The 72,089-nt window shown below is 35.5% G+C and overlaps 2 protein-coding genes across 4 annotated transcripts in view; both read right to left on the bottom strand.

Moving 5' to 3' along the window:
- Positions 1-25,689: 25,689 nt before the first annotated feature.
- On the bottom strand, positions 25,690-61,304 carry LOC125859761 (uncharacterized). 3 transcript variants are annotated; one of them, XM_049539575.1, is made up of 12 exons: positions 61,112-61,304; positions 60,384-60,484; positions 59,492-59,586; positions 58,646-58,723; positions 58,403-58,557; positions 58,041-58,089; positions 57,856-57,964; positions 57,130-57,227; positions 28,696-28,894; positions 27,966-28,069; positions 26,346-26,828; positions 25,690-26,252 (listed from the first exon to the last, which is right to left on the bottom strand). In XM_049539575.1, the coding sequence occupies exons 1-8, from the start codon at positions 61,135-61,137 to the stop codon at positions 57,184-57,186; spliced, it is 657 nt and encodes a 218-aa protein (XP_049395532.1). In that variant the 5' UTR covers positions 61,138-61,304; the 3' UTR covers positions 25,690-26,252; positions 26,346-26,828; positions 27,966-28,069; positions 28,696-28,894; positions 57,130-57,183. The 3 variants fall into 3 exon arrangements, with proteins under 3 accessions (XP_049395532.1, XP_049395531.1, XP_049395534.1); XM_049539574.1 differs by lacking the exons at positions 25,690-26,252; positions 26,346-26,828 and having other exon boundaries at positions 27,932-28,141; positions 28,700-28,894; XM_049539577.1 differs by lacking the exons at positions 25,690-26,252; positions 26,346-26,828; positions 27,966-28,069; positions 28,696-28,894 and adding an exon at positions 44,632-44,896.
- Positions 61,305-70,661: 9,357 nt separating this feature from the next.
- The window catches only part of LOC125859762 (uncharacterized), a 3,046-nt gene continuing 1,618 nt past the window's right edge, over positions 70,662-72,089 (bottom strand). Inside the window, exons 3-6 of the mRNA XM_049539578.1 lie at positions 71,579-71,656; positions 71,350-71,489; positions 71,009-71,058; positions 70,662-70,930 (exon numbers count right to left, since the gene is read on the bottom strand). Of these exons, the coding sequence (XP_049395535.1) occupies positions 70,926-70,930; positions 71,009-71,058; positions 71,350-71,489; positions 71,579-71,656 (273 nt within the window). The 3' untranslated portion in view covers positions 70,662-70,925. The remainder of the gene's footprint in view (positions 70,931-71,008; positions 71,059-71,349; positions 71,490-71,578; positions 71,657-72,089) is intronic.

The following is a 72,089-nucleotide window of genomic DNA, read 5'->3' as shown; positions in this document are numbered from 1 at the left end:
AACGGACGTCTATGAAATTTTTTGGCAAAAATGATGTCGAAATTTCGAATCACCAAAAATTTATGGATTATAGCACACGAAAATCGGCAAAATGAGGGGTTTACCAACTCTGGGGCTGGTCTGACTTTGAAAATGGGACAGATTGGCCTAGGGGACCAACTGGCTCCATAGCTAAGGTCTTAACAGACATCCATGAAATTTTTTGGCAAAAATGACGTTGAAATTCTGTATTACCAAAAATTCATGGACTATAGCACACGAAAATCGGTAAAATATGTGGTTTACTTGCTTTGGGCTCATTTGAACTTGAAAATAGGCTAGTTTGGTCGTGGGGACAAACTAGCTCTGTAGATAAAGTCCTAACGGACGTCCATGAAATTGTTTTCCAAAAATAACGTTGGAATTTCAGATCACCAAAAATCCATGGACTATAGCACACGAAAATTGACAAAATATGGGGTTTACCTGCTCTGGTGCTCGTTTGACCTTTAAAATGGACCGTATTGGCCGTGTGGACCAACTAGCTCCATAATTAAGGTCTTAACTGACGTCCATGAAAAAGTTTGGCAAAAATGACGTCGAAATTTTGGATCTCCAAAAATCCTTGGACTATAGCACACTAAAATCGGTAAAATGGGGGGTTTATCTTCTCTAGGGCTCGTTGGACCTTGAAAATGGACCGATTTGGCTGTGTGGACCAACTGGCTCCATAGGAAAGATTCTTTACGGACGTCCATGAATTTTTTTTTGTAAAAATGACATCGGCATTCTAGATCACCAAAAATTGATGGACTATAACACACAAAAATTGGCAAAATAGACCTAGAAAATGTGCCGATTTGGTTGTGGGGACCAACTAGCTCCATAACTATGGTCTAACGGAAGTACATGAAAAAGTTTGGCAAAAATGACATCGCAATTCTGGATTACCAAAAATTCATGAACTATAACACTAAAAAATGGGCAAAATGAAGGGTTTACCTGCTCTATGGTTCGTTTGACCTTGAAAAATGGCCAGTTTGGCCGTGGGGACCAATTGGCTCCATAGCTAAGGTCTTAACAGACGTTCATGAAATTTTTTGGTAAAAATGACGCAGAATTCCTGAAAACCAAAAATCCATGGATTATAGCATACGACAATCGGCAAAATAGGGGGTTTACCTGCTTTGGCTCGTATGAACTTGAAAATGTCGCCGGTTTGGCCGTGGGAACCAATTGGCTCTATATCTAAGGTCTTAACGGACGTCCATGAAATTTTTTGGCAAAAATGACGTCAGACTGGATCACCGAAAATCCATGGACTATAGCATACGAAAATTGGCAAAATGGGGGGTTTACCCGCTTTGGAACTCGTTTGACCTTTAAAATAGGTCGATTTGGCCGTGTGGACCAACTGGCTCCATAACTAAGGTCTTAACGGACGTGCATGAAATTTTTTGGTAAAAAGGACGTCGAAATTTTGGATCACCAAAAAATCCATGGACGATAGCATATGAGAATCGGCAAAATGGGGGGTTTACCTGCTCTAGGCTTGTTTGACCTTGAAAATGGGCCAGTTTGGCCGTGGGGACCAACTAGCTCTATAGCTAAGGTCTTAACGGACGTTCATTAAATTTTTTGGTAAAAATGACACTGGAATCAGGATCACCAAAAATTCATAGACTATATAGCACACGAAAATGAGCAAAATGGGGGGTTTACTTACTTCGGGGCTCGTTTGACCTTGATAATGGGTCGGTTTTGCCGTGGGGACCAACTGGCTCAATATCTAAGGTTTTAACGGACGTTCATGAAAAAGTTTGGCAAAAATTACGTTGAAATTACGGATCACAAAAAATCCAAGGACTATAGGACACGAAAATTGGCAAAATGGGAGTTTACCTGCTCTAGGGCTCGTTTGACCTTGAAAATGGGACGGTTTAGCCGTAGGGACCAACTATCTCCATAGCTAAGGTCTTAACGGGCGTCCATGAAATTTTTTGGCAAAAATGACGTCGTAATTCTGGATCACCAAAAACTCATGGACTATAGCATACGAAAATCGACAAAATGGGGGGATTACCTTCTCTAGGGGCTCGTTTGACCTTGAAAATGAGCCGTTTGGCCGTGGTGACCAACTTGCTCCATAACTAAAGTATTAACGGACGTCTATAAATTTTTTTAGCAAAAATGACATCGAAATTTTGGCTCATAAAAAATCCATGGACTATAGCACACGAAAATAGGCCAAATGGAAGGTTTACCTGCTCTAGGCTCGTTTGACCTTGAAAATGGACCGGTTTGGACGTGGGGGATCAATTGGCTCCATAGCTAAGATTTTAACAGACGTTTATGAAATTTTTTAGCAAAAATGACATCGAAATTTTGGCTCATCAAAAATCCATGGACTATAGCACACGAAAATAAGCCAAATGGAAGGTTTACCTGCTCTAGGCTCGTTTGACCTTGAAAATGGGCCGATTTGGCCGTGGGGACCAACTGGTTGCATAACTAAGGTCTTAACGGACGTTTCTTTTGACAAAAATGACGTCGGAATTTTGGATCACCAAAAACTCATGGACTATAGCACATGAAAATCAGAAAATATAGGGTTTACCTTCTCTAGTGCTCGTTTGAACTTTGAAATGGGTCGTTTGGCCATGGGGCTGGCTCTATAACTTAAGTCTTAACGGATGTCTATGAAAGTTTTTGGCAAAAATAATGTCAGAATTCTGGATTAAGAAAAAATCCATGTACTATATAGCACACGAAAATCGGTAACTGGTGCTTACCTGCTCTGGGGCTCGTTTGACCTTGAAAATGGGCCGTTGTGGTAGTGGTGACCAACTGGCTCTATAGCTAAGGTTTTAACGGACGTATATGTAAATTTTTGGCAAATGACGTCATAATTCCAATTCACCAAAAATCCATGGATTATAGCACACGAAAAAAAAAATGGAGGGTTTACCTACCCTTGGGCTTGTTTGACCTTAAAAATGGGCCGATTTGGTTGTGGGTACCAACTGTCTCCATAGCTAAGGTTTTAATAGACGTCCATGGAAATTTTTGGCAAAATTGACGTCGAAATTCTGAATCACAAAAAATTCATGAATTATAGCACACGAAAATCGGCAAAATAAGGGGTTTACCTGCTCTGGGTTCGTTTGACCTTGAAAATAGGCCGGTTTGGCTATGGGGACCAACTGACTTTGTAGAAAAGGTCTTAATAGATGTTCATGAAAATTTTTGACAAAATGACTTTGGAATTACAGATCACCAAAAATACATGACCATGGCACACAGAAATTGGCAAAATATGGGGTTTACCTGCTCTGGGGCTCGTTTGACCTTGAAAATAGGCCGATTTGGCCGTGGAGTTCAATTGGACCCATAGTTGTGGTCTTAACGGAAGTCCATGAAAAAGTTTGGGAAAAAGACGTCGAAATTACGGATCACCAAAAATTCATGTACTATAGCACATGAAAATCGGCAAATTGGGGGGGATTTCCTGCTCTGCGGCTTGTTTTAACTTGAAAATGGGCCGGTTTGGCTGTGGGGACCAACTGGCTCCATATCTAAGGTCTTAACGGACGTCCATGAATTTTTTTGGCAAAAATGACACCCAAATTCCAGATCACCAAAAATCCATGGATTATAATATACGAAAATTGGTAAAATTGGGGGTTAACCAACTTAGGGGCTCGTTCGACTTTGAAAATGGGACGATTTGGCCGTTGGGACAACCTGGCTCCAAAGCTAAGGTCTTAAAAGGACGTCCATGAAAAAATTTGGCAAAAATCACGTCGAAATTAAGGATTACCAAAAATCCATGTACGATAGCACATGAAAATCGGCAAAATTGGGGGATTTCCTGCTCTGCGGCTTGTTTTAACTTGAAAATGGGTCGATGTAGCTGTGGGGACCAACTAGCTCTATAGATAAGGTCTTAACGGACGTCCATGAATTTTTTTTGCAAAAATTACGTTGGAATACCGAATCACCAAAAATCCATGGACTATAGCACACATAAATGGGTAAAATGAGGGGTTTACCAACTCTGGGGTCGTTTGACTTTGAAAATGGTCTGGTTGGCCGAGGGGACCAACTAGATCCATAGATAAGGTCTTAACGGACGTTCATGAAAAGTTTTGGCAAAAATGTTGCCGAAATTTTGAATCACCAAAAATTCATGAACTATAGCACACGAAAATCGATAAAATAAGGGATTTACCTTCTCTGGGATCGTTTGACCTAGAAAATGGGACGGTTTGGCCGTGGGGACCAACTGGCTCTGTAGATAAGGTCTTAACGGACGTCCATGAAAATTTTTGGCAAAAATAACGTTGGAATTCTGGATCACCAAAAATTCATAGACTATAGCACACGAAAATCGACAAAATGAGGGTTTACCTGATTTGGGGCTCGTTTGACCTTGAAAATGGGTTGGTTTGGCCATGGTGACCAACTAGCTTAATAACTATGGTCTTAACGGACGTCCATGAAAATTTTTGGCAAAAATGACGTAGGAATTTTGGATCACAAAATTCCATAGACTATAGCACACAAAAATCGGCAAAATGGAGGGTTTACCTGCTCTGGAGCTCGTTTGACCTTGACAATGGGTCGGCTTGGACGTGGGGACCAATTGGATCCATAGCTAAGGTTTTAACGGATGTCTATAAAATTTTTTGACAAAAATGACGTCGAAATTACGGATCACCAAAAATTCATGGACTATAGCACATGAAAATTAGATAAAATGTGGTGTTTACCTGCTCTAGGGCTCGTTTGACCTTGAAAATGGGCCAGTTTGGTCGTGGGGACTAACTGACTCCATAGCTAAAGTCTTAACAGAGGTCCATAATTTTTTTTGGCAAAAATGTCAAAATTTTGGATTACCAAAAATCCATGGATTATAGCACACGAAAATCGACAAAATGGGTGATTTACCAACTTTGGGGGTCGTTTGACCTTGAAAATGAGCCGATTTAGCCGTGAGGACCAACTAGCGCCATAGCTAAGGTCTTAATGGACGTCCATGAAAATTTATGGTAAAAATGATGTCGAAATTTTGAATCACCAAAACTCCATAGACTATAGCAAACGAAAATCGGTACAATGGGGGGTTTACGTGCTCTATGACTCATTTGACCTTGAAAATGGGCCGATTTAGCTGTGGGGACCAACTGGTTCCATACCTAAGGTCTTAACGGACGTCTATGAAATTTTATGGCAAAAATGACATGATAATTTCGAATCACAAAAAATCATTGGACTATAGCTCACAAAAATCAGCAAAATCAGCAAAATGGGGGTTTTACTTGTTTTGGAGCTTGTTTGACCTTGAAAATGGGTTGCTTTGGCTGTGGGTACCAACTAGCTCCATAAATAAGGTATTAACGGACGTTCATGAAAATTTTTGGCAAAACTTACGTCGAAATTCTGGATCACCAAAAATCCATGGACTATAGCACATGAAAATCGACAATATAGGGGGGTTTATCAACTCTATGGCTCGTTTGACCGTAAAAATGGGTCGGTTTTGCGTGGGGACCAACTGGCTCCATAGCTAAGGTTTTAATGGACGTCCATGAAATTTTTTGGTGAAAATGATGTCGGAATTCCGAATCACCAAAAATCCATGGACTATAACACACGAAAATTGGTAAAATAGGGGGTTTACCTGCTCTTGGGCTCGTTTGACGTTGAAAATGGAGCGATTTAGTCGTGGGGACCAACAACTCTATAACTAAGGTTTTAACGGACGTTTATGAAAAAATTNAAAATGACGTCGAAATTTTGGATCTCCAAAAATCCTTGGACTATAGCACACTAAAATCGGTAAAATGGGGGGTTTATCTTCTCTAGGGCTCGTTGGACCTTGAAAATGGACCGATTTGGCTGTGTGGACCAACTGGCTCCATAGAAAAGATTCTTTACAGACGTCCATGAATTTTTTTTGTAAAAATGATATCGGCATTCTAGATCACCAAAAATTGATGGACTATAACACACAAAAATCGGCAAAATAGACCTAGAAAATGTGCCGATTTGGTTGTGGGGACCAACTGGCTCCATAACAATGGTCTAACGGAAGTACATGAAAAAGTTTGGCAAAAATGATGTCGCAATTCTGGATCACCAAAAATTCATGGACTATAGCACACAAAAATCGGCAAAATGAAGGGTTTACTTATTCTATGGCTCGTTTGACCTTGAAAAATGGCCAGTTTGGCCGTGGGGACCAATTGGCTCCATAACTAGGGTCTTAACAGACGTCCATGAAATTTTTTGGTAAAAATGACGCTGAATTTCGAAAAACCAAAAATCCATGGATTATAGCATACGACAATCGGCAAAATGGGGGGTTTACCTGCTCTGGGCTCGTATGAACTTGAAAATGTCACCGATTTGGCCGTGGGAACCAATTGGCTCTATATCTAAGGTCTTAACGGACGTCCATGAAATTTTTTGGCAAAAATGACATCAGAATTCTGGATCACCCAAAATCCATGGACTATAGCATACGAAAATTGGCAAAATGGGGGTTTACTTGCTCTAGAGCTCGTTTGACCTTGAAAATGTGACGGTTTGGCCGTAGGGACCAACTGTTTCCATAGCTAGGGTCTTAACGGGCGTCCATGAAATTTTCTGGCAAAAATGACGTCGTAATTCTGGATCACCAAAAACTCATGGACTATAGCATACGAAAATCGACAAAATGGGGGGATTACCTTCTCTAGGGGCTCGTTTGACCTTGAAAATGGGCCGTTTGGCCGTGGTGACCAATTGGCTTCATACCTAAAGTCTTAACGGACGTCCATGAAAATTTTTGGAAAAAATGACATCAAATTCTTTATCACCAAAAATCCATGGATTATAGCACACGAAAATGGCAAAATAGGGGGTTTACTTGCTCTAGGGCTCGTTTGACCTTGAAAATGGGCCAGTTTGGCCGTGGGACCAACAGGCTCCATAGCTAAAGTATTAACGGACGTCTATAAAATTTTTTTGGAAAAAATGACATCGAAATTCTGGATCACCAAAAACCCATGGACTATAGGACAAGAAAATCGGCAAAATGGGGGGTTTACTTGCTCTGGTGCTTGTTTGACCTTGAAAATGGGCCGGTTTAGATGTGGGGATCAATTGGCTCTATAGTTAAGATTTTAATTGACGTCTATGAAATTTTTTAGCAAAAATGACATCGGAATTTCGGTTCATAAAAAATCCATGGACTATAGCACACGAAAATCGGCAAAATAAGGTATTAACGAACGTTCATGTAAATTTTTGGCAAAACTTACGTCGAAATTCTGGATCACCAAAAATCCATGGACTATATCACATGAAAATCGGCAATATAGGGGGGTTTATCAACTTTATGGCTCGTTTGACCGTGAAAATGGATCGGTTTTGCGTGGGGACCAACTGGCTCCATAGCTAAGGTCTTAATGGACGTCCATGAAAATTTTTGGTGAAAATAATGTCGAAATTCCGAATCACCAAAAATCCATGGACTATAGCACACGAAAATCGGTAAAATTGGGGGTTTACCTGCTCTTGGGCTCGTTTGACCTCGAAAATGGGCCGATTTAGTTGTGGGGACCAACAACTCTATAACTAAGGTTTTAACGGACGTTTATGAAAAAATTTGGAAAAAATGACGTTAGAATTCTGAATCACCAAAAATCAACGGACACTACTCTTGGCTCGTTTGACCTTGAAAATGAGTCGATTTGGCCGTAGGTAGCAACTGTCTCCATAACTAAGGTCTTAACGAATGTCCATAATAATCTTTTGCAAAAATGATGTTGGATTTCCGAATCACTAAAAATAGGTAAAATGGGGGGTCTACCTGCTCTGTGTTCGTTTAACCTTGAAAATAAGTCGTTTGGCCTTGGGGACCAACTAGCTCCAAAACTAAGGTCTTAACGGACGTCCATGAAAATTATTAGAAAAAATGACGCCGAAATTCCGGATCACCAAAAATCCATGGGCTATAGCACACGAAAATCGGTAAAATGGGGGGTTTACCTACTCTTAGGCTCGTTTGACTATGAAAATTGGTCGGTTTGGCCATGGGAACCAACTGGATCCATAGATGAAGTTTTAACGGACGTCCATGAAATTTTTTGGCTAAAATGACGTTGAAATTCCGGATCACCTAAAATCCATGGACTATAAAATACGAAAATCGGCAAAATGGGGGGTTTACCTGCTCTGGGACTCGTTTGATCTTGAAAATGGATCGATTTGGCCGTGAGGATGAACTGGCGCCATAGCTAAAGTCTTAACGAACGTTCATAAATTTTTCTTTCAAAAATGACGTTGGAATTACAGATCACCAAAAATCCATGGACTATATCATACGAAAATTTTAAAAATGAGAGGTTTACCTGCTCTGGGGCTCGTTTGACCTTTAAAATGGGCTGGTTTGGTCGGGGAGACCAACTGGCTCCATAGCTAAAGTTTTAACGAACGTCCATGAAATTTTTTGGCAAAATGACGTCGAAATTCCGGATCACCAAAAATCCATGGACTATAACACACGAAAATGGGCAAAATAAGGGTTTTACCTGCTCTGGGCTCGTTTGACCTTAAAAATGAGACAGTTTGGCCTTTGGGACCAACTGTCTCCATAGCTAAGGTCTTAATGGACGTCCATGAAAATCCTTTGCAAAAATGACGTTGAAATTTTGGATCACCAAAAATGCACACAAAAATCGGCAAAATGGGAGGTTTACCTGCTCTGGGGTGATGCTTATCGTGACCAACGACACTAACTTACGGTTCGAGTGTCTACGATCGTCGATAGTATAGTAACCCAACTAAAGGTTGGGGTCGTGTTCAAGGGAGTGGTTTTGAGAATTAATAGAAAAATAAAATTTAGCTCAAATTAGTCGTAGCTAAAGAGATTTACGCACAAAAACATAGTAAATTAAAGGGGTTGACACCAGAGTGTCAAATATCAAATGGGGTTTTTGTCACAAGTAGTAAAAATAACAAAAATTAACCAGAAAATCAAGTATGGGGAAATGTTCTTGGGGTGTGATCGCAATACAAGTTGAGATAAACCGTTGGGTACATGCTCTCAATAGGAAATTTGCAAGATAATAGTGACTAGGCTAAGCTTTAGATGGAAATAAGTTCCCTCTCGGGCAACTTACCCCATTTCAAATGGGTTCCTCTCGGCACCCATTTGCCGCATAAATACCAGCCTACGCCTTACCACACTCACTTTCTCGAGCTGAGTGTTAGGATATAGGACTAGGGCTTAGCCTCTCGGGCTGAACCTCATGTCGACCCACTCCTTAGGCCATCAGTCTAGTAGTCTTGGTTTCGCGACCTCCCTCTCGGGCAAGCCGAAAACACATGGGTGGTTTTGTATTTGCAACTACAAACCCATTAAATTAAACCACAACCACTAGGTGAAATCACCATTAAAATATATCTATTCTATCATCAAGCAAGACTCAACAACAATATCAACACCTATTTGCTAAATCACACCCCAAGAATGGGGGATTTTTAGCCACATCAAGAAATGACAAAATACACCTTAAATGATACTAAAATCAAATGGGTATAAGAAATTAAACCTTGATTTAAGCAAAGGAAGAAGAATGGAGAAGACCCACTTCCAACTTGGGGAAAATGAAATCCTTCTTTCTTCAGGTCTCCCACAAAACCCTCTCCGAACTTAAAAGAAAAATATCTAAAAAGTACTATTCTATTCTAAGAAAATAATAATGGTTCAGAACTCTCTAAAATTAATAAAAAGTTTAGTATTTATAGCCATAAAAAATTAGTGATGGCGAATAGTTCGGCGAGGTTAGTTGAGTTGAATGACTCGGCGACTCACCCTTCTTTTGTCTCATCACCGTTTAGTGCTTGCCTTCAGTAGCTTCACGTTCTGGATCATTGGGCGGTATAGTACTGCTTCACGGAACTATTCGGCGAAGCGCCGACTGCTCCTTTCATCGCTTTTTTGATCTTCTTTCTTTAGGGCTTCGTATACTAGAACAAATGGCGGAGTCTATCCTTTCGGCGAATCGCCAAAGGTGCTTGGCGATGCTCAGGCTTCAACTTTTTCGTTCTTTTCAGCCTTTTTGTTCCTCTTTGCACCTAAGTGTTCATGCTTCCACTAAAACTTCAAATACCTGAAACTTAAGAGTTTTCATCAGATATATAGACAAAATAAGCATTCGAGAATACTATATTATCAAAATAAAGCCCTAAATGAGTCCAATTTGTGGACTCATCATGGGGCTCGTTTGGCCTTGAAAATGGGTCGGTTTAGCCTTGGGGACCAGCTGGCTCCACAACTAAGGTCTTAACGGACGTCCATGAAAATTTTTGGCAAAAATAACGTCGAAATTTCGTACCACCAAAATTCCATGGACTATAGTATACAAAAATTAGCAAAATGGGGGGTTTACCTGCTCTGGGGATCGTTTGACCTTGAAAATGGGCCGATTTGGTCGATGGCACTAACTGGCTCGGTAGCTGAGGTCTTAACGGACATCCATGAAATTTTTTGACAAAAATGACGTCGAAATTCTGGATCACCAAAAATCCATGGACTATAGCACACAAAAATAAGCAAAATGAGGGGTTTACCTGCTTTGGGGTTCGTTTGACCTTGAATATAGTACGGTTTGGCAGTGGGGAACAACTGGCTCCATAGCTAAGGTCTTAATAGATATCCATGAATTTTTTTACCAAAAATGGCATCGAAATTCTAGATCACCAAAAATCCATGGACTATAGCACACAAAAATTTGCAAAATGGGGGGTTTACCAAATCTGGGGCTCGTTTGACTTTGAAAATGGGCCGATTTGGCCGTGGGGACCAACTGGATCCATAACTAAGGTCTTAATGAACGTTTATGAAAATTTTTGGCAAAAATGACGTTGGAATTTCGGATCACCAAAAATCAGAGGACTATAGCACACAAATTCGACAAAATGGGGGGTTTACCTGCTCTGGAGCTCGTTTGACCTTGAAAATGGCCCGATTTGGCCGTGGGGAACAACTGGCTCTCCATAACTAAGGTCTTAACGGACGTCCATGAAAAATTATGGTAAAAATGAAGTCGAAATTCTGGATCAACAAAAATTCATGGACTATACTGGGGATCGTTTGACCTTGAAAATGACCGATTTGGCCGTGGGGACCAAATGGTTCCATAGCTAAGGTCTTAACGGACATTCATGAAATTTTTTGGCAAAAATGACATCAAAATTCCGGATCACTAAAAATTCATGGACTATTTACAAAAATTGGTAAAATCTGGTTTTTCTTTCTTTGGGCTTGTTTGAACTTTAAAATGCACATGTTTGCCCCTCGGGATGAACTCACGCCATTAATAAGTTTGTAATGGACATCCATTAAAAATGTTCGTAAAAAACAAGCCGAAGTTCTGTATCACCAAAAATCCATGTACTATAGCACATGAAAATTGATAAAATTTAATTTTTCTTACTTTGAGGCTCATTTTAACTTGAAAATGCGTCCGTTTTCCCTTTCGGGATGAACTCACGCTATTAATATGGTCGTAAAGGACTTTCATAAAGAATTTTGGCAAAAAAATGGAATCATGTATCACCAAATATAACACACGAAAATCGATAAAATCTAATTTTCCTACTTTTGGGCTCGTTTGAACTTGAAAATCCACCTGTTTGCCATTAAGGACCAACTCTCCCCATTAATAAGGTCCTAATGGAATTCCATGAAAAATTCTAGCAAAAAACAAGCCGAAATCATGTATCACCAAAAATTCATGGATTAAACACACGAAAATCGGTAAAATTTGATTTTCTCGACTTTGGGACTTGTCTGAACTTTAAAATGCGTTTGTATACCCCAAGACCAACTCATGCCATTAATAAAGTCGTAATGAACGTATATGAAAAAATTTAGCTAAAAAAATCGAGATCACATATCATAAAAAATCCGTAGACTATAGCACATGAAAATCGATAAATTTGTTTTTACCATATGAGGATCTTTTAACTACAAAATGCATCTGTTTGCCCCACGGGACAAACTTACTCCATTAATAAGGTTATAACGAACATCCATGAATAATTTTGGCCAACAGGATCACGTATCATAAAAATCCTTGGACTATAGCCCACAAAAATTGATAAATTTTGTTTTTTCTGCATTGGGCTTGTTTGAACTTGAAAATGCGTTTGTTTTTCCTTTGGAAAAAACTAATGCCATTAATATGGTCGTAACGGATGTCCATAAAAAATTTGGCCAAAAACAAGCCGGGATCATGTATCATCAAAAATCCATGAACTATAGCACATAAAAATCAGTAAATTTGGTTTTTCCGCATTCGGGCTTGTTTGAATTTGAAAATGCGTCTGTTTGCCCCTCGGAACTAACTCATACCATTAATAAGGTCATCATGGACATCCATGAAACATTTCGGCCAAAAACAGGTCGGGATCATATATCACTAAAAATTCATGGACTATAGCACATGAAAATCAATAAACGTAGTTTTTTCCGCATTGGGGCTTGTTTGAACTAGAAATGTGTTTGTTTGCCCCTCAGGATCAACTCACGCCATTAATAAGGTCGTGATGGATGACCGTGAAATTTTTTTTGGCAAAAACAAGTTGGGACTACGTATCACCAAAAATCCATGGACTTTAGCACACAACTATAAAAGTTATTGGTTTTTTCCGCATTGGGGCTTGTTTAAACTTTAAAATGCATATGTTTACCCATCGGGACCTACTCACGCCACTAATAAGTTCGTAGCAGACATCCATAAAAAATTTAGGCCAAAAATAAGACGGGATCATGTATCACCAAAAATCCATGGACTATATAGCACACGAAAATTGGTAAATTTAGTTTTTTCCGCATTTTTTCCAAGTAAATAGAAAACAATAAAAAAACCAAGCAAAGCTGTACAGAAAACCCTTCTCCAAAAGGTCCAACCCAAACAAAAATAAAGACAATAAAAACAAAACCAAAAAGAAAGCAAATCAGAATAGGAAACAACAAGGATTCTCCTTCGAGGAAGATGCATCTGGAAGAGAACAAATCCATCACTCCTTGAGCACCGAAACTCTTCACCTCTGAGCACTATTTCACCATTACCGTGGATTCTTCAGCAACCAAGAAATGATGTTCAAGGCAACACATTTATTTCCCTCTCCCCAACAAGCTTCGATCAGGTAGGACGAGATCTATATTATTGCTTATTATACCACGAATAGTTACCTCAGCATCTCCCTCTCTTTAATAAGAACTCTTATCTTATTAGTTTTAGTTACTAAGGACCCGATATGCCTTGTTTGTTCACCAACTAAGCATTTTGTCCCCAACTTTCTTAATCACCCTTTGCTATCCCTTATCTAGAGCTCAATGGATTGAACCTCAATTGAGATTGATACCACCATCTGAGCTCCAAATTTTGGATGACAACAACAATTATTAACAGCTAAAAGATGAAATCTTTGCAAATAACTTTGCAACCTTTTTACAAAGCCAAAGAAAAGCACCATTTTTTCAATCCTATGTCATGATGTGGTATCCCCGGATACCCCAAAGCTCTCACCAGGTGCAAATACACACATCAATTGAACTTGCTTCAGACAATAGAAAATGAATGAAAAATGCTATATGTTCAACTTGTAACAGTTGTTTTTGTGATACTAATAATCTGCAAAAATGTTGTTAACAATTAGTAATGCTTCTTCTGATCTGTGGTGTGCCTATTTTGTCCATGTTTAGTATTGTTTTGCCTTCATTTGGGATTTCATGATATTAATTGAATTGGAAATCACCTGCATGAAAAACCAAATTCGCAAAATAATTCGCAAGAATATTTCCTTCCCTGAAGGAATGATGAACTCTTGCTGATAAACATCCCCTTAACTCATTAATCTTATTCACCTCCAAAGCAACACTCCACGAAGTATCCCACCTCCCTTCCAAAATTTGAACCATAGCCATATAGTCCAATTCTATAATGACATGCTCAGTCAATTTGTCCTTACAAAACAATAATCCTTCTGTGATAGCCCTAGCTTTAGCCACTATATTTGTAGTATCTTGTATTTTGAAACCTTTAGCGATAACCAAATCCCCTAGATGATCCCTTATGTAGAAAGTTGTTGAGCTGGGTCCAGGATTACCCTTAGATGCTCCATCCGTGTTACATTTCAACCAATTAATAGAGGGAGACAACCATCTCACAATTTTGAAACTATAGTTAGGACTATAGCCCTCCAACTCCTCAATAATATGCACCCAACTATTGCTATCTGACTCTATCTTGAATCTGGATTTCATCACCATTGAGATAGTGACATTAATTTCCCAAAAGAAAAAGACCCATCAGGACAGACTCACGATATTAATAAGATCGTAACAGACGTCCATGAAAATTTTGGCCAAAAATAAGTCGGGATCACATATCACCAAAAATCCATTGACTATAGTACATGAAAATCGGTAAATTTAGTTTTTACTATATAGGGATCGTTTTAACTTGAAAATGTGTATGTTTGCCCCACGAGGCAAACTCACGCCATTAATAAGGTCGTAACGAAATGTCCATGAATAATTTCGACCAAAAAAGTCGGGATCACGTATCATAAAAAATTCATGAATTATAGCACACGAAAATTGGTAAATTTGGTTTTTCCCTCATTGGGGCTCGTTTGAAAATGTGTATGTTTCCCCTCGGGACAAACTCACACCATTAGTAAGATCGTAATGGACGTCCATGAAAAATTTCGACCAAAAACATGTCGAGATCACGTACCACCAAAAATTCATGGACTATAGCACACAAAAATTGGCAAATTTAGTTTTTCCCACGTTAGGGCTCGTTTGAACTTGAAAATATGTTTGTTTACCTCTCAAGACCAACTCACACCATTAATAAGGTCGTAACAGACGTTCGTGAAATTTTTCAGCAAAGCAAGTTGGGATCACGTATCACCAAAAATTCATCGACTATAACACACGAAAATTGGTAAATTTGGTTTATCCCGCATTGAGGCTTGTTTGAACTTGAAAATGCGTCAGTTTTCCTTTCGGGACCAACTTAAGTCATTAATAAGGTCGTTAGGGACGTCCATAAAAAAATTGGCAAAAAACAAGTGGGGATCATGTATCACCAAAAATCCATGGATTATAACACATGAAAATCGGTAAAATTGATTTTTTCCCTATTGGGGCTCGTTTGAACTTGAAAATACGTCTCTTTGCCATTCAAAACCAACTCACGTCATTAATAAGGTCGTAATGAACGTCCATGAAAAATTTCATCCAAAAACAAGTCTAGATCACGTATTNCGTTTGAAAATGTGTATGTTTCCCCTCGGGACAAACTCACGCCATTAGTAAGGTCGTAACGGACGTCCATGAAAAATTTCGACCAAAAACATGTCGAGATCACGTACCACCAAAAATTCATGGACTATAGCACACAAAAATTGGCAAATTTAGTTTTTCCCACATTAGGGCTCGTTTGAACTTGAAAATATGTTTGTTTACCTCTCAAGACCAACTCACACCATTAATAAGGTCGTAACAGACGTTCGTGAAATTTTTCGGCAAAGCAAGTTAGGATCACGTATCACCAAAAATCCATCAACTATAACACACGAAAATTGGTAAATTTGGTTTTTCCTGCATTGAGGCTTGTTTGAACTTGAAAATGCGTCAGTTTTCCCTTTGGGACCAACTCACGTCATTAATAAGGTCGTTAGGGACGTCCATAAAAAAATTGGCAAAAGACAAGTGAGGATCATGTATAACCAAAAATCCATGGATTATAGCACATGAAAATCGGTAAAATTGATTTTTCCCTTATTGGGGCTCGTTTGAACTTGAAAATACGTCTTTTTGCCATTCAAAACCAACTCACGTCATTAATAAGGTCGTAACGGACGTCCATGAAAAATTTCATCCAAAAACAAGTCTAGATCACGTGTCACCAAAAATCAATGGACTATAACACACGAAAATTTGTAAATTTTATTTTTACCGCATTGGGGATTGTTTGAACTTGAAAATACGTTTGTTTGCACATCGGGGCAAACTCACGACATTAATAAGGTAGTAACGGACGTCCATGAAAAACTTCGGCCAAAAACAAGTTGGGATCACGTATCACCAAAAATCCATGGACTATAGCACACGAAAATCAGTAAATTTGGTTTTTTCCCGCATTAAGGCTCGTTTGAACTTGAAAATTCTATGTTTGCCCTTCGGTACCAACTCATGCCATTAATAAGGTCGTAACGGACGTCCATGAAAAATTTCGACCAAAAACAAGTCGGGAAATATAAAAATTTCATTTCAAAACATTTAAAGATTACATGCATTAGGTCAAATATAAACTGTTTAACTCTCGTAAAACGAAAAGTGCCACATAAATTGGATAAAGGGAGTAATATATGAAAATGACTTATATGATACACGATATTTCAATATTATTTTATATATATTGAATATCAAATATAAAAAAATATTTAAAATGTATACCATAATTCCCGAATCCCCATATCAAAATTTTTAATTCGATATAATAATTTGATATCTATTATATATATCACGGGCAATAAATAAAATATATTAATAACAAACTATTATCGTACAAGAAAGGAGAAAATCATTGTCATCAGTTTAAAAACAGAAAATCAAACATTATTATGAATTCTGTTTTTTTGTTTTTGTTTTTATGTGTTTTGTTTCAGAATCTATCTGAATATTCTTCACTTACAATAATTTAAACATATAACACCACTTGTTAAAATTATCCATTTTAGTCATATTTTTGGGTATCTTGTGTATAATTCTATAAGCAAATCAGTAAAATGACTACAAGAAGGAATTATTAATAAACATTCTCTTGAACATCACCTAATTGTATTTTAATAAACATTCTCTTGAACATCACTTAATTGTATTTTAATAAACATTCTCTTGAACACCACCTAATTTTATTTTATTGCAGAAAGAATATTACATGTACATTATTTCTTAGTGTAGGACTTATTTCTAAAAAAAAACCAAATGTTAGTTATCGGAATAATTTATGTTTATAGTAATAACTTATATTGTTCAGATTTTTTTTTAAAAAAATGTTGTTATACTCTTATTAATTCTTTAAAAAATGCATTACTTTTGAAGAGTTCTACATGTATTCATCGATATATTTAAAATGTCGAGGAATATAACTAATTATTTAAGCTCTGATCTACTACCTCCATAACTTATTGAAGCAATGGGTTATAAGCTTTTTTTATATATATATTATGTTATTCACTTATATGATGACAGTGTCAAATTCATTTAACAATTTTTATATTTTATGTTAACATCATATTATGTTATTCATGCTCTAATCGATAGATACCCATGCTTAGTAAATGTTAAGTTATCCAACATTAATCAACAAATATAAATTTGTATCATTAATCTAATCTAAACAAAGAAATGTAAAATATTTACTAACTTATGTGTTTTTTTTTTTTTTTTGGTTACGTCATAATGTTTTTCTGCTTTAAACTATACTCTATAATATATCTCCCTTTTTTTTTCTTGGAAATCTCAAGAATATTCATATGTCATGTTCTTGCTTACTTTACTTTCTGTCATCATCTTTGACTAAAAAAAATGTCTTTCCATAATATTCTTTTGCCAGACATTATATTATACTATTTAATAACGATCTACGTTTCTTCAGGACCAAAGCAAACACTACAAATTTAACCTTTTTTATTATTAAATTATATTAAAGAGAATTATACGAAATCAAAGTGGAAGTATAAATATATGATAATATGAACATAGTAATAGCCATATAGCTTCTTTTTTTAACCATATCAGTGATTATAAATTACAGTAAATCTCATTAAATTAATATTAGTGGGACTATAAAATATTGTTATTTTGTAAAGGTATTATTAAATCGATAAATTAATATTTATTAATTTAAAGAGTGTTTTGAGATCCAACGAAAGTTAATTTTGATTACATCAAAATCATTGTATTTTACTAACTCATGTATCATATTTGTTGAATTCACATAAAAATAAATTTATTATACATAAAGTACAATGAATACATCAAAATCATTGTATCTTACTAAATTATGTATCATATTTATTGAATTCACACCAGAATTCATTCATTATACATAAAGTAGTATATGATTCATTGTAATATATTTTTTTGAAAATGATATAATACATTTGGAACCAATTACCCGTAGGGAAGCACTTATCGCATCTAGAACTCTTCACAATTTTATGGTGCGTTTCGAAAAGTCAACACCGGAACTTTTGGATGCAAGAAGAAAAGTTAGAGGTGAACTTCAACTAGATTTAAATTTTAACAAAAAAAACACACAATAGAATCATTTCACTAAAAGGCCTTAAATATATTTGTACTTTTAAAGAATTATCAATTTATAATATTAATTGGACATATATTTATTATAGGATCTTCTGAAAATATTTTCTCTTATATCTTATCGAAATGAGTGATTTTTTCATTGATTCAAGTTGAGATCGAAGGAAAATATTATTGAGCTACCAATTACTTCCTAGTTTTATGTAACCTTTTTTCTTTATAAGTAATTCTAAAAAGAATATAAATACAATAAAGTTTTTCTTTATTTGAAAACTTTTAAACAATTATTTTATATCATCTACGATAACAATTTTTTTCAGTATAATTTCACAAGTGAAATTTGGGTAAAGTGATATGTATACAACCTTATTCTTATATTGTGAAGGTAGAAAGTCTGATTTGCAATAATTTTAGTCTCCGCCTATAGTACTTAAACAACACTAATAATTAAATGCAAATATCGTGGCTTAATATCTCTCTCTAAATATAAAATATTTCTTTAGCTATATATTTGTCTTCTTACTCTTTGTTTCAAACAAAATTCCTTCTTCATAGAGAATCAAGAAGCATTTAGAAGAAAAAACATGCTTGGAGAAAGTGATGAGAAGAATATGGTACACAATTTCTCTTGACCCCATTTTTTGTTTCTTAATTAGCTTTTAGAAGAGAGTATTCATTCATGATTTCATTCAACACTTTTTCTCTTGTTCTTTTTTGCAGAAAAGCAACTTCATGATCATGGAGAAACAAAATAACCAAGATCAACCAGAACAACAACCAGAACAACAACAAACCCTAAAATGCCCTCGTTGCGATTCATCGAACACCAAGTTTTGTTACTACAACAATTATAGTTTGTCTCAGCCAAGACATTTTTGCAAATCTTGTAAAAGGTATTGGACTAGAGGTGGAACCCTAAGAAATGTCCCTTTGGGTGGTTCCTCTAGGAAAAACAAAAAAATCCAGAAACCAAATTTTGTTACATCTTCTACAAATCTTGGTCCTAATTTTCATGAACCCCAAGTTGTTGTTGATCATACTAATCCTTTGTTTAATTATGGATTATCCACTAACCCTTTTGATCCAAACATCCAATTTCCAAGATTGTTTAATTTTTCTAGGGTTTCCAATAATGAAAACCTTGGATTAGGGTTTTCTAATGAATTCAAGAAGATCCAAGATATTGTAACTAGTACTAATAACTCTAGTTCTTCACTTCTTTCAAGTTACCCTACTTTTGGATCTTCTTTAATATCTAGTTCAAGTTCAAATTTGACCTCCCTTATAGCTCCTACACTTCATCAACAAAACTTCATTACCAACAATGACAAATTTCAAGATTCTAATTGCCATGAGCTTAATCAGATTGAAGATATGAATTATGTTGATAATCCTTTTCTTTCTTGGGCTAGTGATTATGTTGATCCTTCAAATTTAGGGTCTAATTCACTCCCTTCTCTGATCTAAGGTAAGAAAAATATTTTGTATATCTTTTTTACAATCTACCTTATTTTTAATAGTAATATTGGTCTTCCCTAGGTAGATAATTTTTTGTTTGGTTTTCTTTCTTCCTTTCTTCAGAGCCTTGGAGCAACAATAAATTTATCTTCGTATGACCGATAAGTTACGAGTTCGAATGATAGATCTTGCCTTAGGATAACTAAGCTACCTACAATATTACACCCTTGGAGTGCAGTCCCTTCTCAAACCCTACTTGAATGTGAGGTGTTTTATGCACCGTTCTTCTCCTTCTTTCTTTCAAGGCTGATGGAAAATATTTACCGAAAGTAAAAAGAGAAACGACATGACTTAACATGGATGAGCATGGTGCCTGAGTCAACTTGGCGTAACTTATTAGACTATTCTATCAAATATATTTGTTACTCTTCATCAATACAATCATCAGTTAATTCTATACATCAAATTTCCAATGGTTTGACAAAATATCATATAACGTGAGATTTGAATCTTGATCTCCCATGGTTCTAGAATCGGAGTTTAGATCATTGTTTATTATATGTATATATATAATATATATATCAGATAGGAATAGTTACCCTTGATTTATTTTTCGTACACATTTTTCTTTTAATTTCAGTTTCTAGTTTATATATGGGAAAAATATTGGGTATAAAATTGGTATACAAGAGAGGGAGATCTTGTTTTGTAAATTGACTATCAATTAATTATTAAGTTGGTCATGCTTATTTCTTGTATACTTTAATTTGTTAATTATTTATGCTAATATAGCTTCCTTACTATTTATGTTTTCCCTAAAAACCTTAAGTCCTTATGTAATGGACTGGGATTCGAGCTTTGAGATTGTAAAATTTCTATCAGAGACCCTTTTTTTTTATGGAACTTTCGCAAATAGCCACTATAATAAACTTAAATATGCTCCATAGCTATAGTTTGCATATTTATGGGCTGTAGCTACAATTTAAGCTATCTCGTTTGTATAATTCGCGGATTTGTATAATTATTCGCAGGTTTGTATATTTCGCGGGTACATTTGTATAATTCAGTTATTTTTGTATAAACTCGAAATAACGAATTTACACAATTACAAACATCAGAAGTGTAAACAGTTATACAAAATATATTAGACAAATTATGAATTATACAAAAGTTATACAAATTATATTATACAAAATCCGAATTATACAAACGTGCGAATTATACAAAACTAAAAAGCTGAGCTGCGTAATTATGACTAAAAGTAGGCCGCGAATTGTAATTAAGGTAAACTATAGCTAAGTTAAGTAATTAACTATTATATATTTGCTTATACACGTAATTTTCTTTTTTTTTTTTTAATTTAAAAAGTTTCGTGCAACATGTATTGAGCTAGTATGTGCAAAAATATTGGACGGTTAAGCAAAACAATTGATGGACAACGTTTGTTCCTCCAGACCAACGTAGGTCATTATTAAGGTTGTCACGGACGCACATAAAATATTTTAGTCAAAAATTCAAATATCACCCAAAATTTATGAAACACACGAAAAATGGAAAAATTGATATTTCCTGTTCTATGCCTAGTATGAACTTAAAAATACATACGTTTGCCCTTCCGAACCAAAGTGTGTCATTAATAAGGTCGTCACGGACACCCACAAAAAGTTTCATCCAAAAACCCTTCATGATCAAATATCACCTAATTATATCCATCGACTATAGCACAAGAAAACCGATATACCCTGTTTCGCGCCTCGTTTGAACTTGAAAATGTCAACCAATGTGTGTAATTCATAAGGTCATCACGGATTCCCACAAACAATTTCGTCTCAAAACTCGTCCGGATCAAATATCACCCAAAATTCATGGCCTATAGCACACGAAAAATGAAAAAAATCAGTATTTCCTATAAAGGGCCTCGTTTGAACTTAAAAAGGCCTAAGTTTGCCCCTCCTGACCAACGCGCGTCATTAATTAGGTCGTCACAGACGCCCACAAAAAAATTCAACAAAAAACCCGTTGGGATTAAATATCACCCAAAACCCATGGATTATAGCACACGAAAAATGGAAAAATCGGTATTTCCTATTCCGGGGCTCTTTTGAACATGAAAATGACTATGTTTGCCCCTAAGGACCAACACATATCATTATTAAGGTTGTCACAGACGTCCACAAAGAAATTCAGCTAAAAACCCATCGGGATCAAATATCACCCAAAATTCATGGACTATAACACACAAAAAATGGAAAAATTGGTATTTCATGTTCCGGTCCTCGTTTGAACTTTTAAAATTCCTATGTTTGCCCCTCTAGACCAACACACATCTCTAATAAGGTCGTCACAGACGCCCAAAAATAATTTCGGCAAAAAACCCGCTGGAATTAAACATCACCCAAAATCCATGGACTATTATAGCACACAAAAAATGGAAAATCGGTATTTACTCTTCCAGACCTCCTCTTAACTTTAAAATTCCTATGTTTTCTTAATAAAGTCGTCATGGACGCCTAAAAAAATTTCAGCCAAAAACCTATCGGGATCAAATATCAGCCAATAGCACATGAAAAATGAAAAAAAATCACTATTTCCTATTCCGCGCTTTCTTTGACTTTGAAATGCCTATGTTTGCCTCTCCAGACCAACGTGCGTCATTAATAAGGTTGGTATGGATGCATAGAAAAATTTCAGCCAAAAACCCGTTAGGATCAGATATCACCCAAAATTCATGGATTGTAGCACACGAAAAATGAAAAAAATTATATTTATTATTCTGGGTCTTGTTTAAACTTGAAAATGCCTACGTTTTACACTCCAAACCACGCACGTCATTAATAAGGTCGTCACGGATGCTTATAAAATGTTTTGGCTAAAAACCCATGAGGATCAAATATCACCCAAAATCTATGGACTATAGCACACGAACAATGGAAAAATCCGTATTTCCTATTCCGAGATTCTTTTGAACATTAAAATGTCTATGTTTGCCAATACGGACCAACACACATCATCAATAAGGTCGTCTCAGACTATTTCGACCAAAAATCAGTCGAGATCAAATATCACCCAAAATTCATGCACTATAGTGCATAAAAATGGAAAAATTGTTATTTTCCGTTTCGAGCCTCGTTTAAACTTGAAAATTTCTACATTTGTCCCTCTGGACCGATGCAGTCATTAATAAGGTCATCACAGACGCCCACAAAAAATTTGAGCAAACAACCCACCAAGATTAAATATCATCCAAAATCCATTGACTATAGCACACAAAAAATGAAAAATCAATATTTACTGTTCCAGACCTTGTTTGAACTTGAAAATGTTTACGTTTGCCCCTACAAACCAACAGGCGTCATTAATAAGGTCTGCACGGACGTACATAAAAAAATTCGGCCAAAAACCTATCGGGATAAAATATCACCCAAAATTCATAAACAATAGCACATGAAAAATGAAAAAATCGGTATTTCGTGTTCCACGCCTTGTTTAAACTTGAAAATGCCTATGTTTTCCCCTCCAGACCAACGCGCATCATTAATAAGGTTGGTATGGATCCACAAAAAAAAATTCAGTCGAAAACCCATCAGGATCAAATATCACTCAAAATCCATGGACTACAACACACGAAAAATTGAAATATTGATATTTACTGTTATGAGCCTCGTTTGAACTTGAAAATGCCTACATTTTCCACTCCAAACCAACGTGCGTCATTAATAAGGTTGTCATAGACGCTTATAGAAAGTTTCAGCCAAAAATCCATCTGGACAAATATCAGCCAAAATCCATGACTATAAACCACGACAAATGAAACAAATCGCTATCTTAGTAATAAACCCTTCAAGATAATATATAGCACACAAAAATGAAAAAATCGATACGTCCTATTCTGGGCCTCATTTGGACTTGAAAATGTCTAAGTTTGCCCCCTCCGAACCAATTCACATCATTAATAATGTCGTCAGAGATGCCCACAAAAAATTTTGGCCAAAAACCCATTGGGATCAAATATGACCCAAAATTCATGAACTATAGCATACGAAAAATAGAGAAATCAATATTTGGTATTTTGGGCCTCATTTGAACTTGAAAATTCCTACGTTTGCCCCTCCAGACCAACGCGCATTATTATTAAGGTCGTTATGTACGCCCACAAAAAACTTCAGCCAAAAATCTGTCGGGATCAAATAATACTCAAAATTCATGGACTATCACACAAAGCTAGAAAAAACAATGTTTCCTATTTCAGGCCTTGTTTGAACTTGAAAATGCCTACGTTTGTCACCACCAGACCAATGCGCTTCATAAATAAGGTCATCATGGACGCCCACTAAAACTTTTAGCCAAAAACATGTCAAGATCAAATATCACCCAAAATTCATGAATATAACACACGAAAAATGAAAAAAATGGTATTTCCTATTTCAGGCCTCGTTTGAACTTGAAAATGCATATGGTTGCCCCTCTGGACAATGCACATCATTTATAAGGTTGTCAGCGATGCTCACAAAAATTTTTGGCCAAAAACTCGTCGGAATCAAATATCACCCAAAATACATGAACTATAGTACACGAAAAATGAAAAAAATTGGTATTTCTTGTTCCGAACCTAGTTTAAATTTGAAAATGTCTACATTTGCGCATACGCGCGTCATTAATAAGCTCATCATGAACACCCATTAAATGTTTCTGCCAAAACTCCATTAGGATAAAATATCACCCAAAATGCATGAACGATAACACACGAAAAATGAAAAAAATTGATATTTCTTGTTCTGAGCCTCGTTTGAAATTGAGAATGCCTACGTTTTGGACCAACACACATCATTAAAAAGGTCAGCACGAACACTTGCAAAGAAAATTGGCCAAAAGCTCGTCGAGATCAAATAGCACCCAAAATATATGGACTATAGCACACGAAAAATGGAAAAATTGGTATTTCCTATTTCGAGCCTCATTTGAACTTGAAAATGCCTACTTTTTCCCCTTCTGACCAACACGCTTCATTAATAAGATCGTCACAGACGCCCAAAAAAAATCCAGCCAACAAATATGAGAAAGTAATCACCGAAAAGGGGCACGGTGCTACAACAAATAAGATATGAGAAGTTAGTCATTGGAATGATGCACGATGCTACACAAATCAAATATGAGAAAGTAGTCTGAAAAAATTGTACGGTACGCAAATGAAATATGAGAAAGTAGTCACAATTAAATATACAGGTGATCCAACTTTTTCTAACATAATTGTTGGATAGACGAGCGACATATGGATAATAGCCGACCGCCAACAACGGAAGCTCTTTGGTTCTCTACCAAAGAACATAGAAGCTCAGACATCATGTGAGAAATATCAGAGAAGAATATTATTGAACTATGTATCTACAATATGACATTATTTCTCTACATAAGACTCTTTTTCCAACTTGGACACTACAATACAATCCTTTTCTAAGTGATTCTATATACTATTTATATTCTTATTCCTATTCTAAGTAAGATTGTATATATTATTTCTATGCCTATTCTAACACCAACTAATATTGGAATGGGATGAGGCAAACAACAGTAAATCAAAATATTAGACTCATTAACTCTTGTTACTGGAATCAGCACTTGTGTAATCCGAGCCAAACATAGGTGTATATCCCTTAGATGAAATAATATGAGAATGATAATTTGGTGGACATAATTACTTGGTATTTATGCTGGTGGGAGGTGGCAGGTATCCCGTGAAATTAATTGAGGTGCGCGCAAGCTGGCTGAGGCACCACGGGTATCAAAAACAAAATGATACTTATTATGCAAGTAATTAATGGAGTCCTTCGGTGGATAAGAAAAGGATGAACTTTGAGCTTCAAGTTATATTGTGATCTTTAAGAAAATTATATAGCATTGTTTACCAAATCCATACAAAGAACAACTGGAATGTCCATTTTATCAAACTTACAAAAATATTGACAAACACCAAACCGATGTAAGTGTAACAAAAAAAACTAATCCTTAATCGTAACTGGTTGATATCACCTATACAAAAAGCAACTTCAAGAAAGCAGAAGAGCTCCCAGACAGCACAGTTACAAGAGAACCTAATGAAGTCTCTATTTGTGTCACTCTTATACGAACGACATGCATCAGGAAAATGGTAGCCAAAGGAGTTGAGAAAAAGTTCATTGACTTTCAATCTTTATAGTGCATGAAAGAAAATCAAACTAAAAATGTTCAATTAGAATAATTTACTCGCTATAGCTTGTCTGAACTTGGACTTACCTTATTTTAAGACAGATGCTTCAGCTGCTCCGAGCTTCCAACACAGGGGTCTGATTTTTTGCAGATTTCTCTTTTCAAACTGCTTCACCATTTGTTCCTCTTGAATTTTGTTGCAAGTATCACTAAGTTGATGCTCAATCATCTAGGAAGAGAAAAACAGAAGAGATCCTGAGATATTTCTCTTCAATGTATAAGTCTTTTATGAAGGATTTCCAATACAAATCAACAAACTTACTTATTTTCCAGTTATTTTCTTTCGCTAATAGGAAAGTAAGAAACTTCTATTAGCGTAAGAGTTGAGTTGAGTTGATTGTGTGATGTGCAGCGTCAATATATGATGGCTCCTTGTTGTCCAATGATTTATACTTTTCTAGGAGTCAATATTGGCTTGCCCCTTTCCTCTTATTAGTCAATAGGTTTGGAACCCTATACAATTGGCATCTTATCACTCTGTCAATAAAATTATCAAAATTCCAATTTGCTTCTCCATTCTTTGAACTAAAAAGAAGGAAGGACCAAGTGTTGCAGGTCTGCTGCTTCAAATCCAACGACCTTAAGCCCTCTTGGGGAGTTCTTTAAAGGGGTACCTCATATAAATAAAAGGCATAAGGTTTGATCCTACTCATGTAGATTCCGCTATTTTTCCAAAAAGGTAAGTTCTTGATACATGTTATCTACATCATGTTGTGGATGCTCATGTGACTCGTCTTATCCATCTCTAGAAATAGTAAATTGGATGCCACTTCATCAGCAAGTATCATAAGGTAGCCTTACAATATGATTCAGTCTGCCCTTGCATCATTTGAACATCAGATCCAATAGAAAACTGAGTAAACGTCAGTTGAGTATCTCATAGCTTTAGCATGGGTAAATAGATACTTTTCAGGATGTTTACCCCTAATTGGCATAGAGTTAGATCTAAAGTAATACATCATAGGAGATATATTAGGTAATCACAAAAAAGATTGGTTCTATAAAATTAGGACCAAACAATAGCATCACAGGAAAAATATTTGTTCTTGCAGAGTTGGGAGTAAAGTTTGGTAGTACAAAAAGGATATAAGGTAGCACATTCACTTTAGTGTAGCCTTAGAATATAATGAATCATGCATCAGATTTATAATTGCCTCAAAAATAAATTTGACGTAGAAAAGTTTATGTAACACATCATAGGTCTCTTGGCATGCTCAGAGTGATTAAAGATGAATATATTCCACCATTCTGCTAGAAATCCCTTTGAAGAATTGATAAGAGGAAACAAATTGCAAACAGACCCATGAATTTCAAGTTCATTCTGGGAGATGCTTTATATATATCAATTCTCCACAGAAACTTCTAATGGAGCGATGGGATGTATTTTGTGACATATTCATCGTTAACCACCCGAGCATGCCCAAGAATCCTATGATGAGGTGTTACCTAAACTTTTCAAGTTAAAATCACTTTTCTAAGGAAATTGTAATTTGAAAGAATGATTCTTTAATTTCGCAAGCTACACAAACCAGGGAAAATGTGGTACCTTATATCCCTTTTGTAATGCAATCCTTTGCTGTTAATTTTGCAAGATTAACAAATATCACATGATGCAATCATTTGGCCTAATTTTACAGAATCTAATTAAAATCTTCCTTGTGATGCCAAATTTTTGTCCTATATTCCATTCGATGCCATCCTCTAGTCTTGACTTTATGTCAATAGGAGTTGACATCCAACAAAATATCTATTTCAAAGCCAGGAGATGATCAAACCATGTTTATTTAGTTTCCTATTAGATCAAGTGTTTATGTGATATAAGGGAAACCTGAATCAAATTTTTTGGCCGAGAATGCTCTTGAGAAATGCCAACTTATGACACCTGAGGCTGAAATGACATCAAATCAACAACCCTTTGACATGAATAAGTTGAGTCACATAGTGCCATAGTGCCATCAGCCAACACATGCCCAATATCAACCAACACTTTCCTTGTGATAAAAGTGGAAAACATTATCTTGCTTCTAGTAGAATGAAGCCTAGAAATAAAAGAGACGTCTGCAAAAGAATCAGAATTGAAGCATCAACTATTGTGATATTAAGCAAAATATATGATGGAGTATCATACTTGAACTTAGAAACTTACTATCTGCATCTATTTCTTAACAAAGCACTAAGTGATATACTTAGTCAATGGTTTTAACAAAGATAGAACATGAGCTCCTTTTTCAAGTGGAGAAGGGTAGAGGGGCGGGCCCATTATCCACCGAGTTTAGATGACTGTGATTGGTCCAAAAAGGGCGGGTCATAGACGGATTTCTCGGTTATCAAAAAAAAAAAAAAAGAACATGAGCTCCTTTTTGCTAACTTTTCATAATTCTTTTACAGTCTGTAACAAAGCTCTTGAATTATGAGAGACTATACAAAAAGGCTATAATCACATTGTACTACACTATACTTGCATAAAATTCTAATTTTACGAGTGTGACCAAGTATTTTTTTTTTTTTTTTTTGAAACTGGTACTGTTGTATTCCTCAGCATTAAGGATATGCTGGAGACCTTCAAAAGGGGAACAAAACAAACAAAAAAAAGAGAGAAAGGGAGAAACTACTTACAGAGAACCTAACAGATCTACAAGCTCTAATTCCTCAATAAGCATACTCCTTATTAGATATCATCTATGCTTCAAAGCACCATACAAATTGCTTGCACTTATTAGATATCATCTCTTTGAGATATGTAGCTTTCCTTTTCTTTTTCTTTTCAGTATCATCTATTGTAGCTTTCTGCAAGTCAGCATCTTTCCCAATCTGAAGATTTTAAGAATAAGTTGCAGCACTGCTATTCCATACTTTGTTCGAAGTAATTATACAGGTGCGAGAAAAAAAAAAGAGACTAAACAAAGAACAGGATAGTCCAATTCCAAAAGAGAGGATATGTCAGCATCAGTTTTTTTTTACAGAATTTCTTTGTCATAAAGAATCATAAGTAGATATAGAAAAACCAATAGTATCAATCCCAAACTAGTTCGGGTTGATTCTATGAGTCTCTACCAACTATGTTGACGACTGTTTAACAAATGCAAGTAGCAACCTAGGCAGGTCTTTGGTGAATGAATACGTTTTTACCATACATTTACACATTTATCACAGTGAAATGACTAACCACCTTATCAGATAACACTACAACATAACACTTCAAATAACTATAGGGTTGTTAAAGGCTCACTTAAAGCACTCTTAAGCCATGACTCTCAGTGAAGCCCAGCTTGTGCGCTTCACCTCGCTTAATTGGTGCTTTAGTGTAGGCATCAAGGTGTTAAGGTGTGTGAACATTCAGTAATAGGCTCTGCCTTAAAGGGGCACAACATCATATGTATAGCTTAATTATACAATTTTCCATTCTTTTGTCCACCGATTTATAGTTTGTATTTGTAATTACATTCTCTTGGCATTTTTCTTTGCTATATCCAATGCTTTAGTTTTTTTTTTATAAACGAGAAATCCGTCTGTGACCCGCCCTTTGGACCCTCCCTAGGGTGTAGAAATTATGAAAGCACATCATTGCTTGATTTTCATATTATAGATCTAAACTCGACTATTAATTAATATTATTTCTTCTTGCAAATATTATAATTTAGCAACTCAGAACTTCATGTCTTTTACCCTTAAGAAGCAGTAGTAGCTTTATTTATTTTAGATGTCATAAAGTATCAATAGACACACTTAGTAAGAGCACTTTGTATTCCCAAATTTCTACCATTGTGGTCTCAATCGCACTACTCATAACTACCGTCCTTATCAAAACCTAATCACAACTAAAGTCATCTAAATATTTTTCTTTTCTTGTACTCCAAACTAGTACTAATGTTAATGTTTAAATGTATATTATTTCTTATAGGATTCTGTAAAAAAATAATCAAGAAAGCATGATTAGGAAACTATGAAGACAAAACCTTGGCAAATCCAAAATTTAAACTCTATAGGTGCCTTACACGGGGACAGGAGAAAGAGTGGACATGGAAGATGATATGAAAACCTAAGGTGCCTTACAAAGTGAATTGTTTCACTTGGCTTTTGGCAAAAGAAGGTGTCCTAACACATGAGAACCTGACAAGAGAGGTCATCAGTTGGCTTCTAGGTGGTATATGTGTGGAAAAAGCTGAGACAGTCAACCATCTTTTCTTACATTGTAAATGGACAGAACAACTATGGAGAATGTTCACTAGCGTGAAGGGGATCAGATGGGTGAAATCAGGATGCATTAGAGTTGTACTTAGTAGCTGGAAAGGGATGGAAATGTTACAAAAAAGGAGAGATGGAAGATTGTCCCAGCATGCATTTGGTGGTCAATCTGGAAAGAGAGAAACAATAGGAGCTTTGAAAATGTGCAGAACAGTCTACATGATGTCAAAATGAAGTGTTTAGCTCTATTTTACTTTTGGTGTAAACATAGTTAATTAGCTCAAACTGAAGACATCTTTGATGTTCAAGATTTTTTATAGGTAACAAAAATAAACTTGAGCTTTTGATAGATTGTAATACTTTTAAAGGGGAACTACACTTATACCTGTGGATATATAGAGTAATGTTACCCGTTTCAAAAAAAAAACTTTACAGGTTCAATATTTAAGGTTGGTAGTATCGAGCCCATTCTATTTTTTAAATTACTGATTCAGACATACTATTCATTCCAATTTTACTAGATTTTTACGCATAAATTTATATTTTGTGTCGGAAGTACTGAGTGCAGATGAAACTGGAACCGCAACATTGTATGTGCCTCTTATGGAAAGCCAAACTTGCTATTAACACCAAATCTTAAAACAACCTTGTGCAACAACATCCCATTCATTAGAAAATAGAATGAGATTTGAACCTTTTGTTGGTCAAGCATTTATGACTAGTGGAATTGAGAAATGAGAAAAGGTTTCTACTTTAATATATATCTCTTTACTTTTACACTCTATCTTGTGACACTTATTAGGGAAAGAGAAAGGTAGTACAAATAGTATATTCTATTTAGTTTATAACGTCCTATAACACTACTTGTACCAAGTCGGACCACTCTAGTAATAACTTGTTGAAACTGGAATGACCTTAGGTAGAAGGGTTTTAGACTACTTGCAAAGACAGAGTAGTTTAAAATATGTTTTCTTTATAGGGAGCTACTTGAAGAATATGGAAATCTATCAAGGTAAAGAGAAACGACTTTCACACATGTTATGATCACAAAATCCAGTATTATGGTGTTATTAAAAGTCATTGCTTCGTGCTTAAAGCGATAAAGCAATCCAAGCGAGGAGTTATTGCTTCATGAGCGAAATCATGCACATAAAAATCTATGTTGCTAGGACTCTTCGCACATGTTATGATCGCAAAATCCAATTTTATGGTGTTATTAAAAGTCATTGCTTCGTGCTTAAAGCGATAAAGCAATCCAAGCGAGGAGTTATTGCTTCATGAGCGAAATCATGCACTTAAAAATCTATGTTGCTAGGAGCCTAGGACTCTTTCCAAAAATGTTGACGGGTGCGTGTCGGATCCTCCAAATAGTGTATTTTTGAAGGATCCGACGCGGGTGCGACATCATTTTTGGAGAATCCGAGCAATTTAGCTTCAAATGATGACATGCAATATACTCCTAACCTTAAGCGGACAATTTTTGGCTCAAGTATGAGAAGTTGGAGTAATACCAACTTTATTATAGCATTAAATCATATGTTTAGTCTTTTTAGTGTTCCATAATTTGCGCTTTATTTCATTATGTATATCTACTTATATATTCTATTTTATGTATGATGATTATTAGAGAAAGTGAAAGGAAGCCAGCCACAAATGGAATATTTCTGTTTAGTTTATAACATCCTATGCCACTTCTTGTACCAGGTCAGGCCCCTCTAGCTATGTTGCTCGAACTCTTCAAAAATGTTCGAACCCGTGTTGGATCCTCCAAGAACAAACTACTTTTGGAGGATCCAACACGCACACGTCAACATAGCCTTTTAGTAATGACTTGTTGAAATTAGAATGACCTTAGGTAGAAGGGTTTTAGACTACTTGCAAAAACACAGTTGTTTAAACTTTAAAGTATGTTCACTTTATAGGAACCTACTTTGAAGAATATAGAAGTCAATCAAGGTAAAGAGAAATGACTTACACACATGTTATGATGCCAAAATCCGGTCATGGTGTAATTAGAAGTCATTGCTTCATTGCTTAAAGCGTTAAAGCAATCCAAACAAGGAGACCATACGCTTAAAATGATGATGCGCAAAATAACCCGAACCTTAAGCGGACAATTTTTGGCTCAATTATGAGGCTTTCGATCAATAACAACTTTATTATAACATTAAGAGGGTGTTTGGATTGACTTATTTTTAGGTATTTTTGACTTTTAAACACTTTTTATTATTAGAGGTGTTTGGCAAAGACACAAAGTGCTTACGCACTTTACCTTATGCTTAAAATGTACAAAAACAAAAGAGCCAAAAGTTAAAAGTAGGTCGCTCCCTAATTTTGGCTTTTGGCTTTTAATTCACTCAAAAAAAGTTCATCCAAACACCCCCCTAAATCATGTGGTATTTCTTAGCGTTCCACAACTTGTGCACTTTACTTATCTCTTTACTTTTATGTTCTACCTTATGATGATTATTAGGGGAAGATAAGGAAGTCACAAATGGTATATTTCTACTTAGTTAATAACATCCTCTAACACTACTCGCACCAAGTCCAACCCCTTATAAATAACTTGTTGAAATTGGAATGGCCTTAGGTAGAAGGGTTAGACTACTTGCAATGACGAAGAGTAGTTTAAAATATGTTGAATTTATCAAAAGCTACTCGAAGAATATAGAAGTCTATCAAAAAGGGCACAGTCCCTTTTTGTTTTTTATCATTTTGACGGTAAGAAGGGAAGTCTTGGAGCAACTGTAAAGTTGTCTCCATGGAATCAGCCATTGATTTTTGCATCAAGATAGGCTGCCTAACTACATTGATGGAGTATGGCCCTTGCTCGGATCCAGCGTAAACACAAGATACTTCATGCACCTGGATGCCCTTATCATTTTGACATTAAATCTGTAGATTTGATTGACTAGACTCCTCGCTAATACAAGAACAGCTTATTCACGACCAAGGAAGAATACTATCTTTTATGCAAGTCTAATAACGGACTTGAATACAAGTACCATCAACATAATGCTTCTTCAAACATCGACGATCAATATCTTTAATACTATTTGGAGTCTAATTCGCAAAAGCTTAACTACTATCAGTATAATGTTTACTTCAAGCATCCTTGATCAAGCCCACTTATATAAATATCAAATGTTGCCTGTGACCTTAACTCAAATCGCTCATGCCTGAAGCCATCAACGTTATGGTTTCTCACTACCTAAACCCTCTATGCCTCATTTAAATGTATTAGCAGTTTAACATTTACATCAAGACATTGCACTTTAAGGCTGCATACACATCACCCTACCTAGATCACATTTATGGGGTTACACTGGATATGTTGTTGTTGTTGTGCACTGCACTTTAACTTGTGCACTATAATGATACTGTCATTCTTCCCTTGTAGGAAAAGTTGATGCTTCTTGAAGAACTATTACTCCCAAATCTCCAAGTTGATTAAAAAATATGCAACAGCCATTTTACAATTGGGAGAAAGCAACAACATCGAATGTTATTCCATTCATAATCAAGTACTCATGATAAAGCTTGGGTTACAAAAAAATTAAATGCTTAAAACAATCAAGAAGTAACAAAATGCAGCTTGTCTTTCCTCATGGCTATAGCCTACATGTACTGTATAATAGCTAATGAATTGTAAGCTTTCTCAAGTTATCACCTTCTTAATTCCATGCCAAGAGGAAGATCAGGAAATCAAGAGATCTTGATTTGATTAGGGAGTCTGCTGCATCCCAGAGCAGGAGGCGGTGGAAGAGCCTGATAGGAAGATTAGCAGAGAATATGATATGAGTTTCCGTTATAATAGAGAACTGTTTAATTGTCCTTGAATAAGTAAAAACAGACATTCTTATTTTGGGTCAAAAAGCATTCTCACATAAGCAATTCTTTCATTCACTTCTGCAATTACCAAATAATTTAGGCTATAGGTACATTCAGTCACGTATCGAGAGATCTTGTATACACAAAATATAACCTCATCTTAGGGGAAATATTTCATATCCTTAAAGCTGGACATGAACGAGGCTGTAACCTAATCCATAAAAATACTTGATGTTCATGATCGAACAAACAAAGTTAAACCAATATTAATTTTGTGTTGGTAATTGCAATACAAATACAACAATGAGCATGTTCTGCACAAGGCACTGAGAACTCTGAAAAAGTATGCAACTAATTCCTCGAATGAAGGAGCTTTTCTAGCAGATTCTAGTTACTATCTTAATGCATGTTAAGTCAACATATAAGAGTGGAAACTACTTAGGTGAGCTCACATGTATTATCAAGACCAAAATCAAGAAATTCTGAAACATAAACGAACCTGCTTCAGAAGGATCTGGCATTGTAGGAGAGCTAACTGGTGTAACAGAATGAGAAGAAGGTGCTGGAACAGCATAAGGGACTTGAGGTACCACATTGTCCATAGTACGTGCAGCCTGATAATTTAAAAAAAGCATTCATTTAGATTATCATAGTTTCAAAAGGAAGATAAATTTAACTTAGAAAAGTTTAGGGAATACCTCAGCAAAAGGATCTTGGGAGGAATGATTAGAGATGAGCTTATCATATAACATATTCCACCAATTCGTGAGAAATGCCCCTGAAGATTTTGAAGCTGAAACAAATAGCAGAATTGAATAATTGTACATTAGCACATCACCACAAATAAAATGATCAGTCACTATGTTGTGTACATCCCTCCAAAATAAAAAAAGAGCAATTAATACAATTTTATAAACACAAAAAGCATTTTCGAGAAAAAATTACCCTAGATATGTGCACCACAACATTCAAAGAATGACATTATCTATCATTCTCTTCATTCTATTCGTATGAATACTTTTGGTATGTTACACTCCTTTAACCCATTTTATATGGCATACTTTACTTTTTCATTTGTCCCCAAAAAATGCCACCTTTATATATTTAAAAATACTTTAAAATTCTCACGTTACTATGATGATTTTATAGTCACACATGTTTAAAGCTTATTTTAGACCACATGTATCAAAGGTATTTCATAATTTTTGTGGCCCAATGACACATAAATTTGAATATAGAGAGAATAAATTTAATTTGTGCCACAAGACTTTCTTTTTTTCTTAAACTATGTGTCTAGTCAAACACCATACAAAAATTAAAATGAAATCAAAGGAATAACATAGTTCTTAAAAAACCATGATCATCACTAAAAGGGTAGCCCGATGCTCAAAGAATCCTGCATTCACCCAACGTCCGGAAAAGCCCCGCAGCCCAAGGGGATGTGACCTAGGCAGTCTACCCTGAGTTATAGATCATGCGGATACAACTTTTAAAGAAGATAATCACAATTAAAGCACAGTAATGAGTTCAAATCTGCCATAAATTTAAAGAAAGACTTACCATCATCTGTGGGATTTTCAATAGCAACTCCACGCGCAAATGCATCGGCAGTCTCACGCAACCCCTTCTTAACCAAGTAATCATAGATGCACTTTTCAAGCCTGAAGAATTGCCAAAAGAATCTCATTAATTTGATGTAAATTGTTTTCCCCTAAAACATCTTCTCAATGAAGATGCCTTCCAACATTAATTTAAAGGGGAAAAAAATCAAACTTGACCCTATACTATCTAAAATTCAAGCCTGAAGGACAGCCCCGTGCACTAAAGCTTCCGCTGCACGGGATTCAGGGAAGGACCGAACTACAACGGTCTATTGTATACAATCTTACTCTGCATTTTTGCAAGAGATTGGACCAGACCACAAAGGTTTATTGTACACAATCTTATTTTGCATACTTGCAAGAGATTGGTCCCATGGCTTAAACCCGTGACCTTCTGGTTGCTTTGAAACAACTTTACCAGTTACTCCAAGGCTCTCCTTCTGCCTAGTGAAAAACTATTTTCTTATTTCTTACACTTGTCTCCTATCACTTGCTTCAACAAATAATCATACCTTTCCTTTCAACTTCTATAACTTAAAAATGTCATCAAAACCCTACTGAAAAATCTCTCCAAAAAATTGTTTCTCAAGATAAAGCACGTTTTACATAAATTTCTCTGATTGAAAAAAACATTCAAGCATAAATTAAGAGGGCATAAAAGGAGAAAAGAACATATATCATAAAAAGTTATAAACTTGTACTCACATCTTTTCAGAATTCCCTGAGGCCATGATCCAAAAGAGAATGGAGAAAGAGGAGAAAATGAGAGTGAAGATAGATTAGGTAACAAGATTTGTCTGCTGAAAACTAAATGGAAGAAAAGATACAAACAAACAATATATACTATTGACTTGAAAATACTGAGTGATAAAAGAGACAAGAATATGGATGCCAAATAAAGGCAAAAAAAAGAAAAATGATATCTATATTTTCACTATTAAAATGGAAGGTTATTTAATATAAAGTGTGTAATAAAAAATATGGAAATCAAATAAATGATGGGTGAAAATTTGTAAAACAAAAATTGTATTGACTTGAAGTGAGTGAGAAAGAAAAGAGACGAGAAAAGGATGCAAAAAGAAAATCTACAATTTCATTGTTAAAATGGAAACAAATTCATTATAAAGTGTGTACAATAGAAAATATGGCATGTGCAATCAAATGAATGAAAATTTACATACCAACAATTGTATTGACTTAAAGAGATTGAGAAAGAAAAGATATTGAGAAAAAGAAATCTACATTTTCATTGTTAAAATGGAAAAAAAATTCATTATAAAGGGTGTACAGAAAAAAAGTATCGCAGGTAAACAATGCAGTAAATTGAAGGATGAGTGATAATTTGGTTAATAAATAGAATAAAAACCATATGCCCAAAAGAATTCATAGCAATAAAAGTATTCTTGTTTCGTCTCCACAACTAAGATTTTCTTTAAGATTTAAAGCTTTTTCTTTTTTAATCAATTAATTCTTATTACACTTTTTTTTCCTTTTAAGAATTTTCCTTTTATACGTTTGGTACAATGCAGAAATAATTTATTTGCTTCTTATGCCTTTGACTCTTAAAGTCATCGGACAATTTTAGAAGTTCTCCTGAAAAAGAATATTGAGAGAAGTTTAAAAGAAAAAACTTTAAGGTGTCAGGTAGTTATCTATTTAAGAAATTGATTTGTTTGCCAAATTTTAAAAAAAAATTGAATTTAAATTCTTAACTATTTGAGAACATTTCTTAAAGTGTTTTCAATGAACATTTTTAAAGAAGTTTATGAAGATAATCTTAGGACCTTCTATGCTTGGACACTTCAATTTTATTCCTAGAAATTTCCTTTGTTTATTAACTCCGGAGTGGAGAATTAATACTTTTTAAAAGAGGATCATGGAATAGTGAAAAGAAGAAGAAAACCCAATTTGTATGTGTTCAAAAGAATGAGGTAGGCATAAAATCACATGAAATGAAGTTGTTTTCAAATACATACGATCTCTTTAAAAACACATAGACTTACCAAAAAATAAGATGCAATAAGAATAAATAATCTATGTAAGCGATACCAATTAGCTGTGGTTAAAGTTTTAATAATGATGATACATTTACATTAGGTCCACTACTCGGTACTAGTCTTTTGGTCTAGTTAGAAACTATATGATCATTTAGAAAATGCGGAGAATTTCTAACACTAAGAAAAAACTACATAATAATTTAAAAATACTGGCAAGACACTATTTTTTATAAATTGACGAGTAAAAGGGGATGATGTATGTAAAAGAGAGGGTTCTTTTTTTGTGAGAATTTATATTTACAGTTAAAAAATATTTAAGAAGTGATCATGACTAGTTTGTGATCTTAGCGTGGAATCAAGTGTAAAAAATAAATGGTGAAATTTTTCGGTAATTGTTAGAGAATTTGTACAAATTGATTAGGTAATTGTGCAACTGTGCAAAAGTCGCATACTTAGTAGAATTCACTTTTTTGGGGGGTTTGAGTAAGGTGTTTCAATGAATTTTTCTTTACCTTTATCAACTAAAATTCATGTTTGCACAAGAATTTATTTGTTGCGTTGTTCCATTTTAATTGTAAGAATTGGGTTCTGTTCTCTTATTTGACTTTGCTCTACAAAACAAAACTATTTTGCATCATTCCCAAGCAAAAGTTACACTACAAAAAAAAAAAAATTAGCTACAAACTCGTCACTTGAGTGTAGCTATTTTTTATTTTTTGAATGTAATTTCTTGCTTAGAATTGATGCATGATAGTTTTGTTTTGTAAATCAAAGTCAAATAAGAGAAGGAAGCTCAATTCTTAGAACAAAGCAATGAACGAATGCTTGTCCAAACATAAATTAAGTTGACAGAAGACAACAAATTTTAATTGAAACACCTCACTCAAACCAAAAAAAATTAATAAAATTCTACCAAGTATGTGACTTTTGCACAATTGGACATTTACCTAATTAATTTGTACAAACCCCTTATCAGTTACCAACAAATTTCACCAATTATATTTTACACTTGATTCCATGCTAAGATCATCAACTAGTCATAATCACTTTTTTAATCTTTTTGACTATAAATATAAATCCTCACAAAAAACTCCTCTTTTTTACTTCAACCCCTTTTACTTGTCAATTTAGAAAAATTAACTTTTTCTTTTACTTGTTCAATTAAGCAATTTAAAAGGGAATTACAAACAAACAAAAAAACAATTTCACCACTACCATTAAGGAATCATTTTTCAAACTAATTGAAGTACTAATAGTCAATTCCTTCTTTTTTAAAGCTCGTGCCCACATAAATCAGAACAGAGGGAACGATATAACCTAACCTCTATAGAATCCATCGTGTCTTTAGTCATTGTCTTCACATCATGAGCTTTCTTTTGTACTTTATCTGCAGTACTAGTCTCTGATTTCTTCTTCAATCTAGAGAAGACAAACTTACAAGTTCTAATAAACAATTTATAAATGTTAAGTAAATTTTTAAACACAAATTCAGGATGCGGGCAAGGCTAAAGCTACTGGGTTCGGTGATTCTGTGAAGTAGTAGTATACAGGCTTGTAACTTCGCCCCTATTTAAACGCATACACAAGCCCATGTTATAGATACACACATACATGTTTGAGTCAAAGCTAACTGGATTTGAACAGACAAATATTATGTCATGCTTAATACTACCAATGTTAAATAAATTTCATAACTAATCAAACTATGTCATACAAATAATTGGAAAAAATATCATAATCATCTACCAAAAACAATAAACAGGTGGGAAAAGGTACCTCAGAATAAGTAGGGGATGAGGAGAAACAAACACGGGAGACATTGCCGTGGAGAAACAGGCATTACATGCAAACACTTCATTCCTGAAGTTGTTCTTAAGAAATTTCCATGCATTGCCTCATTTTCTGAACAACTACAAGATGGTGGCAGAACCAGGATTTTCAGTAAAAGGGTTTAATATATATAAAAGTAAGGACACGAAGAAGACAAGGGAATTCAATATCTATCTCTATAAACATAAAAAAAGAAGTATATTTTTCCGGAAAAGGGGGTTTGGATGAACCCCGTTGTGCCCCCTATCTAGTATGATAAAAGTAAAAATCCTTAATTTCTCCTTTAGCCTGCGTATCACCAAACTTTTAAGATGTTTCTGCTGAAAACTTGTGTAAATCTTCACCTTGAAGAGTTTCACTTTCTTCGTAATCCTGCATAAAGCTCTCACATTTCACATTAGAATTTTAAGTTGCATTTCTCCCTTGAATACTGATAAAATCATGCACAAAGTTGCAGAAAGATATCTCAATGACCAAAAATATTCTGGAAACAAATTCACACTGGATATCGTAACCAAAACAACTACTAAATGTTACGATCATGGGATCACTTATGAGTATTCAGCTTATTCTGGCATGTTCTTCCCTTAAGCCAACATGTGTAAGCATATTATCGTTGAAATCACTAAAACTTGCAAGGGCAGAAATTGTGCGCTGAAAAGCTTTAGCTGCCAGGCCAATTTAGGTAAAACATCCTGTCACGGACAGGATGAAGTCTTTGAAAATTGTTTCTTTTGATTTGTACTCATAAACTGGGACTTGACAATTGATAGTCAATAGCAGGGGCAGCAGTGCAAGCTCCCTGAGAACAAACGAACTTAAAGATGAACCTGAACGGAATACTATAATGAACAATGCAGATAAAGTCAACTTTCAGATGCTATAAAAATTCAGGGGACTGACAGTTAAGCTCCATTCTTGATTACATACTTGTTGGCGGGCCTTATTTTCCTCTACAGGTACAATAAAAGGAAAAAATCAATCAGAACAAAGAATTAGAAACCTCAAATTAGCACGAATCTACTGTACCACTAGCTCAAATTCATCATTTGTACAATCTAAGTTTTAGGCATTTCCGATATCCTCTGTATGGTCAAAGCAATAAATTTTCTTGGCAACTCTTCTGGAAAAGACATGCAAAGAGCAAAGCACTCATCATATCCATGGAACAAAACATGTAAACTTGTGTGCTACTTCCCTACTTCTTTCCGTGTATGTTTTCTTAATATCATGTTTATCTTAAACGCTATTTCAAGGAAAGTAATCTTTGTTAAATAGCTAAGGAGAGGAAGATAAAGAAAAGAACACCATTGGTGAGATTGAAACTTTGCACCTTCGTAATGTAGGATGGAAACACAACCACTAAGCAGCATCTATTTACTTTTAAAAATGCATAATACCGTCTCTTTCCGTTGACGCTCAATTTTGCAGGACAAAGATACATATTCGTTCTGTTAACATTGGCAACACTAAGAAATGGATGTTTTTGCCTCTGCAAATCCTAGGCTCAATTCTCTATTTATCTGTTCTTTAATTCTAAGTCATTCAAAATTAATAAAATTACATGCAGATATTGCTTCCCAAATCACAACATTTGCAACAGCATGAAGACTATGGACACAATACAGATCTGCAGTAAAGCTGATACGAATCATCGCATTCATCATTCATCGATAAAGGCAGGGGCGGAGCTACAGTGTCTTGAGGGTATCCAAATTGGACACCCTTCATCGGAAAATTATACCGTACACTTAAGTAAAATGCTGTTCAAAATACTTAAATTTAATACTTTGGACAGCCTTGACTCAATAAGCCACTGCGGCCCAGCGGATGGAGGCTCACTTGTGAAGCCCATGTGCGCAGGTTCGAATCCCCAGTAGCTACTCATTTTTATAATCATTTTTAAGAGCTCCTATTTATTATTTTTATAATCATTTTTAAGAGCTCCTATTTTATTATTCCTTTAATTATCTAAGGCAATTAAAGGACTTTCTAAAAAATAGTTAGTAAATTTGTTAGAAATCTATAACTTAAAAATCTAATAAAGCTTATTGAATTTTCAATGAATTTGACTTTTTATTTCTTTTCATCAAAGTTTGAAATAAAACTTAAACGTAATTATTAAAATGATTTCATTTTAAGTTGAACCACCCCCTTTCTTTTCTTTTTTTCCTTTGTTCATTTACTTCATATTAAATTAAACACAAATAATTAAAGCTACATATCATGCAATTTGATTTTTAAAATTTTGGAACATTTATACATAAAAAAATATATTAAGATTACGTAATTCGATTTTAAATTTTTCACTGCACCCATTCATCAACTTTTTTTTGCTTATGTAATGTTTGGACACCCTTCGTGAAATTTCTAGCTCCGCCACTGGATAAGGAAACCTGAAGAGGCCATGTTCTTATTGCAACAAACATTCATTCTAATTCAATAATGCAATCAAATTACTTTTACCTTCATTGTCATCGAGCTCTTGCAAGTAATGATCAGCATCCAAGGCTTCCACACACCCTACACAAATATGAAGTTGAAAAGCAGAAGCAACTTAGAACCGTAATTCTGCTAACATTACGCTATCTCGTTATCTTGAGAGAACAGTGAAAATCAAAGCTTCAAACGAATCCACATTGAAGATATAAATGACAAACATAGATGGAAAATGCAAGCACAGAAGCGCACAGGCGCAATCCTTTGCAGTGTTACATGAGAAACTTTGCAATTTACAAAAGTTTCTTTTACTCTAGCACATAGTGGCTGCCAGAACAATAAGATATTATTGATACAATTCTAAATCAAGGCTTTACAAATTAGAAAAGAAAAAAACACATATTCATGGACCATATTTTGATCTCACCAGCACAGGGACTGTCATAGTAGAAGTATGTGAGATACACCTAATAGACATGCAGTAGACATGGCCAACCAAGCAAACCAACTTCATTTCTGGACCAAGCAAACCAATAATGAACAAAGATTAAACCAAATTCGGATCACTAACCTGTGCCAGTATGTGTGACGGTTTTGCCCATACACTTCTTATCTTGAATATAACCAGTAACAAAAAACGCCGCTGATGCTAGTCTATATTGTCCTCAGCATAGTTACCACATATCAGTCAAAACCGAACTGCAAAAGAAGAACAATCTGAAACCTACAGCAATCACTTTTCAACTTTAAGTCATCCTGACAGCCTATTCTCCCCAGAGGGCTCCACTACCTTGAGTTCCAACGCACCTCTATCATAGGGTTGCTCAACCATCTATTTTGCAGTATTTAAACTCAAATCTACTATAAATTATATATACTTTGGATAGAGAGAAAGTTTGTCAGCTGATGGCACCATGCTACGCGACTTAGTCATCTCAAGAAATAGTGAATTGGATGTAACTTCTTTTGCACGTACATGAGGTAACCTGTCTCTTGCAGAACTTCACCAAAATATTTTATTCAGGTTTCCCTTGCATCATTTGAACATTTAATTTCAATAGGAAATATTTTGCTAGATGTTCAACCATACTGACATCGACTCATGACTAAAGTATAGCATCACAATGAACATATTGGGTGTCATAGAATCTATCTATACTACCTCAAAAGCATGAACTCCCTAACTTGAATGTTAAATTACTATAATACTCCCAACTTAAAACACCAAATTTAGTATTTATTCTATATTTTATATTGTATTTATTTATTTGTTCTATATTATATTAAAAGTTGGCACCTATACAAAACAAATAATGTCTATAAGATAATATTAGTGAGATAAGACTAATTACATGATTGAACCTCATCAAATTGAAATAAATATATACATTATTGCATTTAACTAATAAAAATTTTCATTGACCATCTTCATAGGTTTGCGTGAAAAAGAGAACGATCCACATTGAACATTCACAAAAAAATCTGCAATATTATTTTTTGCTAAGCTTATTATTCAAATCTTCACTATAATAAGCAATACTATATTTACTATAACATATATTTTTGGAATTGGTAATCACGTGCAACGCACGTGTCAAAAAACTAGTTGCAACAAAAGGATGAAATACTAAGGAAAATCATTAGATTTTATAAAACTAAGACCAAATGATTACATCGCAAAAGAGATATTTGGTCTCACAAAATAAAAAGGGAAGGATGACACTACAAAAGGTATATATAATATAGAAGTATTTCCAATGACTGTAGCCTGAGAGTTTCACGATTCATGCATTCAAATTATAATTGCTTCAAAGAAATGAATTTAACTTTGAAAAGTTTAGGTGACACCTTAGCATATGATTCTTGAACATGCTCTGGAGACTAAAGATGAATATATCTGGAACACATCCCCCAATTCGCCAAAAATCCCTCTCAAGAACTGATGGCTAAAAAAGTTCCAAGTATGCCCAAGAATTCTAAGTTACTTTTGGAATTTGTTTTAACAATCAATTCTCCAGGGGATCTCTAGCAGAGTGGTGGGATGGGTTCTATGATATATTCACCTCTGAGCAGGCCCAAGAATCCGTTCTAAATCACAAGTTGAGAGTTATATTTTCGGATTTTCCCCATTTTCTTTGTTAAAATCACCAAACTTGGATAGAAAGAAAATATTAGCTTATCCAATCTGCTATTTGACGTGAGTTTTCCTGTGAGAACAGGATACAGTTTTCGACAGTTGTTCTTTCTACTTGGAAGTACTAAGCTATGGCGAAAAAAATTGACAGTTAATGACAGCAGAAACAAACTACCGAAAAGTTGAACTAAACATGCACGTGATGTTAACTTTTTCTGTTGATGTGAAAAATCAATAGGAACACATACATTCGACCCGCGGTATTTAACTAAACAACGTAGCATGAATCTACTGGGTGTGTGACTCTTCTGAACCAAATATGCAAAAGTAAAGAAACTCACCTGACCAAACATTTGGCAAGATCCAACTCATAAAGGTTGCGTGTTATTTTCCTGCTTCTTTCCACGTATGTTCGCTTGGTTTCCCATTTTATCCTAAATGCTTAAAGGAATCTTCAAAATGAAATTGGAGGTAAAATACAGAGATGATAGGTAACTCGCAACTCAATAAGTAAGCCAATGGCAAAAAAGAGCATATTCTAAGCATCAGCTTCAGAATCAATTACAGCTCCTAATAACCACAGTTCTTCACTTACTTGTAGGAGAAAGAAGTGAGTGGCATTCTATTGGTTAGAGATCATACCTTGCTCTCTTTTTCTTCTTTCGGTGCAAGGAAACTTACCTGAAAAGTGGTTGGTTTTGGTGGATTTCTATGATGCAATCCCACATTGTATAGGTTTTTGCACAGGATGGCACTGGTATAATAATTTGATAAAGCTGATTTAGTCTGATAGCACCTGTCAAAAATGAAAAACAGCACATTAAAATTTTCTGATAGCATAAAACAGTTCATTTCCAGTTTGATCATTCAAGACGTTATACGTAATTTAAATTTAATTAATAACAAATATGGAAGAATTTTTTTTTTCGCCCGGTAGAATGCATTAGGATTTTAAATTAAATCCACCTTGTGTTGGCGAGGGATGAGGTAGACCACGAGATACGCATGTAAACAGTATGACACAATTCCAAGAGCCTTCAATTGAATAAGTTTGACTAAATCACGCCAACTGAAAAGTTTTAAGTCACCCGAAATTCGTGGACTTACAGAGTAAACTCTTACCATTACTTAAATCTGCGACCAATTCTTGTTTTCACTTGATTTCATTTGGTCCCATGTGAACTTATAATCCTAATTGCCTGCCAAGTGATCCTAAATAGTGACAATTGAAAAGCTGATTTGAGAACTTCACTTGTTTGAAGAATGGTTGTAAAATCTTGTACAATTTCAGGAATTACGTGGTGCACAAGTGATATATAGAACTTCTTAGAGAACCAAAGCCCACATAATATTTTCCGTTCAGGGCCTATAGTCTCTACCAACTACTCCTTCCATTAACTTTACTTGTCCCCTATTCCAAAAATAAATCTTCACTATTACTAGTCACTTTTAACATATCAATAAAAGACAATTATTGTTTTTCTATTTTACCGTCGACACTAATTACTTACTCCCCAAATCATTTCCAAGACCTAAGACTATACATCAATTGATATGGGTGTTGCAGTAAATAACTCATACTAATCATTGTTTCTTAAGGGGCATGTAAAGTCCAAAGTGGACAAGAAAAAGTGAACAGAGGGAGTATGTTGACGATTGTTAAAGAAATTCAGTTTACCAACTTAGAACGATCTTAGAACCAAAGGTGACTTCCTTTATCTTTCCCTAATAGATGGCTAGGGGAAGTGCATTTACCAGGGGAAGCAGCGGTGGAATTTTGATTACGTGGGACAAGAGAGAATGGCTAGGAGAACTGATTAACTCTGGAAACCAATCGATTCTATGCAAATTTATTGGCATAAACCAGGAGATGACATGGTACCTTAGTGCAGTTTATGCTGACTACAATAGGGTCACCAAAAGAAACCTTTGGAATGAGCTAATTACTAGCAAAACTTTTTGTGAGGGGCCTTGGGTGGTTTGTGGTGACTTCAATGTGACTAGGTATGTGTGTGAAAGGACAAACTGTAATAGGATCAATGGGGCAATGGCTGAATTTTCTGATTGCATCAACGACTTAAAATTGGTAGACCCTCCTTTATTTGGAGGGTCTTACACTTGGAGAAGAGGGGAAAGCCAGAATAGTGCATCCAGAATCGACAGATTCCTATACTCTCCTGAATGGGAAGACCGATTCTCTCAGGTTAAGCAGACACTGCTCCCAAGACTGGGTTCTGATCACAACCCAATTCTACTATCTTGTGGTGACTGGGAGTTCAAAAAATCCTACTTCAAATTCGAAAATTGGTGGCTAGAAATTGAGGGATTCAGAGACAAGGTGAAGGAATGGTGGAACTCTTTTCCAAATACAGGAAGACCATCTTACAATTTGGCAAACAAGCTCAAGCTCCTTAAAAAAGAGCTGACACAATGGAGCAAAAGCCACAGATTGAACTGGAAGAAAAAGAAAGAGGAGATCCTTTTACAAATCAGCTACTGGGAAACTCTTCAAGACCAAAGGGCCCTATCTGATGATGAGCTTTTGCAAAAATCACATCTAGCTATGGAGTTTGAGGAGGTTGCCAAGAGAGAGGAGATAGCTTGGAGACAAAGATCAAGAGTTAAATGGCTGAAACAAGGTGATAAAAATACCAATTTTTTTCATAGAATGGCCAATGCCCACAAGAGATGCAACTCCATAGAATCCTTACAAGTAAGGGGTCTCACTATCACTGACCCAGAAGTCATCAAGGATAATGCTCAAACTTTCTACCAGAAAATGTCCAAAGAGACTGAGCACTGGAGACCTGATTTCAATCTCCAAGTTGCACCAGTCATCTCCACAGAAGATCAGACATGGCTGCAAAGGAATTTTGAAGAAGAGGAAATCCTAGAGACCATCAAGTCATGTGCTATTGAAAAGGCCCCTGGGCCTGATGGTTTCCCAATCAACTTCTACCTAACCTTTTGGGAGTTTGCAGTAGTTTTATGACCACCAAGTTTTTGAAAGAAGTCTTGAATGCTACTTATGTGTCCCTCATTCCGAAGAAAGCAGGAGGAGCAGAATTAAGAGATTTCAGACCAATCAATTTGATCTCTGGGGTGTACAAAATATTGGCCAAAGCATTAGCTGAGAGAATGAAAAAGATCATAGGGAATTTGGTCAACAGACATCAAATGGCATTCATCAAGGGAAGACAAATAATGGATGCAGCATTGATAGCAAACGAATGAGTAGACACAAGAACCAGAGGAGATGTGGCTGGTCTAATGTGCAAACTAGACATTGAAAAAGCTTTTGATCATGTCAACTGGAACTATCTCCTAAATCTCCTCAAACAAATGGGTTTTGGAAATAGATGGCTAAACTGGATAAGTTTCTACATTAAAACTGTTAGGTTCTCCATTTACGTTTTTTTCCCTCCGAAAGGGCACTTAGACAAGGAGACCCCCTCTCCCCTTTTCTCTTTATCCTAGCCATGGAAGGACTCAGCAGTATGGTTAGAACAACTCTCCAATAGAATTGGATAAGGGGTTTCAAGCTTAATAGCCATGGTGTGGGTGATCTGGAGGTCAGTTGTCACCTGGTTTATGCAGATGACACTATAATTTTTTGTGAACCTATAGAAGAGCAGGTCTGGCATATCAGACTGATATTAACTGTTTATGAAGCTGTATCTGGTTTGAAGGTAAACTGGAGGAAAATCAATTTATTTCCCATCAAAGAGGTAAACCACATGCAGACTCCGGCTGGCATCTTAGGTTGTGGGGTGGACAAACTCCCAACTGTTTACCTTGGCATGCCCCTTGGTAACAAACATGATGATCTGGAGATTTGGGATAACATCATAGAGAAGACAGAGAAAAAATTATCTCAATGGAAGGCTCAGTACATATCACTTGGAGGAAGAGTCACTCTTATAAACTCAGTCCTAGACTCCCTTCCCACCTACGTGATGTCATTGTTTCCTATCCCTTCCAGTGTATCTAAGAAATTATACAGGCTCAGAAGGAATTTTCTATGGAAAAGAAACAAGAAGGGTGGGGATACAATTCAGTGAAGTGGAAGGAAACTCAATTGAGCAAAAACCAGGGAGGACTAGCCATCAGAAACCTAAACTTACAAAATCAGTGTCTTCTCATGAAGTGGTTATGGAGGTTTAGTGAGGAAGAAGCTTCACTCTGGAAACAGGTCATCTCTCACAAGTATGGTCAAGAAAGTCAATGGGTCACCAATGAGGTCAACAGTACTTATGATGTTGGTGTGTGGAGAGCTATCAGATCAACATGGACAAAAATGCAAGGAAATACCAGAATCAGAGTTGGAAATGGGCTCAGAACTCTCTTCCGGAAAGATCTCTCGATAGGTCAGTCCACTCTGCAGGAATCCTTCCCTGATTTAATGTTATTAAGCTACAATCCTGAAGCTACAGTGGGGGAATGTTGGTCTCCCCAAGGTTGGAACCTAACATTTAGAAGACACCTTAACGACTGGGAAGTGGAGAAGGTGGCAAACATGCTGAATGTACAAGGGGTCTTCACTGGCACAACTTCTAATCCAGATTCTTTAAGATGGAAATACACACAAGATGGCATCCTCTTGGTGAACAGACTTTACAAGAAGGAAAACAGCTGCTCAACACATGGGGAAGTCTCAAAGCTCTGGAAGTCCTTATGGAAGATTAAGGCCCCTACTAAAATCAAATGTTTCGCTTGGTTGGTGGTCAGAAGGGCTTGTCTCACTCAAGAAGTTCTCCAAAAGAAGGGAAGGACACTTGTACCTAGATGTTTTTTGTGCAACGAAATTGGGGAAACAAATAACCATTTGTTCCTGCATTGCAAATTTACTGCTCAACTATGGCATCCATTCTTTACTCTCACTAACGAAGAGTGAACAATGCCTGAGCACACAGCTGACCTGTTGAGTTGTTGGATCAGAAGAGGTGGCAGCAAAAGCCAGAAGAAGTGGTGGCGGATGATACCTTCCTACAGTTGGTGGACAGTGTGGGAAGAAAGAAATGGGAGATGCTTTGAAGACAAAGTTAAGTCTATTCATGATGTAAAATGGAGCTGTCTAGTCACATTATTTTTTTGGTGTAAGGAGAACTGTATAGAGGAAATGGATGAATTTGTCGATTTCTTAGGAGCTTTGTAAATCTAGACTCTATTTTCTCTTCTTGTGAAAAGTTTCTGAAGATGACCAGCGTCCCTTAATGCTGAGGAATACAACACTACTTTTGTCCAAAAAAAAAAAAGATAAAGGAAGTCACAAATGGTATATTTCTACCTAGTTTATAACATCCTCTAACACTATTTGTACCAAGTCGGACCCCTTAGTAATAACTTGTTGAAATTGGAATGACCTTAGGTAGAAGGGTTTTAGACTACTTGCAAAGACAGAGTAGTTTAAAATATGTTGAATTTATCATAAGCTACACGAAGAATATAGAAATCTATCAAGGTAAAGAGAAACAACTTCTACACATGTTATGATGGCAAAATCCAATCTCATGGTGTTATTAAAAGTAATTGCTTCACCGCTTAAAGTGATATAGAAATCCAAGCGATGAGTTATTGCTTCGTGAGCAAAACCAAGCGTTTCGAATGATGATGAGCAAAATAATCCTAACCTTAAGCGGACAATTTTTGGCTCAACTATGAGGAGTTGGATTAATACCAACTTTATTATAGCATTAAATCATACATGTTTGGCATTTTTAGTTTTCCATAATTTGCGCTTTACTTCATTGTGTATCTCTTAAATTTTATGTTCTATTTAGGATGATTATTAGCGAAAATGAAAGGAAGTCACTGTTAGAATAGAATAGGTAAACACAATCCTACACCAAATAGGAATAGTTTATAGTCTCCTATTTGGTAAGGAATAGTATTATACAGTGTCTATAAATAGGGTTCTCTATGTAATAATTAGAACTACAATTCAATAATATATATTTCTCACATGGTATCAGAGCATTGGTGAGAAACTTACCCAAAAATATTTTTAAAAAAAAAGAAAAAAAAAAGGTCAGAATCCGGTGACTGTAACGGCTGGTTTGCATTGTTGTCTTGTTTTACAAGTGTTGTGCCAAAACCCACACCACCACGAGGTACGGAACACTCAAGCGAGCAAACCCCAGTGGGCTCCTCTGAGTTTCACCTTGTCACGCGCCCCCACGCGCCTTCGGCAGTTCTAGGCTTGCGTCACCACGCACCAGCGCGACACTTTCCGGCCAATGTTTTCGACCAATTTTTTTTTCATTGAGGTCGCCTCTCCATTCCAAGGCAGACTGTATATTTATTTTCTTTTTCCGACTAGTTTCAGGCAGTCAGACCTAATTTCCGGCGACTGCACCCTTTTTTTTCCAGATTCCGACCATCCTTGTCTGTTTTTTTTTTTCTCTCTAAATTCATAATATGTCTTTAGGGATTGATATTTTTGGCTCCAAGAATATAGGTAGTTCAAGTGCTATGATCACTTCAGAACCATTAATGGGAAGCTCAAACTATTTAGCTTGGGCTTCCTCGATTGAATTATGGTGCAAGGGGCAAGGCGTTCAAGATCACTTAACCAACAATACTTGTGTGGTAGATGAAAAGGCAAAGGCTAGTGAGACAGATAATAAAGTCAGAGCACAATGGGAGAAGGTTGATGCTCAATTATGTAGTCTCCTATGGCGATCTATCGATTCCAAGTTGATGCCCTTGTTTCGCTCATCCCAAACATGTTATTCAGTTTGGGAAAAGGCTCGTGCTGTATATACTAATGATATATCTCGATTCTATGATGTGATATCTAGAATGACTAGCTTAAAGAAACAAGAATCCGATATGTCTACTTACTTGGGACAGGTACAAACAGTCATGGAGGAATTTGACATGTTGATGCCAATCACTACAAATGTGGACAAACAACAAGAACACAGACAGACGTTGTTTCTAGTTCTTACACTTGCTGGACTTTCTACTGACCATGATTCAGTGCGTGATCAGATTTTAGCTAGTCCTACCATTCCTACAGTTGATGAATTATTCTCTCGTCTACTTCGTCTTGCCGCGCCTCCCAGCCACAAAGTAGTTTCATCACCGACCATTGACTCATCTGCTCTCGCATCTCAAACCATAGAAAAACGAGCATATCAATCTATGGAGAATCGATGAGGAGGAGGTCGTTTTGGAAAACCTCGATCCAAGTGTAGTTATTGTCATAAATCTGGACAAACTCGTGACATATGTCATAATTTGCATGGTCCACCACCCAGTTATGATCCTGCTACTCTAAAGGAATATAACGAGTTCCTTCGTAATCGTGCAAGTAAGCATACATCTTCACAAGAAGCAGTTGTTGTTCCACGTGATCGACCATCCCATAATGCTCATATTGCTCAATCAGAATATGATGAGTTCCTTCAATATCGAGCAAGTAAGCAAACGTCTCCACAAGTAGCTTTGGTTGTTCAACATAATGTTGCTATTGCGGGTAATTCTTTTGCTTGTGTTGCACAGTCTAATACTCATGGATCATGGGTCATGGACTCGGGCGCTTCTGATCATGTTTCTGGTAACAAATCACTTCTGTCAGATATTGTTTATTCACAAACTCTTCCTACTACTACTTTGGCAAATGGGATACAAACAAAACCAAAAGGGGTTGGAAAAGCCACACCCTTATCTTCTGTCACTCTAGACTCTGTTCTTTATGTCCCTGGTTCTCTTTTTAATTTGGCATCTGTTAGTCATTTGACACGTGCCCTACATTGCGGTATAACCTTTTTTGATGATTTTTTTCTCATGCAGGACCGCAGTACGGGACAGACGATTGGCACAGGAAATGAATCACAAGGCCTTTACTATCTTACCTCTTCAAATTCCTTCACAGCATGCTCTGTTACAGATCCTCCGGACCTCATTCACAAACGATTGGGACATCCGAGTCTATCTAAACTGCTACAGATGGTGCCTAGTTTATCTAGTTTATCCAAATTAGATTGTGAGTCGTGTCAACTTGGGAAACACACTCGTGCCACATTTCCACGTGGTATTGAGGGTCGTTCAGAGTCTATTTTTCATTAGTTCATTCTGATGTTTGGGGTCCTAGTAGAGTTAGTTCCACCTTAGGATTTCGTTATTTTGTTGGTTTTATTGACGATTATTCAAGATGTACTTGGGTTTTCTTAATGAAAGATCGTTCTGAGTTATTTTCTATATTCAAAAGTTTCTTTGCTGAAATAAAAAATCAGTTTGGTGTTTCTATTCGTACTTTTCGTAGTGATGATGCCTTAGAATACTTATCATCCCAGTTTCAGGAGTTTATGTCTGACCAAGGAATTATTCACCAAACATCTTGTCCATACACTCCTCAGCAAAATGGTGTAGCGGAAAGAAAGAATAGGCATCTCATTGAGACTGCTCGCACTCTCCTCATTGAATCCCATGTTCCGCTGCGTTTTTGGGGTGATGCAGTCCTTTCAACTTGTTATTTAATTAATAGAATGCCTTCATCTTCTATTCAGAATCAGGTTCCACATTCCATACTATATCCTCAGTCACATCTTTATTCTATCCCTCCTCATGTATTTGGGAGCACGTGTTTTGTTCATAACTTAGCCCCAGGAAAAGATAAATTAGCCCCTCGTGCTCTTAAATGTGTCTTTCTTGGTTACTCTCGAGTTCAAAAAGGGTATCGTTGCTATTCACATGATCTCCGCCGATATATTATGCCTGTCGATGTAACATTCTTTGAATCTCAACCTTACTACACATTTTCTGATCATCCTGATATCTCTGAGGTATTGCCCATCCCTCAGGTCTTGCCTGTACCGACTTTTGAGGGACCTACGGTATCTTCTCTATCTCCAGTTATAGTGCCACCACTCCTAACTTACCATTGGCATCCCCGTCCAGCAATAGTCTCCAATGATTCATGCATGCACCGAACCCTGCTCCCACTGCGGCCTTGCCTCCTGCTAGTCAATTGATTGCACTTCAAAAAGGTATACGATCTAATCGAAATACTAATCCACATTATACTTTCTTGAGCTATCATCGTTTATCTTCACCCCATGATGCCTTTGTATCATCTTTGTCCTCTATTTCCATCCCTAAGACTACAGGAGAAGCACTTTCTCATTCTGGATGGAGGCAGGCTATGATTGATGAGATGTCAGCTTTACATTCGAGTGGTACTTGGGAGCTTGTCTCCCTTCCTACTGGTAAGTCTACTGTTGGTTGTCGTTGGGTTTATACGGTCAAAATTGGTCCAGATGGTCAAGTCGATCGGCTTAAGGCTCGCCTTGTTGCTAAAGAGTATACTCAGATATTTGGGCTAGATTATAGTGACACTTTCGCTCCTGTAGCCAAAATAGCATCAGTTCGTCTTTTTCTATCTATGGCTGCCGTTCGTCATTGGCCTCTTCATCAGTTGGACATTAAGAATGCTTTTCTGCATGGCGATCTAGAGGAAGAAGTATATATGGAGCAACCACCTGGTTTTGTTGCTCAGGGGGAGTCTAGTAGCCTTGTATGTCGATTGCGTCGGTCACTCTATGGTCTGAAACAGTCTCCTCGAGCTTGGTTTGGAAAGTTCAGCACAGTAATTCAGGAGTTTGGCATGACTCGTAGTGGCGCTGATCACTCTGTGTTTTATCGGCATTCAAAACCAAATTTGTGTATTTATTTGGTTGTTTACGTTGATGATATCGTTATCACCGGCAATGATCAAGTTGGTATCGCTAATTTGAAGCAGTATCTTTTTCAGCATTTCCAAACTAAAGACCTCGGCAGACTAAAGTATTTTCTTGGTATTGAGGTTGCTCAGTCTAGATCAGGTATTGTTATTTCTCAACGCAAGTATGCTTTAGACATTCTTGAGGAGACAGGAATGATGGGATGTAAACCCATTGACACTCCTATGGATCCAAATGTTAAACTCCTTCCAGGACAGGGGGAGCAACTCAGTAATCCTGAAAGGTATAGACGGTTAGTTGGAAAGTTGAATTATCTCACGGTGACTAGACCGGACATCTCTTTTCCTGTGAGTGTTGTAAGTCAGTTTATGACTTCTCCTTGTGATAGTCATTAGGATGCAGTTGTTCGTATTTTGCGATATATAAAGTCAGCTCCTAGTAAAGGACTACTCTTTGAGGATCAAGGCCATGAGCATATCACCGGATATATAGACGTTGATTGGGCAAGATCACCCTTTGATAGATGTTCTACATCCGGATATTGTGTTTTAGTTGGAGGTAATTTGGTGTCATGGAAGAGTAAGAAACAAAGTGTGGTTGCTCGATCCAGTGCAGAAGCAGAATATCGAGCAATGGCTGTAGCAACTTGTGAGCTAGTTTGGATCAAACAGTTGCTTGGAGAACTGATGTTTGGAGAAATTGATCATATGGAGCTTGTGTGTGATAATCAAGCGGCCCTTCATATTGCATCAAATCCAGTGTTTCATGAGAGGACTAAGCACATTGAGATTGATTGTCACTTTGTAAGAGAAAAGATACTCTCAGGTGATATTGTTACCAAATTTGTGAAGTCAAATGATCAACTTGCAGATATCTTCACCAAGTCCCTCACCAGTCCTCGTATTAATTACATTTGTAACAAGCTAGGTACATATAATTTGTATGCACCAGCTTGAGGGGGAGTGTTAGAATAGAATAGGTAAACACAATCCTACACCAAATAGAAATAGTTTATAGTCTCCTATTTGGTAAGGAATAGTATTATATAGTGTCGATAAATAGGGTTCTCTATGTAATAATTAGAACTACAATTCAATAATATTTTCCCCATATATTTCTCACAGTCACAAATGGAATATTTCTATTTAGTTTATAACATCCTCTGCCACTTTTTGTACCGAGTCGGGCCCATCTAGTAATAACTTGTTGAAATTGGAATGACCTAGATAAAAGGGTTTTAGACTAGTTGCAAAGACAAAGGGTAGTTAGAAATATTTTGGCATTATCGAAAGCTACTAGAAGAATATAGAAGGGAACAAAGTAAAAAAAACAACTACCACACATGTTATGATGGCAATATGATGATAAGATCCATTGAGTCTCAAAGTGTCATTATGGGTCAATGTTTTTCCTCTTAATGATAAAACAAGATAAACGAGGAGTTATCACTTCATAAGCGAAGCCGTGCGCTCTAAATAATGACGTGCAAAATAATCCCAACGATAAGCGGTCAATTTTTGGTTAAACTATAAGGAGTTGGATTACTATCAGCTTTTATTATAGCATTACATTCATACATGTTGGTATTTTTTTCAATAACTTGTGCGCTATACATCAACTAAATGTGAGCTTCAGTTCTCACTATACTACAAGCCCAAAGATCTTGTTGTTTTTTGTACTTAGTGCACTTCACCCCAAGGAAAGTCAGTTCTCGTTTTTGCTTCAACCCCATAGATGATCTTGTTGCTTTTTTGTATTTCTTGCTTTTGAAAACATTGTAACGTCATGGTCTAGTCTTGCTTGATGGTGTGATCACTACATCAACAATGATGAAAGTGGGCCAAAAAGACTAATGTTTTCATATGGAAGGCATGGTGCTCAAAGCTTAAGGAGCTAGGTAATAGTTAAGGTTTTCCTCTTTCAGTAGAGTTCATCCTTTTCCCTTTGTGAGAAAGAATTCCTAGTCTTATCCGATGGAAAGGCAGTGAGGCAAATTTCTAATACTTAACAACACAAATCTTTATGTGTTAGTCATTGTTTTCCGAGTTTAAATAGGGACGGGCAAGTAGGTGTTCAGGAACTCAATGCTAATTGAGCTAACATTCTTTTCCCCTTAACCAATCAGTGTTCCCCTTCTTCTTTTACTCTCCCTCCTGTCTTATCCACCAAATGATGCACAGATAGGATGTCCCCATTCATTATGTCATTATGTCATTATGTGAATTAAATATTATATCGCAATGCAGAAACTTTCGTCAATCTATGCACTCTACTCTTGAGGTGGTCTCTACCTCAAGAGACCACAGCCACAAATCACTTGTTCGAGAAAATATCTGCAGCAAAGCAGGCACAGTCCCTTTATGTTGTTTTATCATTTTGACAGTAAGAAGGGGAATCATGGAGCAACTGTAAAGTTGTCTCCATGAAATCAGCCACTGATGTTAGCATCAAGATAGGCTGCCTACCTACATTAATGGAGTATGGCCCTTGCCCGGATCCAGCGTAAACGCAAGATGCTTCATGCACTGGGATGCCGTTATCATTTTGACACTAAACTTGTAGATTTGATCAACTAGACTCTCTGCTAATATAAGAACATCTTATTCACGACCAAGGAAGAATGCTATCTTTTATATAAGCCTAATAATGGACTTGAATACAAGTACCATCAACATAATGTTTCTTCAAACATCGATCATCAATATCTTTAATAGTATTTGGAGTCTAATTCACAAAAGCTTAACTACCATCAGTATAATGTTACTTCAAGTATAGTTGATCAAGACCACTTATATAAATACCAAATGTTGCCTGTGACCTTAACCTAAATCGCTCTTGCCTGAAGCCATCAATGTTATGTTTTCTCACTATTAATACCTAACCTCTATGCCTCATTTAAATGTATAAGCAGTTTAGCATTTACATCAAGACACTGCAGTTTAAGGCTGCATACACATCACCCTACCTAGATCCCACTTGTGGGGTTAGTCTGGGTATGTTGTTTTGTTGTGCACTGCACTTTAAGGCTGCATACACATCACCCTACCTAGATACATCATTCTTACCACTTGAAGGAAAAGTTGATGCTTCTTGAAGAACTATTACTCCCAAATCTCCAAGTTGATTAAAAAATATGAAACAGCCATTTTACAATTAGGAGAAAGCAACAACATCGAATGTTATTCCACTCACAATCAAGTACCCATGATAAAGCTTGGATTACAAAAAAAATAAATCCTTAAAACAATCAAGAAGTAACAAAATGCATCTGTCTTTCCTCATGGCTGTAGCCTACATGTACTGTATAATAGCTAATGATTTGCAAGCTTTCTCGAGGTATCACCTTCTTAATTCCATGCCAAGAGAAAGATCAGGAAATCAAGAGATCTTGATTTGATTAGGGAGTTTGCTGCATTCCAGAGCAGGAGCCGGTGGAAGAGCCTGATAGGAAGATTAGCAGCGAATCCGATATGAGTTTCCGCTATAATAGAGAACTGTTTAATTGTCCTTGAATAACTAAAAACAGACCAACATTTTCATACACTCACAAAAATTGGCATTCTTATTTTGGGTCAAAAAGCATTCTCACATAGTCACATAAGCAATTCTTTTATTCACATCTGCAATTACCAAATAATTTAGGCTATAGATACATTCAGTCATGTATCCAGAGTTCTTGTATACACCAAATAAAACCTCTTCTTAGGGGAAATATTTCATATCCTTAAAGCTGGACATGAACGAGGCTTTAACCTAATCCATAAAAATACTTGATGTTCATGATCGAACATACAAAGTTAAAAACGATATTAATTTTGTGTTGGTAATTGCTACATGCATACAACAACGAGCACGTTCTGCACAAGGCACTGAGAATTCTGAAAAAGTATGCAACTGATTCCTCCAATGAAGGAGGCTTTTCTTGCAGATTTTAGTTATGACCTTAATGCATGTTAAGTCAACATATAAGAGTGGAAACTACCTTAGGTGAGCTCACATGTATTATCAAGACCAAAGTCAGGATATTCTGAAACATTAATGCAAGGTATTTGAAAACAATAAAACGAACCTGCTTCACAAGGATCTGGCACCGGAAGCACAAAATTTTTAGGGGTATCGCCATTTGGTTCCATCTGCATAGTTTGGTCAAAGTAAATGCCTTGTCCCTCTCCCTCATCCTGGAAGAAATAAAACCTTGACAGTTATGTCACAACATTAAAAAAAATTGTTGTTGTATCAGAAATGTAAACATACTTTGGCCTCCCACTGTTGAGGCATATTTGGAATCTGCTCCATCAGGCGGCTGCATGACACAAGAAAATCTAAAAGAGTTAGAAATCTTCTGATTCACCAACTTCAACAACCAAATTGATGCTTGCACTATGCAATATCATAGCAATAACTAGTTATCTAGGAAGATTAACACAGAGAATTAGATAAATTCAATTTTACGGTCATAATTACATTGCGCAAGACCCAATGGACACATGATTTTTTCAAGAACAAAGCAGCACAGATATAACATGAAGTTACATGAACAAGACAAACACTAAAAAAAAATACATCAAGTGCAGAAACGTTGGTTCGGATTAGCAATAAACATAACAAGTTATTACCTAGAATCAGTTACAAACGCCGCCCCCTGACTCGGACGATCCACGTCAAGAAATCTTAACTTAGGTGTCACTTCGTCCTCAGGCATCCTCAGATGGCATGGCTCTTGTGATCTCTCAGGACTAAATGCCGGCACCACAAGAGATATATTATGTGCCTATAGTTCGGACAAAAGAGTGACATCACAAGGGAGACATTATAATCTATAAAATTAAGACCAAACGATGCATCGTAGGAGAGCTAACTGGTGTAACAGAATGAGAAGAAGATGTTGGCACAGCATAAGGGACTTGAGGTACCACATTGTCCATAGTACGTGCAGCCTGATAATTTTAGAAAAAAACATTCATTTAGATTATAATAGTCTCAAAAAGAAGATAAATTTAAGAGAAAATGGTCAAATGGATTTGAAGTAAAGGAACTATTAGTAAAAAAATAATTTTACTAATTTTTGAGATTAACGAGATTAATAGCTACAATTTTTGAGATATAGTTGATTGATTGAGATTTGAGATTAATAATTAAAGGAACTATTAGTAAAAAAATAAAATTTTTTTGGTGGGTCAATTGGATTTGAAGTAAACCCATACTAACTTTTCTCAAATCAGATCCAAAGTATTTTGGGGTGATATAAATATATGTAAACTTATCTACAATTGATTTAGGTTGATTGATTTTGCAAGAGATTTACTTGAGTTAGAAAATTTGTTTAGATTCAACAATAGTGAATCCGGTGAAGATGGTGGTGGCAGCACGACTTAGAGTTGGTGAAAGATGGGAGATTTGTTTATATTGCTCGAGAAGAAAGAAAACAAATAAGAAAAAAAAAATTAAAAATGCATATATTTATTGAAAAGAGATATTAAAAATAAAGTTTTAATAATAGTTTTTGATGCTCACTCTCCCAAAGAGAGTGAAACACACTCACTATGCCAGCTAAGCATTTAGCGAGGTAATAATTTCAGTTTTAAACAGTACAGGGTGTGATAGGACCTTGATAAAATTAAAGTGTGTAGTTGAGAATCCGGATATACATTGAGGGGGCATTTGACCATTTTCTCTAAATTTAACTAGAAAAGTTTAGGGAATACCTCAGCATAAGGATCTTGGGCGGACTGATTAGAGATGAGCATATCATAGAACACATTCCACCAGTCCGTGAGAAATGACCCTGGAGATTTTGTAGCTGAAACAAATCGCAGAATTAAATAATTGTACATTAGCACATAACCACAAATCAAATGATCAGTCACAATGTTGTGCACGTCCCTCCAAAATAAAGAAGAGCAACTAATACAATTTCATAAACACGGAAAGCATTTTCAAGAAAAAATTGACCCTAGAATAAGTGCACCACAACATTCAAAGAACGGCATTATCTATCATTCCCTCCATTCAATTTGTAAGGATACTTTTGGTATGTTACACTCTCTTTAACCCAATTTATATGGCATACTTTACTTTTTCATTTGTCCCCAAAAAATGTCACATTTGTATATTTAAAAATACTTTAACATTCTCACGTTACTATGATGATTTATAGTCACACATGTTTAAAGCTTATTTTAGACCACATCTATCAAAGGTCTTTCATAAATTTTGTGGGCCAATGAAACATTAATACAAACATAGAGAGAATAAATTTAATTTGTGTCACAAGACTTTCTTTTTTTCTCAAACTATGTGTCTAGTCAAACACCATATAAAAACTAAAATGAAATCAAAGGAATAACAAGGTTCTTAGAAATAACATGATCATCAATAAAAGAGTAGACCGATGCACGAAGCATCCTGCATTCACCCAAAGTCCAGAAAAGGCCCACACCCCAAGGGGATGTGACTAAGGAAGTCTACCCAAACCCAAGCAGCAGTGGCTAATTTAGCGTCTCACCCTGAGTTATAGGTCATGCGGAGACAACTTTTAATGAATGATAATCACGATTAAAGAGTTCAAATCTGCCATAGATTTAAAGAAAGACTTACCATCATCTGTGGGATTTTCAACATCAACTTCACTCGCGAATTCCTTGGCAGACTCACGCATCCCCTTCTTAACAAAGTAATCATAGATGCACTTGTCAAGCCTGGAGAATTTCCAAAAGAATCTCATTAATTTGATGTAAATTGTTTTCCCCTAAAACATTTTCTCGATGAAGACGCCTTCCAATATTAATTAAAAGGAAAAAGAATCAAATTTGACCATATACTATCTAAAATTAAAGGCAAAGTTCCTCCTATGCACGGGGTTCAGGGAAGGACCGGACTATAAAGGTCTATTGTACACAATCTTACCCTGCTTTATTGCAACAGATTGGACCAGAACATAAAGGTCAATTTTTCGCAGTCTTACCCTGCATTTTTGCAAGAGATTGTTCCCACGACTTGAACCCGTGACTTTCTGGTTGCAATGCAACAATTTTACCACTTACTCCAAGGCTCCCCTTCCACTTGGTGAAATATTATTTTCTTATATGTTACGCTTGTTTTGTATCACTTGCCTTAACAAATAATCATACCTTTCCTTTCAACTTCTAAAACTTAAAAATGTCATCAAAACCCTATTGAAAAAATTTCTCCAAAAAAATATTTTCCAAGATAAAGCACGTTTTACATAAATTTCTCTGATTGAAAAAAACATTCAAGCCTAAAATTAAGAGAACATAAAAGGAGAAAAGAACGTATATTATAAAAATTTATAAACTTGTACTCACATCTTTTGAGAATTCCCCGAGTCCATGATCCAAAGAAAATGGAGAAAGAGGATAAAATGAGAGTGAAGATAGATTAGTTAACAGGATTTTTCTACAAAAAATTAAATGGAAGAAAAGACACAAACAGACAATATATACTATTGACTATAAAATATTGAGTGATAAAAGAGACAAGAAAATGGATGCCAAATAAAGAAAAAGAAAAGAAAAATGATATCTATATTTTCACTATTAAAATGGGAAAAAATTTATTACAAAGTGTGTAATAAAAAATATGGAAATCAAATGAATGATAATTTACATACCAACAATTGTATTGACTTAAAGAGATTGAGAAAGAAAAGAGATGGAGAAAAAGAAATCAAAATTTTCATTGTTAAAATGGAAAAAAATTCATTATAAAGTGTGTACAGAAAAAAAGTATGGCAGGTAAACAATGCAGTAAATTGAAGGATGAGCAATAATTTGGTTAATAAATAAAATAAAAACCATATGCACAAAAGAATTCATGGTAATAAAAAGTATTCCTGTTTCGTCTCCACAACTAAGATTTTCTTTAAGATTTAAAGCTTTTTCTTTTTCAATCAATTAATTCATATTACACTTTTTTTTCCTTTAAGAATTTTCCTTTTATACCTTTTGTACGAGGCAGAAATAATTTATTTGTTTCTTATCCATGTGACTCTTAAAGTCATTGGACAATTTTAGAAGTTTTCCTGAAAAGAATATTGAGAGAAGTTTAATAGAAAAAATTTTAAGGTGTCAGGTAATTGTATATTTAAGAAAATTGATTTGTTTGCCAAATTTTAAAAAGGATCTGAATTTAAATTCTTAACTATTTGAGAACATTTCTAAAAGTGTTTTCAATGAATATTTTCAAAATGTTTATGAAGATAATCTTAGGACCTTGTATGGTCAGAGACTTCAAATTTATTCCTAGAAATTTCCTTTGTTTATTAACTCCAAAGTGAAGAATTAAATTTTTTTAAAAGAGATCATATAGAAAATGCGGAGAATTTCTAACACTAAGAAAAAATTACATAATAATTTAAAATTACTGGAAAGACGCCTTTTTTTTATAAATTAACGAGTAAAAGGGGATGAAAAAAGTAAAAGAGAGGGTTCTTTTTTGTGAGGATTTATATTTACAGTCAAAAAGATTTACGAAGTAAACATGACTAGTTTGTGATCTTAGCATGGAATCAATCAAGTGTAAGAAATAAAGGTGAAATTTGTCAGTAATTGTTAGAGAATTTGTACAAATTAATTAGGTAATTGTTCAACTGTGCAAAAGTTACATAGTAGAATTCACTTTTTATAGGGTATGAATGAGATATTTCAATTAAATTTTGTTGTCTTTTATCAACTAAAATTCATGTTTGCACAAGAATCAATTCATTGTCTTTTTCCCTTTTACTTGTAAGAATTGGGTTCTCTTCTCCTATTTGACTTTGCTCTACAACCAAAACTATTTTGCATCAATCCCAAGCAAAAGTTATACTAAAAAAATAAAATTAGCTACAAACTCGTCACTTGAGTGTAGCTAATTTTAATTTTTTAATGTAGTTTTTGTTTAGAATTCATGCTAAATAGTTTTGTTTGGTAAATCAAAGTCAAATAAGAGAAGGGAGCTCAATTCTTACAAGTAAAAGGAAAACAAGGCAATGAATGAATTTTTGTCCAAACATGAATTTTAGTTGATAGAAGATAACAAATTTTAATTGAAACACCTCATTCAAACCAAAAAAAAAGTAAATTCTACAAGGTATGTGACTCTTGCACAATTGGACATTTACCTAATTAATTTGTACAAACCCCTTAACAGTTGCATACAAATTTCACCATTTATATTTTGCACTTGATTTGCTAAGATCATCAACTAGTCATGATCACTTCTTTAATCTTTTTGACTATAAATATAAATCCTCACAAAAAAACTTTTTATGTTTACATACTCCATCCCTTTTTACTTGTCAATTTATAAAAAAAATATACTTTTTCTTTTACTTGTTCACTTAAGCAATTCACCATTAACATTAAGTAATCATTTTAACTAATTAAAGTACTAATAGTCAATTCGTTCTTTTTTTAAAGCTCGTGCCCACATAAATCAGAAAAGAGGGAATGATATAACCTAACCTCTACAGAATCCATCGTGTCTTTAGTCATTGTCTTCACATCATGGACTTTCTTTTGTACTTCATCTGCAGTACTGGTCTCTGATTTCTTCTTCGATTTTCTTTGCATTTTTTGCCATGGATCTTCCATGCTTGTTTTAGATTTCTCGGTCATCTCGACAATCCTATCCCCTGCATCTTCCACAGTCCAATCGTCATTGAAACCTTTATCATAGTCCAATTTTCTTTTATATTTGTCTGATGCATGGTACTCCTTCAACATACACATGAACAAGAACAAAACGTTAGAAAAAGCTTCCGTTAGCTGCAAAAACTATACTGTACTCTTTCTCAGAAAATTAAAAGAAGAGGATGACACTACAAAAGGTATATAATATATAAGTATTCCAATGACTGTGTAGCCTGAGAGTTTCACGATTCATGCATTCAAATTATAATTGCTTCAAAGAAATGAATTTAACTTTGAAAAGCTTAGGTGACACCTTAACACATGATTCTTGAACATGCTCTGGAGATTAAAGATGAATATATATGGAACACATCCCCCAATTTGCCAAAAATCCCTCTCAAGAACTGATAGCTAAAGAAATCTCAAGAATTTTAGTTACTTATGGGATTTGTTTTTACAATCAATTCTCCAGGGGATCTCTAGCAGAGTGGTGGGATGGGTTCTATGATATATTCACCTTTGAGCAGGCCCAAGAATCCTATGTTGAGGTTTCACCCGGTTTTCTCAATTAAATATCTCCTTAGTTAAAGCAATTATAATTGTGTGAGTTTCTGAATTCTCAGGCTGAACAGTCTTAAATAGAGTGTGCTAACCTATATCCCTTCTTAAATGGCATCTTTTGCTCTTAATTTTACAAGATCAAATATCAGAATCTAATGTCTACCTCGTGATACAACCATTTTGTCCTAACACTGACACCTAAATACCACCACTTTTTAAACAAGTGGTATATCCGCTCTAAATCACAAGTTGAGAAGTATATTTTCCCCCTTTCCCTTGTTAAAATCACCAAACTTGGATAGACAGAAAATATTAGCTTATCCAATCTGCCACTTGATGTGAGTTTTCCTGTGAGAACAGGATTCAGTTTTCGACAGTTGTTTTTTTACTTGGAAGTACTAAGCTATGGTTAAAAAAATTGACAATTAATGACAGCAGAAACGAACTACAACTAAACATGCACGCAATATTTACTTTTTCTGTTGATGTGAAAAATCAATAGGAAGTACAACAAGAAATAAATAAGAAACCTTAAAGAACACATAAATTCCACCTGCAGTATTTAACTAAACAACATAGCATGAATCTACTGAATGTATGGCTCTTCTGAACCAAATATGCAGAAGTAAAGAAACTCACCTGACCGAACATTTGGCAAGATCCAAGTCATAAAGGTTGTGGGTTAATTTCCTGCTTCTTTCCATGTATGTTCTCGCTTGGTTTCCCATTTTATCCTAAATGCTTAAAGGAATCTGAAAATGAAACTGGAGGTAAAATACAAGAGGGTAGGTAACTCGCAATTCAATGAGTAAGCCAGTGGCAAAAAAGTAAATATTCTAAGCATCAGCTTCATAATCAATTTCAGCTCCTAATAACCACAGTTCTCCACTTACTTGTAGGAGAAAGAACTAAGTGGTATTTTAAGTCACTCGAGATTCGTGGACTTACAGAGTAAACTCTTATCATTACTTAAATCTGCAATAAATTCTTGTTTGATTTCATTTTGGTCCCATGTGAACCTATAACCCTAATTGCCTGCCAAGTGATCCTAAATAGTGACAATTGAAAAGCTGTTTTTACAACTTAACTTGTTTGAAGAATGGTTCCAGGAAGTACATGGTGCACAAGTGATGTAGCACTTCCTAGAGAAAGCCAACATCATGCTAGCCATTTAGGGCCTATAGTTTCGACCAACTACTCCCTCCTTAACTTTACATGTCCCCTATTCCAGAAAAAGAATTTCACTTTCACATGTCACTTTTAACATTCAAGAAAAGATAATTATTTTTTCCTATTTTACCCTCAACATTAATTACTTATTTCTCAAATCATTTCTCAAGACCTACAACTATACTTCAATTAATATGGGTGTTGTGGTAAAATACTCATGCTAATCATTGTTTCTGAAGGGGCGTGCAAAGTCCAAAGTGACAAGTAAAGTTGTGAACGGAGGGAGTATGTCGACGACTGTTTAAGAAATTTAATTTACAAACTTAGGGAGGTCTTAGAACAAAAGGTGAATGAGTAAGTTTTTACCATACTAACTGTGAGAAACATAGGAGAAAAATATTATTGAATTGTATATCTACATTATTACATTAAGACCTTATTTATAGACACTACATTAGACTTATTTTCCAATTAGGACATTACATTACAATCATTTTCAAAGTAGGATTCTATATACTATTCATATTCCTATTTCTATTCCTATTCTAAGTAGGATTGTATATACTATTCTTGTTCATATTCATATTCTAACACTTCCCCTCAAGCTAGTACATACAAGTCATATGTACCTAGTTTGTTACAGATATAATTAATACGAGGACTGACGAGGGGCTTGATGAAGATATCTGCAAGTTGATCACTCGACTTTACAAAATTGACAGTCAATCTTAATGTGCTTAGTCTTCTCATGAAATGCTGGATTTGATGCATAATGTCGATAAAACACAAAGTGATAAGTTCTTAAATCACAGTGTTGAACTTCCCAAACCAAGCTGGAGAAGACTGTTTTGAACCATAGAGTGACCTACGTAATCGACATACAAGGCTACTAAACTCTCCATGAGCAACAAAATTAGGTGGTTGCTCCATATAGACTTCTTCATAATGCAACGGTCACCGAAAAGTGCTCAAAATCTTGTATAAAACATATGGATCATCTTGGTATCAATAGATGTGTCGATATTTAACAAGAAAGTCATTGAAAAATTGATTGAAACATGCTCATACATTGGAATATTAGATTTGATGGCTCAAAGTAGTCACAATCTGAGAAATAAAATTATATGAATAGGGTCGGAATGATGGCACAACCCTACTGAGAAAGAGAATTATAGGTAGGGTCGGAATGATGGCAAAAAATTGGCACGGAACTATGCAAATTAAATATGAGAAAGTAGTCACCGAAAGGATGGGAAGGTGCTATACAAATGAGATATGAGAATGTAGTCACTGAAACACCCTGTTGTGCAAATTGGATATGAAAAGGTAGTCACCGGAAAGATGACACGGTGCTACACAAACACCGGTGGATATGGGGTTGACACAAAACAGTCATACAATGTCGTCTGAAACTGATGCACGGTCACATGTCTAACTGAGCTTTCTTCCCCTGGATATGGTGTTCATGCATATATCATTGGTCCTACTTTTGTTACATAACCATTAGCCAAACGAGTGGCATATATGGGTCATAGCCATCCCGGTAGCGGAAGCTCTTTGTTTCTCTACCAGGATAGTAGAAATTCTGATACCATGTGAGAAATATAAGAGAAAATATTACTCCCTTTGTCCTAATTTATGTGACATATTCCGTTTTTAGAAAGTCAAACAGTTTAAGTTTGATCAAGAATTTGCTCGTGAAATCTTCAAATTTTTTTAAATGAAATTTATATATTTGCAAACTATGTAAAAATGCTATAAGTCACAATAATTGACAATTCAAAATATTTAAAAGATATATGAAAAATTTATGGTCAAAGATAGACTTATTTGAATCTCAAAATCTAAAATGTGTCACATAAATTGGGACAGAGGGAGTATTGAATTGTGTATCTATATTATTACATTGAAACCCTATTTATAGACACTACATTACAGTCCTTTTCAAAGTAGGATTCTATATACTATTTCTACTCCTATTTCTATTCATATTCTACGTAGGATTGTATATACTTTTCTTGTTCCTATTCCCATTGTAATACTAACCATTCAGCTTATCAGATAAAACTACAACATAACACTTCATATACCTATTAGTAATGTTAGAATAAGAATAGGTCTACACAAACTTACTTAGAATAGAAATAGAAATAGTATATAGTATCCTACTTGATAAAGGATTGTATGATAGTGCGTTCTCTGTGTAATAATGTTGATACACAATCAATAATATTTTTCTCTCATGTTTCTCACATGGTATTAGAGCATTGGTGAGAAACTTACCAAAAAAGATTGAAAACCAGTCAGCTTCCGATGACTGTCGAAGGCTGGTTTGCATTGTTTTTTGTTTGGTAAGTGTTGTGCGAAAACAAACATCACCACAAGGTGCGGAACACTTGGGAGAGCAAACCTCAGTAACCTCCTATGAGTTTTTCCGTGTCACGCGCCGACGGAAGATCAAGATTTGCGTCACCACACACATCGGCATGTGCAGTAGTTTTCAGCCAATATTTCAAAAAAATTTCCCAGTGAGGTCGCCTCTTCATTCCGGGGATGACCATATATTTATTTTTTTATTCCAATCAGTTTCCAGCAGTTAGATCTAATTTCCCGTAACATGGTTTGGAGCTTTTTTGTGCTTTTCACTAACTACTCTAATAACGATTATGAGATTATTATCTTTTTTTGGCACCAATGTTCGCATAAAGCTTAAGCACACCTCAATTGTTTTGGAATGTACCTACTACCTCCCACCAACATAGGTACTAGCCTACTAGGTAAATTTGTTCACTAAGACTCGATCACATAGGAAGAAATTACCTAGCATTTTTTGTCTCTACTTGAACTTGAATCCTAGTATATGATTTTCACCCATTTTATTGATTGCTAGCCTACAACCTTGGGTGCAGAAATTATGCAAGTATGACATTGCTTAAATTCATATCATAGATCTAAACTCGACTATTTAATACCTTTTCTTCTTGAAAATATTATAATGTAGTAACTCAAAACTTCATGCGCTTTACCCTTAAGGAAGTGTAACATTGCTTTATTTCTTTTAGATGTCATGAAGTATCAATAAACACGCCCAGTAAGATCACTTGACTAATAAAAAAGAATCCTCTTAGTCCCAAATTTCTACCATTGTGGTTGCAAATGCAGTAATCAAAACTACCATCCTTATTAAAAACTAGTTCCAACTAACGTCATTTGAATACCTTCTTTTCTTCTACTGTAAATTAATATTGTTAGAATAGTATTAGGTATACACAATCCTACTTAGAATAGTAATAGGAATAATATATAGCGTCCTTAGAAAAGGATTGTATTGCAGTGTCCTAGTTGGAAAAGGTGCCTATTGTAGTGTCTATAAATAGGGTCTCTCGGTAATAATGTAGACAACAACAATTCAATAATATTCTTCCCTAAAATTTCTCACATGGTATCAGAGTGATCAACTTGCAGATATCTCACCAAGCTCCTCATCGATCCTTGTATTAATTACATTTGTAACAAGCTAGATATTTATGATTTGTATGCACTAGCTTGAGAGGGAGTGTTAGAATAGTAATAGGTATATACAATCCTACTTAGAATAGAAATAAGAATAGTAATAGCAATAGGAATAATATATAGTGTCCTACTTTGAAAAGGATTGTATTACAGTGTCCTAGTTGGAAAAGGTGTCTATTGTAGTGTCTATAAATAGGGTCCCTATATAATAATGTAGACAACAACAATTCAATAATATTCTTCTCTTATATTTCTCACAAATACTAATGTTATGCTTAAATGTATACTATTTCTTATAGGATTTTGTAAAAAACAATCAAAAAAGCATGATAGGAAACTAAAAGACGTTAATGAAAAGCATAAAAGAATCCAGAATTTAAACCCTATAGGTTCAACCTTTAAGGTTCGTCATATTGAACCCATTGTATTTTTAGAATTATGGATCCAGAAATTCTAGTCAATCATGAGGTTCTAGTAGACTTTTAGGCATAAATTCATATTGTGCGTCGAAAGTACTGGGAGCGGACCCAACGCCGGAACACTACATCCGCCTCTTATGGAAAGTCACACTTGCTATTAACACCAAGTCTTCAAACAACCATGCTCAACAACCACCCATTCATTAGAAAATAGAATGAGATTTGAGACTTAATTGGTTATGCATTTATGACGACTTGTGGAATTGAAAAATGGAAAAAGGTTTCTATCTCATTATATATTTATATCTTTAATTTTATGCTCTATCTTATTACGATTATTAGGGAAAGAAAAAGGAAGCCACGGAAGTTTATAACAGCTTGTACCAAATCAAACCCCTCTAGTAATAACTTGATAAAATTGTAATGACCTAGGTAGAAGAGTTTGAGACTACTTGCAAAGACAAAGTAGTTTAAAATATGTTCACTTTATAGGCAGCTACTTGAAGAATATAGAAGTCGATCAAGGTAAAGAGAAAAGATCAATTTCAAAAAAAAAAAAGAGAAAAGACTTTGACATGTTATGATGGCAAGATTTGGTATGTGTGTTATTAAAAGTCATTGTTTTCACCGCTAAAAGTGATAAAGCAATCCAACAGAAGAGTTATTGCTTTATATGTGAAACCATGCGCTTCAAATGATGAAGCACAAAGTTATCCTAACCATAAGAGGACACTTTTTGCCTCAACTAGGAAGAGTCGGATTTGTACCAACTTAATTATAGCATTAAATTCATACATGATTTATATTTTTTAATTTTCCATGATTTACTTCATTATGTACTTTAGTGTTCTATCTTATAACAATTATTAGGGAAAGAGAAAGGAAGTCACAAATGGAATATTTATATTTAGTTTATAACATTCTCCTACACTCCTTATACCAGGTCGGACCCCTCTAGTAACATCTTCCTGAAATTGGAAGGACCTAGATAAAAGGGTTTTAGACTACTTGCAAAGACAAGAGTAGTTTAAATATGTTTTCTTTATAGCAAGTTACTTGCGGAAGGGATCAAAGTAAGGAAAAACAACTTTCATACATGTTATGATGGCACGATTAGTTGTGTTTCATAGTGTTATTAAGGGACATTGTTTTGTCGCTTAAAGCAATAAAGCAAGCCAAGCAAGGAGTTATCACTTCAAGCAAAGCGAGGAAGCTTCAGAGAAGTGTGTGCTTCAAATGACGACACACAAAAATAATCCTAATGATAAGTTGGACTAATATTAGCTTTATTATGGCATTAAATTCAGACATGTTTGGTATTTTTTTTATTTCCATAACTTGTGAGCTTTACTTCAAAGAAGCATGCGCTTTAGTTCTCGCTTTTTGCTTCAAGCCCATAATTCTTATTGCTTTTTATGGGCTTTACTTCAAATAAAGGTGCACTTCAATTCTCGCTTTTTGCTTCAAGCTCATAGATCTTGTCGTGTTTTTCGTCTTTGAAAATATTGGAGCATCATGGTCTAAGCTTGCCTAACAATGTGATCATTACATCAGCAATTATGAAAGTGATCCAATCAAGCTGTGTTTTCATATGGAAGGCTTCGTGCTCAAAGCGCATGGAGCTAGAAAACTACCAAAGTTCTCCTCTTTAAGTGGAGTTCATCATTTTCTCTTTGCGAGAAAGAATTTTTGGTTTTCTCCAATGAGGAAAGGTGATGAGGTCAATTTCCAATACTTAACAACACAAATCTTAAGGAATTCAAAAGTAATTGAACTAACATTTAACATTTGTTTCCCCCTTTATCAACTTAGTGATCCTCTTCCTCTTTTACTTCCCCTCTCCCTCATCCTGGAAGGAATAGAACCTTGTAAGTTATGTCATAACTTCAAAAAAATAAAAGTTATTGTCTTGGAAATGCAAACTTACTTTGGCCTCTCACTGTTGAGGCATTATTTGGAATCTGCTCCATCAGGTGGCTGAATGACACATGAACATCCAAAAAAGTTAGAAATCTTCTGATTCACGACCTTCAACAACCAAATTGATGCTTTCGCTATGCAATATCTAAGCAATAACTAATTATCCAGAAAGATAACACAGAGAATTGGATAAATTCAATTTTACAGTCATAATTGCATTGCACAAAACCCAATGGAAGAACAAAGCAGCATTGATATAACATGAAGTTAAGTGAATAAGGGAAACACTATAAAATACATCAAGCGCAGAAATATTGGTCCGCATTAGCAATAAATATAACATGTTACCTAGAATCAGTTACAATTGGCACCCTCTGACTTTGACTCGGACTCGGACAATCCATCTCAGGAAACCTTAAATCAAGTAGTGCTTCATCCTCAGGTGTCCTCAGGTGGAAGGCCGGCACCAGAGGAGATATATTATGCGCCTATAGTTAGAAAAAAAGAGTGACATCACTAATGAGATATTGTAATCTATAAAATTAAGTTGAAACGACTGCATGGTAGGAGAGCTAACTGGTCTAGCAGAATGAGGACAAGATGTTGGCGCAGCAAATGGGATATGATACTCCACGTTGTCAATAGTCTGTGCAGCCTGAGAATTAAAAAAGAATCATGCATTTAGATTATAATAGTCCCAAAAAAAAGATAAATTGAATCTCATATTGAAATGACTGATATTTTCACAAGAACCTCATGCGTGCTAGAGTAAGGTTATCAAATACGGTGAGGAGGATAGAAGGATGGCAAAGGAAGTAATTACTCCATATGGGGTTAGTGTGTGAAGATCAATTAGAGTACTCTGGCCTTTTATGAAGAACCACACCAATATTAAAGTAGGAAATGGTTGCAAGATCTCCTTTTGGGAGGATAAGTGGTTGAGATCACATAGTTTAAAGGGTTTGTTCCCTGAATTAGCTGGTATTGCAGTACAACAGAATGTGAGTGTGGCTGACATATGGACACAACAAGGATGGGACACTCAATTCAGGAAGAACTTCAATGACTGGGATTCTGTCATTGAGTTC

The sequence above is a fragment of the Solanum stenotomum genome, chromosome 3, assembly GCF_019186545.1.
Source record: "Solanum stenotomum isolate F172 chromosome 3, ASM1918654v1, whole genome shotgun sequence".
NCBI lineage: Eukaryota > Viridiplantae > Streptophyta > Magnoliopsida > Solanales > Solanaceae > Solanum > Solanum stenotomum.
The sequence above is the reverse complement of the archived record's forward strand: the minus strand, read 5'-3'. Positions and strand labels throughout refer to the sequence as shown.

What these genes read in the sequence shown, in the direction of transcription:
- LOC125859761 (XM_049539575.1), bottom strand. Translation starts at nt 61,137, where the DNA reads ATGGACTCGGGGAATTCTCAAAAGAT. An exon ending in TCGGGGAATTCTCAAAAGAT is followed by an intron (nt 60,485 to 61,111) that starts GTGAGTACAAGT and finishes GAAATTCTCCAG; the next exon opens with GCTTGACAAGTGCATCTATG. An exon ending in GCGTTTGTAACTGATTCTAG is followed by an intron (nt 58,090 to 58,402) that starts GTAATAACTTGT and finishes TGTGTCATGCAG; the next exon opens with CCGCCTGATGGAGCAGATTC.